Here is a 72,089-nt window from a genome sequence, read left to right as displayed (position 1 = left end):
ATTAATACCTATCTTTCTCAAATTATTCCAAAAACTTGAAAAGGAGGGAAATCTCCCAAATTCATTCTATGAGGTTGGCATTACCCTGATACCAAAACCAGACAAATATATTACAAGAAAAAAAAAAAAAAAGAAAGAAAAGAAAGAAAGAAAAAAAGAAAATTACAGGCCAATATCCCTGATGAATATAGATGCAAAAATCCTCAACAAAATATTAGGAAAACAAATTCAGAAATACATTAAAAAGACCATACACCATGATCAAGTGGGATTTATTTCCAGGATGCAACATTGGTTCAATATCCACAAATCAATTATGTGATACACCACATAAACAAAATGAAGAATAAAAATCATATGATCATGTCAGCAAATGCAGAAAAAGTATTTTACAAAATCAACATCCATTTATGATAAAATTTTCAAAAAAGTGAGTATAGAAGGAACATAAGATAATAAAGGCTATATATGACTAACTGACAGTTAATATCATATTCAACGGTGAAAAGCTGAAAACTTTTCCTCTAAGGTCAGTAACAAGGTAAAGATACCCACTATCACCACTTCTATTCAACATAGTACTGGAAGTTTTATCCACAGTAGTCAGACAAGATAAAGGAATAAAAGGCATCCAAGTTGGAGAAGAACTAAAACTGTCACTATTTGCAGATGACATACTATATATAAAAAAGCCTAACAACTCCATCAAGGACTATTAGACCCAATAAATGAATTCAGTAAAGTAGAAGGATACAAGATTAATATTCAGAAACATGTTGCATTTCTATACACAAATAATAAACTAGCAGAAAGAGAAATTAAAACAATTCCATTTACAACTGCAACAAAAAAGAATATAATACCTAGAAATACATTTAACCAAGGAAGTAAAAGACCTTTACTCTGAAAACTATGACATTGAAAGAAATTGAAGAAGACACAAATAAATGGAAGGATACACTTTGCTTATGGAATGGAAGAATTAATATCATTAAAATGTCTATACTACCCAAAGGAATCTGCAGATTCAGTGCAATCCCTATCAAAACACCAATGGCATTTTTCACAGAACTAGAACAAATAATCCTAAAATTTATACGGAATCACAAAAGACTTCCTATCTCCATCCTTCTCTTCACTATGTTCTGGGTAATTTCTTCAGATGTATCTTCCATTTTATTACAGTAGTCCCCCCCACCCCCCTTAATCCACAGTTTTGCTTTCTGCAGTTTCAGTTAACTGTGATCAACTGAAAATATTATGTGGAAAATTCCATAAATAAACAGTTTGTAAGTTTTAATTTGTGCACCATTCTGAGTAGAGTGATAAAATTTCACATCCCACGATCCTACCCACGCTGTGAATCATCTCATTCTCCAGTGTATCCATGCCGTATACACCACCTTCTCATTAATCACGTAGTAGCTACTTCAGTTATCAGTCTGACTTTTGAGGTATTGCAGTGCTTCTGTTCAAGTCATCCTCATTTTATTTAATAATGACCCCAAAATGCAGGATTAGTGATGCTGGCAATTAGATATGCCAAATAGAAGCCATAAAGTGCTTCCTTTAAGTGAAAATACGCAAGTTCTGAATAAGGCTTTTTATTATAACATCACAAGAAGGGTGAGTATAGTACAATAAGATATTTTGAGAGAGACCACATTCACATAACTTATTACAGTATATTGTTATAATTGTTCTATTTTATAATTAGTTGTTAATCTCTTACAGTTCTTAAATTATAAGTTAAACTTTATCATAGGTATGTATATATTGAAAAAACAGGATGTCATAAAAATGGCAGCGGGAGGTGAGCTTCTTGAAATCTCCCCTAAATTTACAACAAATTGAACAACTATAACTTCACAAAGGACTCCCTGTGCAGAAGATAGGCAAGACTAAGAGGTACACTACTGAAATCACCTAAAACAAAAGGTGGGCAAAGGCATGAGTGGGGGAGGAGGGAAGGGAGAAGTGTGGTGATGGGGCCATGCAGGCACAGGACGCAGACCTAGCTCAGTGCTCCGAGCTCGCTGCATCCTGGAACTACTGCAGCTGTAGTAGAGCAAAGAACTTGGACTGCTAGTGCTCCATTTGAGGCACACAGGGCTGAGGGGACAGCATATAACATGGCTGAACCCAATGCTCACGGCAGAAACCTCGGAGAAAAGACTAAGGGAAGAAGGCTGAAAACGGTGGTTTAAGCACTCACTGCTGAGAGGAGAACAGAAGCCTTAGGCACTGAGACTAGCCAGCCCCTCCCTACCCTTCCAGAGCTTGCCCTGCTCCCACCCACCCAGTGCTAGAAGCAGAACAATAGCAGAGTCTGATCAAAACAACAGAATATTTGCAGCTCTGAGAACTGTGGTCCAGAGACACAGACTTGAAGCCCAACTAGTTCCGGCAAAGGAGAGGGAGCTGTGGAAGCAGAACTGGCTGTGGCGGTGGTAGCCACCATTGCTCTGGGCCACTTCTCACAACCCAGGTGGGACTCTCCTGGTCCCACCTATCTGGGCAGATCCCTGCCGGAGTAAACAGAGCTGCTAAAACACATGGGCTCTGAATCTGGTGCAGGAAGAGCTTTGGAACTTCAGAAGCTCTCCTCATCCCCACATGAAGGCGATGCCCTATGACCCAGGCGAACTGTTCACAGAGGAGAAGCCCGCCTTCTAAGGAATCACCCCATTGTGTGAGAAGCTGGAATAGTGCAGAGAAAACATAACACTACAGCATGAGAGAGAAAAAAAGGTTGAAGTCGGAGAGAAAATAAAACATTCTACAAACACGTACTGGAAAACAAAAGGAAGACCTCTTCCTATCAACCTGTTGCAGAACCCACTCCTGTAGATGTCCAGGAAGAGAAATGATAAATCATTAATTTCCATGAATAACCAAGGCAAGAAGAGAGCTCAGAAAGAAAACGAAAGTCTCCAGAAAATGAACTTAAAGACATGGAAATATGTGACTTAAATGACAGAGAATTCAAGATTGCAGTTCTGAAAAAACTCAACGAGATGCAAGAAAACACAGAAAGGTCAGTTTAATGAACTCAGAAACACAACCAAAGAACAACATGAACATTTTACCAAAGAGATTGAAATTTTAAAAAAGAATCAAATAGAATTTCTGGAGATTAAGAACTCAATAGAAGAAATGAAGAATGAAATAGCCAGCTTAGGTAGCAGAGTTGACCAGATGGAGGAAAGAATCGGTGACATCAACAATAGAAATCTGGAAATGACACAGATGGAAGAAGAAAAAGACTTGAGACTTAAAAGAGTGGAAGAACTCTACAAGAACTTTCTGACTCCATCAGAAAGAGCAATATAAGAATAATGGGCATACCAGAAAGAGAAGAAAGGGAGTAGGGAACAGAGAGTATACTAAAACAAATAGTCGATGAGAACTTCCCAAACTTGTAGAAAGAACTGGATCTTTGAATCCAAGAAGCAAATAGAACACCTAATTACCTCAATCCCAACAGGCCTTCTCCAAAGCACATTTTATTGAAGCTGTCAAAAATCAATGACAAAGAAAGAATCCTCAAGGCAGCCAGGGAAAAGAAGACCGTAACCTACAAAGGAAAGCCCATTAGATTATCATCAGATTTCTCAGCAGAAACTCTACAAGCCAGGAGGGAGTGGAACCAAATATTCAAACTATTGAAAGAGAGAAATCATGAGCCAAGAATAATATACCCAGCAAAGATATCCTTTAGATGTGAAGGAGGAATAAACCTTTCCAGAGATACAGAAGCTGAGGGAATTTCTAACACACGACCTGCACTACCAGAAGCTGAAAGAGGCCATTTGACCAGCATCAATAGGAATAATTTGTGACAAACAAAACAGAAAATGGGTGAGAAAAAAGGCCTGAACTGGAATAGGGGAATGGAGAAAGTAAGCATGCTGAATAAAATGGAATACTCTAAATATCAAACTTTCTTTTACATAAACTTAATGGTAACCACTCAAACAAAATCCAGAACTGAAATATATAACACAATTAAAAAAGACACAGAGAGAAAAATCATGGAATACCACCACACAGAAATAATAGACAACAGCAAAAAGGCAAAGAAACAATGGAGACACAGCCTTACCAGAAAACTAAAGCTAGAATGATAGGAAATCCTCATATATCAATAATCACCCTAAATGTAAATGGACTGAACTCACCATTAAAAAAGCACAGAGTAGCATATTTGATTAAAAAACTAAACCCAATCACATGCTGCCTCCAAGAGACTCATCTCAGCTACAAGGACAAACATAGACTCAAAGTGAAAGGTGGAAATTGACACTCCAAGCAAATGGTATCCAGAGAAAATCAGGTGTAGCCATACTGATATCAGATGAAACAGACTTCAGGATAAAAAAGGTAACAAGAGACAAAGATGGACATTTCATAATGGTAAAGGGGACTATACAACAAGAAGACATAACAGTCATCAATATTTATGCCCCCAATCAGGGAGCACCGAAATATACCAAGCAACTACTAATAGAACTAAAGGGAGAAATTGAACAAAACACAATTATAGCAGGGGACCTAAATACATCCTTGATAGCTATGGATAGATCATCCAAACAGAAAATAAATAACAAGCAGCAGCCCTAAATGACACAATAAATGAACTGGACATAATTGACATTTATAGAGCACTGCATCCTAAACATCAGACTATACATTTTTTTCTAGTGTATATGGATCATTCTCAAGGATAGACCATATATTGGGACATGAAATCAGCCTCAGCAATTTAAGAAGATTGAAGCATATTCTCTGATCACAAGGATTTGAAATTGGAGATCAAGTGCAAAAAGAAAGCAGGGAAAACCACAAATATGTGGCGATTAAACAACATACTTTTAAAGAACGACTGGGTCAAAGAAGAAATCAGAGGAGAGATCAAAAGATACGTAGAAACAAATGAGAATGAAAATACATTATACCAAAATTTTGGGATGCAGGGAGAGAAGTCTTAATACGGAAATTTATTTCATTATAAGCCTATATCAAGAATAAAGAAATATCGCAAAGAAATAACCTCACGTTACACCTTAAAGAATTAGAAAAAGAAGAACAAATGAAACCCAAGGTCAGCAGAAGAAAGGAAATAATAAAAATCAGAGCAGAACTAAATGAAACAGAGACAAAAAATAATAGAAAAAATTAATGTGACAAAGAGCTGGTTCTTGGAAAAGATTAACAAAATTGACAAACCCTTGGCTAGACTCACTAAGATAAAAAAGAGAGAAGACACTAATAAACAAAATCAGAAATGAAAGAGGGGAAGTTATCACGGATACCACAGATATACAAAGGATCATCCAAGAATACTATGAAGGATTATATGCCACCAAATTCAATAATCTAGAAGAAATGGACAAGTTCTTAGAAATATATAGCCTTCCTAGGCTGAACCATGAAGAAGTAGAAAATTTAATCAGAATGATCACCAATAACGAAATTGAATCAGTCATCCAAAACCTTCTCAAAAGCAAAAGTCCGGGACCAGACAGTTTCACTAGTGAATTTTACCAAACTTTCACAGAGGATCTAATACCTGTCCTACTCAAACTGTTCCAAAAAACTGAAGAAGACACAATACTCCCTAACTCATTTTATGAGGCCAACATTACCCTGATACCAAAACCTGGTGGGGATAACACAAAAAGAGAAAACTACAGACCAATTTCTCTGATGAATACAGATGCAAAAATCCTAAACAAAATTCTAGCAAATCGAACGCAACAATACATTAAAAAGATTATTCATCACGACCAAGTGGGGTTCATCCCTGGGGCACAAGGATGGTTCAAAATTGACAAACCTTTGGCTAGACTCACTAAGATAAAAAGAGAAAAGGCATTAATAAACAAAATCAGAAATGAAAAAGGGGAAGCTATCACGGATGCCACAGAAATACAAAGGATCATCCAAGAATACTATGAAGGACTATATACCACCAAATTCAATAATCTAGAAGAAATGGGCAAGTTCTTAGAAACATACAGCCTTTCAAGGCTGAACCATGAAGAATTGGAAACAGACCGATCACCAATAACGAAATTGAATCAGTCATCCAAAACCTTCCCAAAAGCAAAAGTCCGGGACCAGATGGCTTCACTAGTGAATTCTACCAAACCTTCAAAGAGGATCTAATAAATCATGCTCAAACTCTTCCAAAAAATTGACAAGAGACAATACTACTTCACTCATTTTACGAGGCCAACATTACTCTGATACCAAAACATGGTAAGGACAACACAAAAAAAGAAAACTACAGACCGATATCTCTGATGAATACAGATGCAAAAATCCTAAACAAAATTCTAGCAAATCGAATGCAACAACGAATTAAAAAGATTATTCATCACGACCAAGTGAGGTTCATCCCCGGGGCACAAGGATGGTTCAACATCCACAAATCCATCAATGTGATACATCACATAAACAAGATAAAGGACAAAAATCATATGATTATATCAACTGATGCAGAGAAAGCATTTGACAAGGTACAACATCCATTTATGATTAAAACACTTGATAAAATAGGTATAGAAGGAAAACACCTTAATATAATAAAGGCCATATATAACAAATCCTCAGCTAATCTCATAATTAAGGGTGAAAAACTGAAGCCCTTTGCTCTCCGTTCAGGAACATGACAGAGCTGTCCCCTATCACCTCTGCTTTTCAACATAGTGTTGGAAGTCCTTGCTAGAGCAATCAGGCAAGAGAAAAAAATAAAAGACATCCAACTGGGAATGAAGAAGTTCAATTGTCACTCTTTGCAGATAACATGACGCTATATATAGAAAACCCTAAAGACTCCACCAGAAAGCTGTTAGAAACAATCAACGAATACAGTAAAGTTGCTGACTACAAAATCAACGTTCAAAAGTCCATTGCATTCCTATATACTAACAGTGAAATCTCAGAAAAAGAAATGAAAAAAAAGCAATTCCTTTTGCAATTGCAACAAAAAGAGTAAGGTACCTAGGAATAAACTTAACTAAGGATGTGAAAGATCTATATGCTGAAAACTATAAGACATATTTAAAAGAAATTGAAGAAGACACAAAGAAATGGAAAGACATTCCATGCTCATGGGTTGGAAGAATCAACATAGTTAATGTGGCCATATTACCAAAAGAAATATACAGATTTAATGCAATCCCCATCAAAATCACAATGGCAGTTTTTAAAGAAATAGAAAAAAACGTCATCAGATTTGTATGGAACCATAAAGACCTCGAATAGCCAAAGCAATCCTAAGAAAAAAGAACAATACTGGAGGTATCACTCTCCCTGACTTTAGCTTGTACTACAGGGCAACAATATTCAAAACAGCATGGTATTGGCAGAAAAACAGACACATAGACCAATGGAATAGAATTGAGAACCCAGAAATAAAACCACATAAATATGGACAGATAATTTTTGACAAAGAAGCTAAAAACATACAATGGAGGAAAGACAGCCTCTTCAATAAATGGTGCTGGGAGAATTGGATAGCCACGTGCAAAAGAATGAAACTGGACTGCTCTCTGTCATCATGTACCAAAATTAATTCAAAGTGGATCAAAGACCTAAGCATAAGACCTGAAACAGTAAACTGCCTAGAAGAAAACATAGTACTAAACTTATGGACCTTGGGTTCAAAGAGCATTTTATGAATTTGACTCCAAAGGCAAGGAAAGTAAAAGCTAAAATAAATGAATGGAACTATATCAAACTTAAAAGCTTCTGCATAGCAAAAGAAACCTTTGACAAAATAAAGAGACAACTAACTGAATGGGAGAAGATTTTTGCAAACAGTGCCTCCGATAAGGGGCTAATGTCCAAAATATACGAAGAACTCCTGCAACTCAACAACAAAAAAAACAAACAACCCAATTGAAAAATGGGCAGAGGACCTGAAGAGACATTTCTCCAAAGAGGTTATACAAATGGCAAATAGACATATGAGAAATGCTCAACATAAGTCATCATCACAGAAATGCAAATAAAAATCACAATGAGATATCACCTCACCTCAGTTAGAATGGCTATCATCAAGAAGACAAATAGTAACAAGGGTTGGAGAGTCTGTGGAGAAAAAGGAACCCTCATATACTGTTGGTGGGAATGCAGACTGGTGCAGCTGCTATGGAAGGCAGTGTGGAGGTTCCTCATAAAATTATGAATAGAATTACCACATGACCCAGAAATCCCTCTCCTGGGTATCTACCCAAAAAATGTGAAAACATTTATCCACAAAGACACGTGTGCTCCAATGTTCATTGCAGCTTTATTTACGGTGGCCAAGACATGGAAACAACCAAAATGTCCTTCGATAGATGAATGGATAAAGAAGTTGTGGTATATATACACAATGGAATACTATTTGGCGGTAAGGAAAGATGAAATAGGACCATTTGTGACAACGTGGATGGATCTTGAGATTATAATGCTAAGTGAAATAAGTCAGACAGAAAAAGCAGAGAACCATATGATTTCACTGATATGTGGTATGTAAACCAAAAACAACAGAACAAGACAAACAAATGAGAAACAAAATCTCATAGACACAGACAATAGTTTAGTGGTTACCAGAGGGTAAGTGTGGAGGGGGATGGGAGATGAAGGTAAAAGGGACCAAATACATGGTGATGGAAGGAGAACTGACTGTGGGTGGTGAACACACAATGGGATTTATAGATGATGTAATACAGAATTGTACACCTGAAATCTATGTAACTTGACTAACAATTGTCACCCCAATAAACTTTAATTAGAAAGAAAACAGAAAAAAAACAGTACGTACAGAATGTAGTACTATGGGGTTTCAGGCATCCGCTAGGGGTCTTGGAATAGATCCTCTGTGGATAAGGGGAGACTATGTCTTTCTGTCTTCATCTTTGTGTAATCTTCTGTTTAACTCATCCACAGTTTTCATTTTTAATGACTGTATTTTTCATATCTGGCCCTATTTAGTTTTTTCACAAATCTATGTGATATTTTTGTTACATGATAACTTTTCATGTATTTGATTCTATTCTATATGCCTTTAATAATTTTAAATGATTATATTCTTCAACGATAACCCTTATCTGAAGTTCTTGGAGGTGTAATTCCATGATGTTTTTCATTCTTGCTTATGCATTTCTTTTGTTGTTGTACAATTCTGAGTTGTGATTTTATAATTGGTGGGATTTATCTATGGGAATCCTATGTGGTTTGGTTTGAGTGTGTGAATTCAGAAAGAGTTTACATTTGTTTCTGTTAAATTCCTCTATGCCCCACCTTACTGTCTTATTTACTTAATTATAGGATTGGGGTTTCCCAAACTGAAGTGGTAGTATAGTTTAGAATTTCAGATCTTTACCAAGGCAGATTTGTGCTTACTAACTCTCAGGGTGGCATTTTCCCTTCTTTATTAGAGTCTAGGACAAAACAGAGAGATGTTTTATTATCTTTCATTGTCAATGGGTGTATTCTTTTTCAATCCACTCTTTCTCTGAGAGAAGCCCTTTGAAGGTTTAGGCTGATTCATGCAGGGATTTCAAGCCCACAACCTGGTTTCCTGTTTGAGTTAAAGCAAGAAAGCTGGTGAGGGTGGAAACTTATGAATGTGGAGCAATAGTGATAGGATATGAAGCCAGAGGAAATGAGAAGTAAAAACATGTAGGTCCTTGTGAGTCATGAGAAGATATTTCATTAATGCTCTAAATGAAATGAAAAATCACTGGAGAATTTTGATCAAAGATATGACATGCAAGAATTTGACCTGATTTATATTTTAAATGGATTTGTCTGATTGCAGTTGAAAATCAGACTGTATTTTCCATTCCAAGGAGAGAAATAGGGTGACAAAGTTGAATTCTATTGCAATGCTATGGGTAAGAAGTGATAATGGTATACACTTGGGGGGTTACAATGATGGTGGTGAGAAATGGCAAAATTCTGGATGTAGTTTGAAAGTGAAGGAAATAGGATTTGTTGATGGACTGAATATTGAGTCACTTTATTTGAGATGGACTTGGATGTTCTTAGGCCTGGAAAACTGGCCAAAAAATACATTGCTATTTACTGACATGAGAAAAACTACATAGAACAGGTTTGTGGAGGAAAATCAATAAATTGGTTTTGGACACTTAGACGTAGGCTTAAGATGTCTGTTAAACTATATAAATGGAGATGTTGACTAGCCACTGAATATATGAGTCTGGGAAAGTTCAGAGGAAATGTATGCATCATACCTATAATTTTGGGAATTGTCAGGTAACATATATGGTATAAAATTCCATTGGACTTTATAAGATCATCTATACATTTAAAAAAGGTTTGTTATAAGTCATCTAGAATTTCTAAGTATTTTGTAGCAGATGTGTTTTTAGATTATCTACCATATTAGGAGAAATAGAAGTACATTCTTTTTTAAAAAAAAATGTGGTAAAATACATATAACACAAAGTTTCCATCTCAACTATTTTTAAGTGTATAATTCAAGTGTTTAGTATACTCACATTGTTTTTCAACCACAACTTTTTATCTTGCAAAACTGAAACTCTGTGTGCATTAAATAAACTCCCTATTCCTCTCTCCTCCCAGCCCCTGGAAACCACCATTCCCCTTTCTGTTTATATGAGTTTGACTACTCTAAATATCTCACACAAATGAAATGATGCAGTATTTCTCTTTTTGTGACTGGCTTATTTTACTTAGCATAATGTCCTCAAGGTTCATCCATGTTGTAGCATGTGTTAGAATTTTCTTTTTTTTTAAAGACTGAATAATATTGCATTGTATGTATATGCCACATTTTGTTTATTCATTTATATGCCAATTTACATTTGGGTTGCTTCCTTATCTTGGCTATTGTGAATAATGCTGTTATGACCATAGGTGCTTAAATATCTTTTGAGACCCTGCTTTTGATTCTTTTAGATATATACCTAGAAGTGGTATTGCTAGGAAATTCTATTTTTAATTTTTAAAATTGAGATTGTCCTGTTGACTAGCCCCATCCAATGCACACAGAGCATCCAAGTGGCTTTTAGGAGCATAATGAAAAGATAGTAGACATCTAAGGATTTTAGGCATTTGATGAACACCACCTATGTGAAAAAAGAACCAAAAAAACCACACAGATAAAAGGAACACAGAAGAAACAGAGGCAATGCAAAGAATAAAAGAAAAGTTCAAAAAATTAAATAATCATAATCATAATCATTATCTGAATACCCTCATATTGAAAGAGAAAATATTGTATCCAGGAAACAAATGGATGCTGTGAAAAAGAATATTTAAAGAATAAGTAGGAACACTGAAAGGAAAGAAAATATTATGACAGAAAATGTCAACTTCAGGAGTGCCAAAAGATTAGAGCAAAAAATCTTGCAGAAAATATAGCAAAAAGGCACAGTGGTACAAAATACAAAAATTAAGAAAATTAGAAGATCAATCCAGGAGATCTAATGTTGGACTATTAGGAATTCCAGAAGGAGAAAATAGAGAAAATGACACGGAGGCAATTATCAAAGAAATAGTAATAACAATATTTCTGAAATTAAGAACACTAGCCTTTAGTTTGAAAAGATCCATGGTGTGTCCAGCACAATAAATGAAAAAGTCTCTATTCCTGTCTACCTCAAATCATATAATCGTAGCACCAGAGTAAAGAGATGATTTGAAGAGAAGAGGTGTGAGAAAAACAGATAACATAGTAAGTATGTGAGTCATAATGGCACTGAATTTCTCTGTTTTCTCCAGAAAACTGGAACATGGTGGACTTTAAAATTCTGAAGGAAAATAATTAACCCAGAATTCAAAACCAGCCAAACTATCCAACAAGTGCCAAGGTAGAATACAGATATTTTTAGAGATGCAAGAAGTAAAACTTAAATTTTCTTTTCCCTTTCTTAGAAAGTTTTGGGAAGATGTGCTTGAGCAGAATGAGCAGTAAACTCAGGAGACAGGTAATGCTACACAGGAAAATGAGGGAGAGTCCAGATTGTTTTCTTTCCTGTGCAGCACTAGATGGATAAAGGGCTCTGGGAAAGGGCCCTCCTCTTCTTGCCTGGAACACAGTTGAATTGCTGGAGGTGCAGCATCTATTTGCGACACGAATGTGACAGGCATGAGAAAGAATGCCATGTGCTAAGAAGGCTGAGCCGAAAGGTCTCTGATGGGTCCTTGATTGTGCATGGTGGGTGTTGTGTCAGCCCTGCCTTGCCTTTTTGGGCTTCTCTACCTGAGATAAATAAACTCATTATTTGTTTAGAAAATTGAGATTCATGTAGCTGACAAAGCTACATAAGCACAACGTTTGAAAAGTATTGTGGTAAATAGTGTTTAAAATAGTTCAAAGTGCTTACATTTTGGGGGAGGGAAGAGTGTGGTAGAAACTGTTGTGCTTTGGCATAGTTGATGCTATATAGTTAGCTCAATTTGACGTTTTGGATAATAACTGTGTTCGTTTTAAAAATCCAATAAAAAAGAAAAGTATTTCCTTTCATGAAACACATTCATAGCTTCCGATTTTACTTGAAATATAATCTAGACTCCTGTAACAGATTCTTCATGATACGTCTGGCTCTGGCCACCTTCCTGCCTTTCATCACTTTCCTCCTTGGAAATGTTATTCTTCCCGGTTGTGACACGGGTCAGGGTCTCACAAGGACCATGTGGAGCCTCACACAGTAGAAGGCCCCTTGGTCTCGATCATCCAGGTACTTGCACAATTCAGTGCTCGAGTTTAGGGTCAGGCCACATTCAGAGAAAACCTGGCAGGTGCCACTGGCAAAGTGGCCCCTGAATATCACCCTGTCATAGCCTTGGTTCCTTGCCCTCCAGAGAGCTGACACCCTTCACTGGGGTGGATGAGCAGGAGAGACAGAGACACCTGGCCCGCCCAGAACAGAGTGAAGCTGACAAGGTAGGTGCCATTGTTGAAGTCTGTCACCTTTCCTGAAGCGCCTGCCTTCAGGGCTGCGGAGGACATCCTGGCCCTCAGGAAGTCCCCGCCATATTCCTTCCTGTATCCCAAGTGGTCCCTCATCTCCACCAGGATGTCTAGCTGATCCCCTTTGCAGTATGTGTCTTGAGCGGTGAGGATGGTGACTGTGCTGTGTGCGGCACTGGTGGTGGTGTTCATGTCGGTGAAGGGTCTGGGTGGGATCAGCTGGTTTAGTTTTTCCATGATTCCCTTTATTCTCAGCTCGGTCTCTGCTGGTGAAAATGTTGGATCCAGTGGTGCTTCAGGATGTAAGAACATGAGGGTATGCTTATGATGCAGAAAGGTAGATAGATATCTCTTGTCCACACCCAAACTGAAATGGCAATGAATGTGACATGCTGTATGTATATGGCTGAGACTGTCTCTATTAAACTTTTTTTTTTAATTAAAGTTTATTGGGGTGACAATTGTTAGTAAAGTCACATAGATTTCAGGTGTACAATTCTGTATTATATCATCTATAAATCACACTGTGTTTTTAGGATTTTCTTTATATAGCATCATGTCATCTGCAAAGAGTGACAATTGAACTTCTTCATTCCCAATTTGGATGCCTTTTACTTCTTTCTCTTGCCTGATTGCTCTGGCAAGGACTTCCAACACTATGTTGAAAAGCAGAGGTGATAGGGGACATCCCTATCGTCTTCCTGAACGGAGAGCAAAGGGCTTCAGTTTTTCACTGTTAATTATGAGATTAGCTGAGGGTTTGTCATATATGGCCTTTATTATGTTAAGGTATTTTCCTTCTATACCTATTTTATCAAGTGTTTTAATCATAAATGGATGTTGTACCTTGTCAAATGCTTTCTCTGCATCAGTTGATATAATCATATGATTTTTGTCCTTTATCTTGTTTATGTGATGTATCACATTGATGGATTTGTGGATGTTGAACCATCCTTGTGCCCTGGGGATGAACCCCACTTGGTCGTGATGAATAATCTTTTTAATTCGTTGTTGCATTCGATTTGCTAGAATTTTGTTTAGGATTTTTGCATCTGTATTCATCAGAGATATCGGTCTGTAGTTTTCTTTTTTTGTGTTGTCCTTACCATGTTTTGGTATCAGAGTAATGTTGGCCTCGTAAAATGAGTGAGGTAGTATTGTCTCTTGTCAATTTTTTGGAAGAGTTTGAGCATGATTTATTAGATCCTCTTTGAAGGTTTGGTAGAATTCACTAGTGAAGCCATCTGGTCCCGGACTTTTGCTTTTGGGAAGGTTTTGGATGACTGATTCAATTTCGTTATTGGTGATCGGTCTGTTTCCAATTCTTCATGGTTCAGCCTTGAAAGGCTGTATGTTTCTAAGAACTTGCCCATTTCTTCTAGATTATTGAATTTGGTGGTATATAGTCCTTCTTAGTATTCTTGGATGATCCTTTGTATTTCTGCGGCATCCGTGATAGCTTCCCCTTTTTCATTTCTGATTTTGTTTATTAATGCCTTTTCTCTTTTTATCTTAGTGAGTCTAGCCAAAGGTTTGTCAATTTTGATAATCTTTTCCAAGAGCCAGCTCTATGTCACATTAATTTTTTCTGTTGTCTTTTTGTTCTTTATTTCATTTAGTTCTGCTCTAATTTTTGTTATTTTCTTTCTTCTGCTGACCTTGGGTTTCACTTGTTCTTCTTTTTCTAATTCTTTAAGGTGTAATGTGAATTTGTTTATTTGGGATTTTTCTTGTTTCTTGAGACAGGCATGTAATGATATAAATTTCCCTCTTAAAACTGCTTTCGCTGCATTCCAAATATTTTGGTAAGATGTATTTTAATTCTCATTTGTTTCTATGAATCTTTTGATCTCTCCTCTAATTTCTTCTTTGACCCAGTCGTTCTTTAAAAGTATGTTGTTTAATGTCCATGTATTAAGGTTTTTCCTGCTTTCTTTTTCCTGTTGATATCCAGTTGCAAAGCCTTGTGATCAGAGAATATGCTTGGTGTGATTTCAATCTTCTTAAATTTGCTGAGGCTAGTTTTATGTCCCAATATATGGTCTATCCTTGAGAATGTTCCATGTACACTAGAAAAGAATGTATAGTCTGATGTTTTAGGATGAAGTGCTCTATAAATGTCAGTTATGTCCATTTCATCTAATGTGTCATTTAGGGCTGCTATTTCATTATTTATTTTCTGTTTGCATGATCTATCCATAGCTGTCAATGATGTATTTAAGTCCCCTAGTATAATTGTGTTTTAGTCAATTTCTCCCTTTAGTTCTGTTACTAGTTGCTTGGTATATTTTGGTGCTCCCTGACTGGGGGCATAAATATTGATGACTGTTATGTCTTCTTGTTCTATAGTCCCCTTTACCATTATGAAATGTCCATCTTTGTCTCTTGTTATCTTTTTCACCTGAAATCTGTTTCATTATGGCTACACCTGATTTTCTCTGGATACCATTTGCTTGGAGTGTGAATTTCCACCCTTTCACTTTGAGTCTATGCTTGTCCTTGTAGCTGAGATGTGTCTCTTGGAGACAGCATATGGTTGGGTTTAGTTTTTTGATCCAATCTGCTACTCTGTGCCTTTTTATTGGTGAGTTCAGTCCATTTACATTTAGGGTGATTATTAATGTGAGGATTTCCTATCATTCTATCTTTAGTTTTCTGGTAAGACTGTGTCTCCATTGTTTCTTTGCCTTTTTGTTGTTGTCTATTATTTCTGTGTGGTGGTATTCCATGATTTTTCTCTCTGTGTCTTTTTTTATTGCGTTATATATTTCAGTCTGTTTTTTTTGTTTGTTTTGTTTTGTTTTTTGAGTGGTTACCATTAAGTTTATGTAAAAGAAAGTTTGTTATTTAGGGTATTCCATTTTATTCAGCATGCTTACTTTCTCCATTCCCATGTTTCAGTTCAGGCCTTTCCTCTCCCCCTTTTTATGTTTTGGTTGCCACAAATTGTCCCTTTTGATGGTGGTCGAATAGCCTCCTTTAGTATTTCTTGTAGTGCAGGTCGTGTATTAGAAAATTCCCTCAGCTTCTGTATGTCTGAAAAGGTCTTTATTCCTCCTTCATATCTAAAGGATATCTTTGCTGTATATATTATTCTTGGCTCATAATTTCTCTCTTTCAATAGTTTAAATATTTGATTCCACTCCCTATTGGCTTGTAGTTTCTGCTGAAAAATCTGACGATAATCTAATGGGCTTACTTTGTAGGTTACCGTCTTCTTTTCCCTGGTTGCCTTGAGGATTCTTTCTTTGTCGTTGATTTTAGACAGCTTCAATACAATGTGCCTTGGAAAAGCCCTGTTGGGATTGAGGTAATTAGGTGTTCTATTTGCTTCTTGTATTTAAGGATCCAGTTCTTTCCACAAGTTTGGGAAGTTCTCATCTACTATTTGTTTGAATATACTCTCTGTTCCGGACTCTCTTTCTTCTCCTCTGGTATGACCATTATTCTTATATTGCTCTTTCTGATTGAGTCAGAAAGTTGTTGTAGAGTTCTTTCACTCTTTTAAGTCTCAAGTCTCTTTCTTCTTCCATCCGTGTCATTTCCAGGTTTCTATCTTCGATGTCACTGTTTCTTTCCTCCACCTGGTCAACTCAACTACCTATGCTGGCTATTTCATTTTTCATTTCTTCTATTGAGTTCTTAATCTCCAGAAATTCTATTTGATTCTTTTTAAAAATTTCAATCTCTTTGGTAAAATGTTCATGTTGTTCTTTGGTTGTGTTTCTGAGTTCATTAAACTGACCGCTCTGTTTTCTTGCATCTCGTTGAGTTTTTTCAGAACTGCAATCTTGAATTCTGTGTCATTTAAGTCACATATTTCCATATCTTAAAGTTCATTTTCTGGAGACTTTTCATTTTCTTTCTGAGCTGTCTTGTTGCCTGGTTATTTATGGCAATTAATGATTTGTTATTTCTCTTCCTGGACATCTACAGGAGTGGGTTCTGCCACAGGTTGATAGGAAGCGGTCTTTCGTTTGTTTTCCAGTACGTGTTTGTAGAATGTTTTATTTTCTCTCCGACTGCAGCCCTTTTTTTTCTCTCACACTGTAGTGTTATGTTTTCTCTGCACTATTCCAGCTTCTCACACAATGGGGCGATTCCCTGGAAGGCTGGCTTCTCCCCTGTTAACAGTTCACCTTGGTCATAGGGCCCCGCCTCTGTGTGGGAATGTGGAGAGATTTTCAATTTCCAGAGGTCTTCCTGCACCAGATTCATAGCCCACGTCTTTCAGCAGTCTGTTTATTCCTGCAGGGATCTGCCCAGATCGATGGGGACAGGAGAGGGGTGGGTTGTGAGAGGTGGCCCAGAGCAATGGAGGCGACCACCACCACAGCCAGTTCTGCTTCCACAGCTCGCTCCCCTTTGCCAGAACTAGTTGGGCTGTGAATCTGTGTCTGCAGTCCAGTTCTCAGAACTGCAAATATTCTATTCTTTTGATCTGACACTGCTAATCTTCCACTTCTAGCACTGGGCAGGTGGGGGCGGGAGGGGGAGCTCTGGGAGGGTGGGGAGGGGGTGGCTAGTCTCAGTGCCTAAGGCTTCCGTTCTCTGTTCAGCAGTGAGGGCTTAAACCACTGTTTTCAGCCTCCTTCCCTCAGTCTTTGCTCCAAGGTCTCTGCCGTGAGCGTTGGGTTCAGCCGTGTTATATGCTGTCCCCTCAGCCCTGTGGGCCACAAATGGAGCCCTAGCAGTCCGAGTTCTTCCCTCTCCCACAGCTGCGGTAGTTCTGGGATGCAGCGAGCTTGGAGCACTGAGCTAGGTCTGCATCCTGGGCCCGCGCGGCTCCGTCTCCGCACTTCTCCCTTCCCTCCTCCCCTGTTCGCACATTTGTCCACCTTGAGGTGAATTCAGTAGTGAGCTTGTTCATCTTGCCTGTCTGCTGTGCAGGGATTCCTTTGTGGAGTTGTAGTTGTTCAATTTGTTGTAAATTCCAGGGGAGATTTCTAGAGGCTCACCTCACGCCACCATTTTGATGACATAACTCCCTAGTGACTTCTATCTCTATCTCTATCAGCTCTATCGTTATCATCTCTATGTATATCTCCTTCCCTTTTTATCACCTAAGAGGTTGTATATTATATAATGCAGCTTGCTTTTCTTCTTTAAGGATATATCCTGGAGACTACAGCGTCACCTTTTTATAGCTGCATTATATTTCCTTGAGAAAAGGTATCATAGTTTATTTCATTGATCCTCTATTGATGTACACTTTGTTTGTTTTCCAATCTTTTGCTATTACAAATAATGCTCCAATAAATAATTTTGTGCATAGTCATTGCATATTTTTGAGAATGTTGGGTCAAAAGGTAAATCTATGTGTCATTTTTGTAAATATTGTCAAATTTCCTCTCTACCATTTTCTTGTCCCAGCAGACAGTGTTAGAAAATGTGTTTTTCCACTCTTCATTAATATTGTATGTTTTATAAACTTTTGCCATCTTGACAGATGTGAAATAACCTCTCAGTGTTCACATATGTATTTCTTTTTCTGTCTGGCTTATTTCAATTAGCATTATAATCTCAAGTTCTATCCATGTTGTTGCAAAAGGTACTATTTCATCTTTTCTTATGGCAGAATAGTATTCCACTGTGTATATATACCACATCTTCTGGTAAGTATTATTACATTAAAATCAGAAACTCCTTGTCAAAAGATACCATTAAGAGAGTGAAAAAGTAAACCAAACACTGTAAAAAGACATTTGTAATAGTTAGAATAAAGGACTCTATATTTTCCTTTGTTCAGACTGATAACTTGAAACCAAGATAAAGTCAGACTAAATAAAAATTAAAACATTTTACATGTTCCCCACAAACCATAAGCCAAGTAAAATGATAAATAACTCATAGAGAAAAAAACAAAGAAACAAACAAACAAACACTTTCAACTTATATTCTAGACAATAAACTAATAGACCTATTATAGAAAGAGCTCTTAAAAATTAAAAGAAAACACCCAGATAGAAAAATTATATCTAGACATTAGTTTATTGTCTAGAATATAAGTTGCAAGTGGTTTTTTCCCCTGTATATGTCATTTATCATTTTACTTGGCTTATGGTTTTGGGGGGACATGTAAAATATTTTTTATTTAGTATGACTTCATCTTGATTTCAAGTTATCAATCTGGACAAAAAGAAAAGACAGAGTCCTTTATTCTACATATTACAAATGTGTTTTCAGTGTTTGGTTCATTTTTTCACTCTTTTAGTGCTATCGTTTGACAAGCAGTTTCTGATTTTAATGTATTCATGCTTATCAGTATTTTCCCTTATGCTTAGTGCCTTTGGAATTTAGTCTAAGAAAACATATTCCACCTTGAAGTCATGAAGATGTTTTCTTATATTATCTTCAATATTCCAAGAACTATTTATTATTGTGCTAATCAAACTATGGACTGAGAAGCTATGCTAGCTCTAAACTGTTTTTTCCTGGTCCATGATGAGATAAGTATAGAAACTGAGAGTACATTCAGAAATTTTTATGAGAATGTGGCATTGTCATGGCATGCAAGTGTATGACTAACAGGCTCATCTTGTTGATAGTTCTGGTGTTGTTGAACTCATGTGGTTGAGTGAGGTGTCACAAGCTGTGTACTACTCATGTGCAGTAGGACCAAGCACGGGTCCTTGAAAGTTTAGATATATATTTTTAAATGTCTCTTTACTACAGATAGTTTTAGGTGGAGTCTTTGAGAAGCTTTATTGCTTTACATTTCTCATTTAGGTCTATGCTCTCCCAGGACTCTGTGTGTGTGTGTGTGTGTGTGTGTGTGTGTGTGTGTGTGTAGTGCAATGTAGGGGTCCAATTTTATTTGTTTTCCATATGGGTATCCTGCTTTCCCAGAACTCTTTATTGAAAAGGCTGTACCTTCCCTCATTGCTCTGCAGTGGTAAAATTCTATTCTTTATATTCTGTTTCATTGGTCTTTAATTTAATTTTGAGCCTTGTGCCATATATATAACTTTAAAATAAGTCTTGATATCTGGAAAAATAAGTTCTGCAAACTTGTTTTTAAAAAGTGTCTTGAAAGAGGGAAATTAAAGAAGATACAAATAAATGGAAACATAAACCATGCTCATGGATAGGAAGAATTAATATAGTTTAAATGTCTATACTACCCAAAGCAATATATAGATTTAATGCAATCCCTATCAAAATACCACTGACATTTTTCACAGAACTAGAACAAATAATCCTAAAATATATATGGAACCATAAAAGACCACGAATAGCCACGGCAATCCTGAGAAATAAGAACAAAGCAAGAGGTATCATGCTACCTGATATCAAATTATACTACAAGGCTGTAGTGATCAAAACAGCATCGTATTGGCATAAAAGCAGACTCATAGATCAATGGAGAAGAATAGAGATCCCAGAAATAAATCCATGCCTATATTGTCATTTAATCTATGACAAAGGATGCAAGAATTTACATTGGGGTTCAGTTAAAATGGCTATCGTCAACAAGACAAATAGTAACAAGTGTTGGAGAGGCTGTGGAGAAAAAGGAACCCTCATATACTGTTGGTGGGAATGCAGATTGGTGCAGCCGCTATGGAAGGCAGTGTGGAGACTCCTCAAAAAATTAAGAATAGAATTACCATATGACCCAGCAATCTCTCTCATGGGTATCTACCCCAAAAATTTGAAAACATTTATCCATAAAGACATGTGTGCTCCAATGTTCATTGCAGCTTTATTTACGGTGGCCAAGACATGGAAACAACCAAAGTGGCCTTCGGTAGATGAATGGATAAAGAAGTTGTGGTATATATACACAATGGAATTGGTGGTAAGAAAAGATGAAATAGTACCATTTGTGACAACATGGATGGATCTTGAGATTATAATGCTAAGCGAAATAAGTCAGACAGAAAAAGTAGAGACCCATATGATTTCACTGATATGTGGTATATAAAACTGAAAACAACAAAAGAACAAGACAAACAAATGAAGAAACAAAAACTCATAGACACAGACAATAGTGTAGGGGTTACCAGAGGGTAAGGGGGATGGGTGCTCTAGAAGAGGGTAATGGGGTCTAATATATGGTGATGGAAAGAGAACTGACTCTGGGTGGTGAACACACAATGTGAGATATAGATAATGTATTACAGAATTGTACACCTGAAATCTATGTAACTTTACAAGCAATTGTCACCACAATAAACTTTAATTTAAAAAAAGAAGAATTTACGTTGGGGTAAACACAGTCCATTTAATAAATGGTACTGGGGAAATTGGACAGATACACGTAAAAAAATGAAACTGGACCACCTTCCTTCGCCATATACAAGAATAAACTCAAAATGGATTAAAAACTTAAATGTAGGACCCAAAGCCATAAAACTCCTAGAAGAAAACATAGGAAGTAAACTCTCAGACATTACTCTTAGTAATATTTTTACTGATATATCCCCTCGGGCAAGGCAAGCAAAAGAAAAAATAAACATATGGGATTACATCAAACTAAAAAGTTTTTTCACAGCAAAGGAAACCATAAACAAAGACATTCTACTGAATGGGAGAAGATAGTTGCCAATGATACACCTGTCAATGGTATAGTAATAGCTATATACAATGTCAGAGTGGTAGTAGATTGGGGGGCGGGGGTTATCACTTTGTGAGAGGTATAAATGTCTAATCATTATGTTGTTTTGTACACCTAAAACTAATAACAAAATAAAAAACAAAATAATAAGTATCTTGATTATTTTTGACCTTTTGAATTTCCTTAGAAATTTTTGAATCATATTGTCAAATTACACACACACAGACACACAGACACACACACGCACACACATATTCCACAATTTAAAGACTAAACAGACATATAGATTCGACACAATTCCAACCAAAATCTGAACAGTGTGTGTGTGAGTGTGTGTGAATGTATGTGATCTTGCACATTATTTGTTTTACTTATCCCTAACTATTGGGTTACCCAATGTTTTTGATAGTTCATTGAGTGGTTCTTTTAAGTTTTGTGCACATTTCTAAACATATTGCATGTTTTATATAGTAACAATTCTAAGAGATACTTTTACAATACGTCAAAAATACTAAATTTCTAGGATTAAATATAATGAAACATATGCACACTCTTTATGTAGAGCTACCATACAGTGTTAACTATGTTGTCTAACTATCTATTGCTATTATTAGTAAAACTATTGACTTTTGTATGTTGAGCTTGTGTTAGGTCACCTTCTAAATTTTCAGATTTAGTTTTTTCCTAAGAGAATGATCAAACAACCAGGTACTGTTACTTCTGTTCCTTTCTGACATGTATTGTCAGTACATTGTTGAATAGAAGTAGTGACAGACATTCATGTTTTCTTTCTGATGTTAGTAACAAATGTTTGTTATGTTTCATTCATTAAGTGATGTTTGCTGTAGTTTTCTGCTAGAATAACTTTCTCAAGTTATAAGAGTTTCTTTTATTCTAGTTACTAGTTTTTTTCCTCAACTTTCAAGGAATTTGTTTTCAATTCTACCAAGTTTTTGTTTTAAACTAGGTTTTGGTAAGCTATGGCTTGGAGGTCATTTGTGGTTCACCACATTTTTGGGGAGGTCCATGATCTAAGAATGATTTTTGCTTTTTTAATAAAAATGGGAGAAAATTAAAATAGAATAATATTTCTTGACATGTGAAACCATATGAAATTCAAATTTCAGTGTCCACAAATAAAGTTTTATTGGCACATAATCATACTCATTCATTTACATGTTGTCTATGGCTGATTTCACATACAATGGCAGAGTTGAGCAGTTGTGACAAAGACAAATGGCCTGCAAAACCTGAAACATTTACTATCTATCCCTTTACAGAAAAAGTTAGATGGCCAGTATTTTAGACCATCATGACAATCATGTTTATTTTCTTTTACCTTTACCTTGCCACAAATAACAGAAATCATGACCAGACTTGCTTAAGGAATACAAACATTTATTATCACTCATAGACAAGCATCAGACATATTATAATCATTCTTCATGTCTGATTCTCTTGGCTTTGTATCCTATATTGGTTGCGTTTTTCCTTTTTTCCCCCCTTCTTCCACCTCCCCGGCCCCCCGCCCCCCGCTCCAGTTCTAGCCGTTGCTCTCAGTCTAATTGTGTAGGACACAGCTCCCTGGCGCATGCTGGTCTTATGAGCCTTGAACTACCCACCGCTGAGGCAGTTGGTCGCCGGTTGTCTGTCGGCTGCCCACAGCAGCTCACGGCAGCTCTTGCCGGCTGCTGGCCACTCCTGCTGGCCACCGGCCGCTCCTGGTAGCCCATGGCAGCACACAGCATCCTGCAGCAGCTCATGCCAACCTCAGGCTGTTAACGTGGGCAGCCCAGCTCCAGGGAGAGCTGTTGTTCACAATCTTAGTTGTAGAAGGAGCAGCTCACTGGCCCATGTGGGAATCGAACTGGCCACCTTGGCATTAGGAGCACGGCGCTCCAACAACCTGAGCCACCGGGCCGACCTGGTTGTTTTTCTTCTTAAGTGTCCTCCCTGCCTAGACAGATTCTTTTAAATTTGATTTTCTTATTCCCTAAAGTAAACAAAACTTCTCTAACAATACAAGTTGAATTATTGGCAAAGATGGGTCCCTAGGGATTTTCTATATTTAGGCTTTAGCAAATGTAGTTGAAGAACAGGTCAATCTGATTTCCAATCACATGATCAGGTGGGTGGACAGTATTGGTGCCATATGCAATGGTCATGTCCCAGGCATCAATGACACCTACATTGAGAACACTGAAAATATCCTTCATGATAAGATATTGAATATAACCATGAAAGTCTCCAAACCTCTCTGTATCTATGTGCATCTCCCTGATGTTTTCCATCTTAAGGATCACTTTAGTGGTCGGGCTTCTCAGGAACAGTCGTTCAATAGCTTTTCAAATATTGATGACCCTGCGAATGAATATGTCAATGGGGAGGGGTCGGAAGTGCTGGCCAAGGGTGATGACAATAGCTGTGTTTTTGTCACCTGATATCCGGTCAATCTTCCGAGGTATATAATTCTCATCTATCACAGAGTAGAGCTGGAGAGTGATAAAAGGATGGCTATGTTTTTCCCACTGAATTTGTATATGTCTTTCTGTATCCAGAAGCAAATGTTTCTTGAAAACTCCAGTTCTGTGAAGATCAAAAAATTTTAGTGCTGATAAAAAAAATAAATAAATCTTTTAACTAGAAGGCAACAAAAAATATTTTTAAATGAACATCCTATCATTTAAAATATGAGGTGTGATAAAAAATAGTGAATGTTTAAATTAAAAAAATATATATATATATTATAGTAAAAGGCACATTGCCATTAATCTCCCTCAAAATACCCCCTGTCCCCACTTTGAACACACTTATCCCATTTCTTGCCACTTTCTGAAGCAGTTCTGGAAGTCCTCTTTCTTGAGTGTCTTTAGTTGTGCTGTTGTGTCTGCCTTGATGTCCTGAATCGATTCAAAATGTTTACCTTGCATGGTCATTTAACTTTGGGAAGAGCCAGAAGTCACATGGAGCCAGATCTGGTGAATAAAGTGGATGAGGACACACCATAATGCTTTTTTTTTTTTTTTAAAGATTTCATTGGGGAAGGGGAACAGGACTTTATTGGGGGAACCATGTGTACTTCCAGGACTTTTTTTCCAAGTCAAGTTGTTGTCCTTTTAGTCTTAGTTGTGGAAGGTGCAGCTGAGCTCCAGGTCCAGTTGCCATTGCTAGTTGCAGGGGGCGCAGTCCACCATCCCTTGCAGGACTCGAGGAATCGAACTGGCAACCTTGTGGTTGAGAGGACACGCTCCAACCAACTGAGCCATCTGGGAGCTCAGCGGCAGCTCAGCTCAAGGTGCCGTGTTCAATCTTAGTTGCAGGGGCGGAGCCCACCATCCCTTGCGGGACTCGAGGAATTGAACTGGCAACCTTGTGATTGAGAGCCCACTGGCCCATGTGGGAATCGAACTGGCAGCCTTCGGAGTTAGGAGCATGGAGCTCTAACTGCCTGAGCCACCGGGCTGGCCCTGTAATGTTTTTATTTGACAGAAACTGCCATATACCAGAAGCGATGTGTGACATGGAGCGTTGTCATGATGGAGGATGAAGTAAAGACACTCACGAAAGAGGACTTCCAGGACTGCTTCAGAAAGTGGCAAGAACAATGGGATAAGTGTGTTTGAAGTGCGGGGTGTATTTTGAGGGGGATTAATGGCAATGTGTCTTTTACTGTAATACATTTTTAAAATTTAAACATTCACCATATTTTTTGATCACACCTGTACCCACCTAGATTATTTCTGACTGAAGAATTTCTACACTCTAGCATAGATTACGTACCTATGCATATGTGTGAAATGTCAATCAAAATATAAAATTTTCATTGGAATTTATGAGGGACAACATTTCTTATGAAAGAGGGAATAAAATATATTTTAAATTAAAAGGCTCAAATCTAGAAAGCTAAATGAAGTTGAAAACAAAATAGCCAAAATGAGAGAACAGAGTACCTGAACAGACACTGTTCCCAAGAAGACATACAAACACTCAAAAGATATATGAAAAGATGCTCAACTTCATTAGCTATCAGGAAAATGCAAATCAAAACTACAATGAGATACGACCTCACACCTCTTAGAATGGCTATTATCAATAAGCCAAATAATAACAAGTGTTGGAGCGGTTGTGGAGAAAAAGGAATCCTCATACACTGCTGTTGGGAATGTAAATTGGTACAGCCACTATGGAAAAATGTGGAGTATGGAGGTTCCTCAAAAAATTAAGAATAGAATTATCATATGACCCAGGAATCCCTGCTCTGGGTATCTATCCCAAAAATCTGAAAACAATTATCCGTAAAGATATATGTACCCCTATGTTCATTGCAGCATTATTTATGGTGGCCAGGAAATGGAAGCAACAGAAGTGTGCTTCGATAGGTGATTGGATGTAGAAGATGTGGTACATATATACAATGGAATATTAGCCGTAAGAAAGATGAAGTACTGCCATTTGCAACCACATGGATGGATCCTGAGATTATCATGCTAAGCAAAATAAATCAGACAGAAAAAGTTGAGAACCATGATTTCTATCATATGTGGGATACAAAACTGAAAGCAACAAACAAACAAGACAAACAAACAAGCAAAAACACACACAACAGGTTAGTGGTTACCAGAGGGTAAGGGGAGGCAGGTAAAGGGAGTAGGAGAGGGTAAAAGGAGTCAAATATATGGTGATGGAAGAACTGATTCAGGGTGGAGAAAACAATACAATAGAGAGATGATGCGTTATAGAATTGTACACTTGAAACGTATATAATTTTGTTAACCAATGTCACCCCGATACATTTAGTAAAACAACAACCTGAATTTTTAAAAAATATATAAAATAATTACATACTTTTTAAAACCTTGGGTAAGTAGTAGATCCACTGACGCAGTGTAGAGTCTCCTAACAGGTAAATGAGCTTTCCTTTCAAACAGCCATTTATCTTTATTGTATTTAGCTGAATCTGGTTGCAAAATGTTGTAATCCACCTTCCATCTAAAGTATAACCACCAGGAACAGGAATCTTCATTCCAACTTGGCATTTCTCTTTTATCTTTTCACTCTCTGGTAATGGATAGTTGTGGTAAGTGATCATTGGCGTAAGTTAAACGTTCACCTTTCTTTCTTTGTTCTTCCCTTTATGGATCTCTTTCCCTCTTCCTCTCTTTCCTGATTCATTTTCTCCCTAGTACTATTCTTTGACCACCAGTTTTGTTTTACTTGTTCTTTTGAGAGAGTTTGAGTCATCTTGGCTCCTCCCTGTTTATTTTCTCCCAAATCTGGTCATCGGCTGAGTCTTGAAGTTCTCTCACTTCTTCGTCATCCCTAGTGATTCTGTGGTGAGTTAGGCTTTTGATTCAAATGTGAATATTAGTGGTGTGCCAGTTGGTGTACTTGCATCAAATCGCTTAATTTTGTTCCATTAATGAAGCAATAATCTTACTTTTCTATGAGTTTTTTTCATAGAAATATCTTAAGTTAAAAATAGCTTAAAATATGTCCACATTTTAAAAAACTTCAAACAATATAAAGTACCTAGCTTGGATGAAAATTTAAGTAGGAGTTTGCCAAAAGTGACATAAAACAGCTGACACAAACCAATATTCTGAGACTTCCCAATAAGTCCTATTAGAATTACAGGCTCTGTTGGCACATGGTCTGCCTTCCAAGTTATTTCAGGTAGCAAAGCTCCAAAAGTTTTGCTATGGCATAACAAAGATCATCAGGTTTCTTACCTGTCATATTTCCTTTTCACTCACTATGCCACTCCCCCACCACTGAGCCAATGCCTCATATTTTAGGTTTTGTTACATCAGCAATTCTGTACTAACATCACATTCTATATTAGATAGGAAGCAGATAATAATGACTTAAAATATAAATTTATTCCTCATACAACAGTCCTAGAGTGAGCAGGCCAGACTAATATGATATTGCATGTTGACAGGGACTCTTATTGTTCTGCCTTTTTTTCTTTCCTTTGTTTTTTCTTGGGGGGGGGTATAACCTTAACTTTATTTTTTTATATCTTTATTGAGGTATAATTGGTATGCAAAAATTGCACATATTAAATGTACATAGTTTGATGAGTTTGAACATATGCATACACCCATGATACCATTACCACAATCAAGGTGCTGTTCTTAACACATGACTTCAAGCTCATGTTCTAACATGGCTCTTTCATCTTTCACCATTATAGCTACAGTTCAGCCACTAGGAAGGGGAGAAATGGAAGTGTGACCTAGAAGTTTCCTGTATCACTTCCACTCACAATTCTGGCAAAAATCTAATGGCCACAACTAGCTGCAAGGGAGGCGGTGGTCTTTAGCTTGATGATCATGGGCCCAGCTAAAATTATGGTGTCCTATTACTAAAGAGGGAATGGGTAACGGATAGTGGGAGACTACCCATAGTCAGTCTGTGCTTCACTTGTAGTCTCTGATGAAACAAGTAAAGAGTTAACAGGAGCGAGCTTGTGAGTTAGCAGGAATGAGCTTAAAAATTAACTGCTTGGCTCTGAATGCCCTGGCTAGCACTGCACCTGCAAGTTGACAAGCACCTTACACCCATCATAGCTGGCAACAGAACAGTTCCCAGGAGAAGACAAATGTAATGGCAGCCCCACTGCAGGTTGACAAGCACCCTACATCCTGCATGGAAAAATATAAAAACCCAGCACTCCTCATCAGCACAGATGTCCCCCTGAGACTCTGCCCTGGCAAAACTCCTTTTGCCAGTATTTCTCTTACCCCTCTGTCTCAGCAGCTGTCTCCATCAGAATCTGCTCTGGCAAAACTCTTTTTGCCAGTTCCAAACAGAAGTCTCTCTCTGCCTGACTTAAATAGTTTTCTTGCTCTGCCACTTTGTAGAGTTTCATGAATGCTTTCACCTTCTGTGAATAACCAGGAGTTAATTCTATGCCAATACAGTCTCTGGTTGCCTATGTCCACAGAACAGTCATCAACATGATTGTATTATGTTTGTAACTTGCGGACAAAGTGACAAAGAGGTGCTGGTGGCAGAATTGGAAAATTCTGGAATAGCTATTACCTGGAATGGTTAAGTCCTGTTGATTTGGCTTGCCAAAAAAGAGAGTTTTAATAAACCTATGATTATGTTGGAACTTCACTGTGACATGGTTGGATTTCTATGAGTCTTGATAACTTTGCACCGTGGATGGTTGAATACCATAACGCTGGGAACTTAAAATCCGTGCTTATTAAATATTCCCATCCGATAACGTACTGGCATACTTTGGTGAGAAAATAGCCTTTGAGCTTATTATTGAAAGCCATATCTTTTATAATATTTATGTGTCAGGGTATTCATTTTGCCAAGTATCAAACTCAGTACTCTGTAGGACCATTCCAAATATATAGCACATTCTCTGATGATTAATCTTACATGTTTAGTTTATATAATTTTAGAATAGGCTTGAGGGTTTTTAACAGTATGCTGATAATAGTATTAAGATTCCATTATATTTATTGACTACTTTAGAGATTGCGATAGGCAGAATAATGGCCTCCCAAAAATATACATGTCTTAATCTCTGGGACCTGTGAACTTGTTATATTCTAAGGCAAAATGGATTTTCCAAATGTGATTAAGGATATGGACTTTGAAATGGGAGACTATCCTGGATTATGTAGGTGGGACCAATTTAAATCTCATTAGTCCTCAAAAATGGAAGAGGGAGGCAGAAGAACGGGTCAGAAAGATGTAATTGGAGGATTCACCCACTTTGCAGGTTTGGAGGTAGAGGAAGGGGACTGTGAGGAGTGTGGGCAGCCTCTAGAAGCAGGAAAAGGCAAGGAAACAGATTCTCCCTGAGAGCCTCCAGAAAGGAATGCAGCCCTGCTACACCTTGATTTCAGCCCAGTGAGACAGATGTTAGATTACTGAAGTACAGAACTGCATGATGATATATTTTTGTTTTAAACCACTTGATTTACATCTTTTCAATATCAAGTCATCCCATCCAGAAACAACAGCGTTTTTCTTCTGTTTATATAAATTTTATTTTACATCTCTTAGTAACAGTTTAAATTGTCTTTCTATAGATCATACACATTTTGTTAAATTGTGAATTAGCTTTTTAAAGCACAAAGTAGATTATTTCACTCTCTTTCTTAATTAGTTTTTGTAGCTTCCAAAAGCTTACTGAGTAAACACTAAAATCCTGAGCATGGTACTTGAGAATTTCTATGCTTTAGTTTCTTACTCTCTTTCTAGCCCCATCGTTTGCTACATTTCTCCAAATGCTCTCACTCCACTGGCTAATTTTGCTCATGACTAGAGTTATCAGACAAAAAATACAGGATACTAAATTAAATTTGAATTATTTCTAACAAGGAATAATTTTTTAGTGTAAGCACTGCCCATGTATTATTTTCCCTTTACCTCATGTAATATACATAAGCATTTAGAAATTTTTCAAATTTAACTGATATCCTGTATTATCATTTGCTAAACCTGGCAACCCTACTCACAATCTTTACAAGTTTTCACTTTCACCTCATTCTCAATCTACAGATATTCTTCAGGGTTAAGTCAAATATCAAGTTTAACATAGGCACTTTTGCCTTTTTACTTTCTATATAGAATTGATAAGTTAAATGTCTTTCAGATGGCAACCTTGCTGAATATTTATTTTTCTTCATTTACCCATAATGCCTCATATCTATTATAACCTCAATAAATATTTGCTGAATAAATGAATAAATATTAGGCAATAAATCATTAATTGAAGTAAATCTCAAAATGAATATAATTGGTAAACTCAGATAAGCTATATAGAAAGTTATTTTAAAGCTAAGTATAAACATTATTCTTTAACATAGCTTTATGTTTACCACTAAAACACATTTAATAAAATGGAAACTCCATATAAAATTGCTCTGTGCATCAACTAAAGATCAGAAAGTTATGTCAACAGAGAATTAGGATAACCCAACCAAAACATTTCTATTCTGAAGCTGTGGATACCCTCGACAGAATCACTGACTCTAGGAGATGCACTCCCAGGTTTAAATATGAATGTAAGATACTAATAATTTCCCCTTTTGTGTAAATTGAGATGAACTCTGTTATAAAAAAGAGTTTGAACTAATTTCCTTGAATTGATTTAAAATTCAAGGTGATTGACGCCATAGACACCTGCTAGGAACTGTGCTCCAGGAAAACCATGATCACTAGGGTTGATACTGATAAACTGCCCCCTGCATAAGACTGTCTCTTACAAGACCCATGCCAAGCACCACCTACCACAGCACAGAGCAAACTTACTGTTACATCGGGAGACATTAATGTGTTTAAGATGTTTTATCATTTCAACTCCCACACTGGACCTTCAAAAAATAAGACAACAAATTAGCCTGCTGTCCACACAACGCAGGTAATGGAAGTCACTGCTTGTGAATGAAGGATAATTTAAAATGTTCTACAACTGAAAACTATTATTGTTGTAGTAAATTTTGTGTATAGTGTTGGGCATTGTATATGAATTAGGATTTTGGAAAACTGTCAAGCTTTCAAAGAGCACGTGAAGTTCAGGGCAGTTGTGCTCATCTGCCACATGCAATCAGTGTGTCCTGGAAATTTAGATTCTAAGTACTTATCTAACCTGCAAGTTCTCTTCTCTCTGTGTGTCCACATCATTTATTCAAGTAAATCTGCTTTTAGATAACCGAGAAGTGCCCACAGGCTGAGTGACATGTCTCTTCAGGTTCAAATAGAGAAGAGATCAGCATATTTTCATCTTTACTGGGATTTAGGCATAAAGATGGTTAGTGGGTAGGAGTAGATCTGCACCATCAGAGATCAAAGAGAAAGAACAGAAACCAACTGTGCTTTTACTGATTATAGAAGGGAGCCAAGGACTATAGATCATGGATAATTACATTATTTTTCTATGTTTGTTATCCAAACTTTACTTTTTCTTAGCATAGTTTTTGAATTCTTAAGGGAAAAAGACTGGGGCTCACAGTACTTGACTTTGAATACTGCTAAGAAAGGAATTGCTGAGGACCTAGCATTCCACTCTGTCACCAAGCTTAGGGAAAGAGAATCTGCAGGGGAAAAAGTGGATAATAGCAGAATGGAAAGGGAAAAGGAAATGAGCTGAGCCCCTGAGACTTATAGAAAGTGAGCTAAAGAGCAAAAGAATCTGGAACTGATAGATTGTCTTAGTGGTTGGCCTAGTTTCTGGAATTTGTGATGGCACATAGTTACCCTTTGCCAATTCTCAAAGTGGCTCATGAAAAGACCCTATCATTCTAAGCAGTGAAGTGTTTTTCAACTTAGTGGAGAACTGGGAGACCAGGAATGAACACCTTTTTGTGAGCAAGGGGAGAAAAGCATGGCATTGGTATAGCCGTGATTGACAGGAGAAACATGCGTATATCCCAGTTATTGAAGACCTGTTCAACCAGGGTCTTCTAAGAATCACTAGATCACAACATGGGGATTATGAAGGACTCCTCCAGTCTTTGAAGTACACACTGAAGAATTATCTAATATAGAGATCAACTGGAGATGACCAGTAAAGGTTGGCTTTTGAAAAGATTTCTCAGGCTACCGTGTGTACAATGGATTAGAGAGGGTAGGATTGGCAGGAGGGAAGCTATGACAAATATTCTAGATGAGATGATGATCTGAACTCAGATAGCAGTACTAGGCATAGAGAAATGGATGAATGTACAAGGTATTTAAGAGGCAGAATTTACAGAATGTGATGTGGGGAATGAAGGAGCATGGATGTTATCATACACTTATCAAGGAATCCTTTTTTTATATACAATCTATTAACATATAGCAGAATACTTTTCCACTGAATGTGTTTTGTAAAACCTAGGTCTATAGTAATAGACACAACTGATTCTGAGAGTACTACTGTGTTTCCCCGAAAACAAGACTGGGTCTTATGTTAATTTTTGCTCCAGAAGACACATTAGGGCTTATGTTCAGGGGATGTCAGCCTGAAAAAAATCAAGCTAGGGCTTATTTTCCGGTTAGGTCTTATTTTCGGGGAAACATGGTAGTCATCATGGAGAAGTACAACATATATAACTAGAGTTACACCATAGGTCCTCTTTCATTGAACATTTTGGTGACAATGCCAACCTTGGCAGGGGGAGTCATGAACAGGGGCTCATGAAGACACCACATGTCTGAATCAGAGTTTGAGTAGAAGAGGGTCAGAGAGGGTCATTCTGAATACTAACGGAGAAGGGCAATGCAGCTCTGCCTGTGGGCACGTCTCAGGGTATCTAAAAGTATACTTACCTGTGAAAAAGGCTTTTTTCCTTGACAGTAAGATAAGAAATGCCTCGATTCCTGGTAGTCATGTAACTAAGGGCCTCACAGGGCATGTGTTGAGGTCTCACACAGTAGAAGGCTTCTTGGTCTCGAGTATCCAGGTATTCACACAGTTCAGCACTTGACTTTAAGGTGTGGCCACATTCCGTGAAGACATGGGTGGTGCCATTAACAAATTTACCTTTGAAAATAATCCTGTCATAGCCTTGGTTCCTTGCCCTCCAGAGAGCTGCCACCCCTTCACTGGGGTGGATGAGCTGGAGAGACAGAGACACCTGGCCCACCCAGAACAGAGTGAAGCTGACAAGGTAGGTGCCATTGTTGAAGTCTGTCACCTTTCCTGAAGCGCCTGCCTTCAGGGCTGTGGAGGACATCCTGGCCCTCAGGAAGTCCCCGCCATATTCCTTCCTGTATCCCAAGTGGTCCCTCATCTCCACCAGGATGTCTAGCTGATCCCCTTTGCAGTATGTGTCTTGAGGGGTGAGGATGGTGACTGTGCTGTGTGTGGCACTGGTGGTGGTGTTCATGTCGGTGAAGGGTCTGGGTGGGATCAGCTGGTTTAGTTTTTCCATGATTCCCTTTATTCTCAGCTCAGTTTCTGTTGGTGGCTTTAATGGACTCAGTGGTATTTTAACGTATGAGGACTTCGTGGAAGTGTTCCAGAGATGGAGGGAGGTGGGTATCTTTAGATCAGAACAAAACTGAAATGGCAAGGAATGTGACATTAGTACAAAATGTCCAAGTCATTTTTATTTATTTTGAATTTGAGTATTTATTTACATATTATCATCAATATATTTTAAATTCTCTGACAATTTTGAATAAAATGTAAACATTTATCTTTTAACCTCAATATTTTAGAGAATGCCTAAACAGTTGTAGATAAATATATTAAATACAAAATACAAGGTGGGACGATTAAGTTCATAAACTTGTTGTAACAATGTTTCTAATCTTTTTTGACATCAGAGAGATTACTCATTATGAATTTGTACCAACTAGACAAACACTTAACCAAGTTTACTATTTGGAAGTGCTGAAAAGGCTGCCTGAAAAAGCTTGACAAAAATGACCTGAGCTTTTCACCAACAATTCATGGCTCTTGCATCACGACTGAATGCATAGTTCACCCGGCACTGTCTGTGAGGGAGTTTTTAACTAGTAAACTAATAACTGTATTGGAACACCCTCCCTACTCACCTGGTCTGGCCCCCAATGAGTTTTTTCTTTATCTGAAGACAAAGGAAATATTGCAAGGAAGACATTTTTATGACATTCAGGACATCAAGTGTAATACAACGACAGCTCTGATGGCCATTCCAGGAAAAGAGTTCCAAAATTGTTTTGAAGGGTGGACTAGGCACTGGCATCAGTGCATATCTTCCCAACAGGAGTACCTCAAAGGTGACCATAGTGATATTCAGCAATGAGATATATAGCACTTTTTCTAGGATGAGTTCGCAAACTTAATTGTCCGACCTTCATATATAGCTCAGAGAATACTTATAAGTAATGAATTGATTTAATATATTTATTCTTCCTTTTCTTAAACATCTTATATCCCGTCATCACTAACTTCTGTTGGTATTACTTTTATATCTTATACCTGTGTCTAATAGTCTTTTCCTCCCAACTGTATTGTAGCTCAAGCCATCATCATTTATCTTCTGGATTATAGTAGTCATCTGAAGGGTGAACACAGCCTTCAGTCTTGCTTTCTCTCCAATTAATTTTCTCCACTGCAGCTAAATCAGTCCTTCTCAAACAAAACTATTCTTGGCTTCTCCCTGCTTAAACCCCTTCAATGGCTTCTCATTACTCTTGGGATAAAGTCCAACCTTAATATGGCTATATGCAGTGGCCTCTTTTTAACTGTCGTATCCCAGGCACTCCTTCTCTTGCACTCTATGTTTTAATAAGAACAACTGGTTTATTTTCATGAGCTGACCTTCCTTTCTCTAAGCTCTTCCTCTTTACTTTTTCATCTTCCTAGATTGCTGCCACCTTCACATTCCCCCCCAAACCACCTAAACTTCTGTTAATTTCTAACTTAAGAAAACATTAGAACCTTAGAGGTCCCTTCTTATCCTTTTAGCACTAAAATGTGTTTTATAAGTCCTCAAATTCAATGATTTCCAAATCTTGTTGATAGTCAGAAGTACCTAAAAACTCTTCTAAAAATATGGATTCTCAAGCTGCAGCCCAAATACACTGAGTCACAAATCACTAAAAGCCTTACCAGGAGTGTATGTTTTTCAAAGCCTCACAGGTAATCCTGTGATCAGATAAGTATGAGGACAATGGTTATAGATTGGTGGTTGTCAACCCCTCATACTTTAGAACACACATAAAGGTTAAACAAAAAATGGCTCCACTGTACCCCAGTATCAATCTGTAAAACCCTCATGGTTGGTACAAAGCAGTAGAGTAAACCAAAAGGGACAAAGCAATGAGATATTTAAAGATTAGGAGAACCCAAGTTGAATCTGAAAAATCGTATAAGATTAACAAACTTTTTACAAAGTCAACCCAGAAATATAGGGAGACATAAATAAATAAAATTCCAAATAAGAGTCTTTTAATATGTTTCTGGAAAATTAAAAAAAAAAAAACTGAATTTGCATGAAAGGGAATAGAAAACTGGGATAGAAAATAACTATTTAGTACACACTCATAGAAATAATAATATTAATCAGTAATAATGATGCAATCACGATGATGGTAACCTGTGACCATTTTTCCCACTTCCAGAAGTCCCAGGCTGAGATGTTTTCATTGGTGGGTATCGATATCCCTAGCTTATATAATGAGGAAAAGCTGTACAGTTAATTTTATGAGATAGAAACATGTTTTATACTAAAACCTGATAAGCGCAATACATGAAAAATATAAGCCTACCTCATTCATGAACATGGCTTTAAAATTTTCTTTATTTATCTATGTTGATATAGATACATAGATATGGTTATGTGTATGTGTATGTATGTTAGTCACAGTTAATTATGTATTAATGTGGAACTGAAAAGATGGCCCCAGAAGGAAAAATCATTAAATATATCTTAGTGGTTTCACTACAAAAATCTCATGTTTTTTATTGTTATTAAATTTATCTGATTTGAAATGCAGTTGCCAAAAAAGCATTTGACGTATTTTAATGTTTATTTAGCATTAAAATTCAATAAATAGAAAACCTTAAACATTCTCCATTCAAGGTCAGGAAGAAGACAAAAAATGTTAGCCACACTAGAAGTCCTGAACAATAAATTAGAATAAACAAACAAACATATAAACAAAAACCAGAGTTATGAGAATTATAAAGGAAACAACAGGCTTTTCTTCATCTTTCTTCTCTTTTTTGTTTTATTTTTTACAGATGTGATTGTCTACAAAGAAAATCAGAATTAGCAAATTATTAGCCTTAAGAGAGTCAGCAAGGAGCTGGATACAAAATAAACTTGCAAAAATCAATGGCATTTATCTATAGCAGTAATAATTACCAGAAAACACAATAGAAGATAAGCTCTGACCTTTACGAAGTCACTTTGAAAACTCTTTTAAAGACATTTTAAAAGAGCTGAGTGAAAAGCTATAACACTTTGCAAAGTTGGAAAGCTTAATATTATAAAATTGTTCATTTTCTCTCAAATAATTTTAAAATTCGACGTATTTCTAATTAAATTCTCAAGAGGATTTTAATGGGTTTAGGAGAGAGAACCTGATTACTGATTCTAAAATTTTGTGGAATATAATAGTCTTGAATAGCTGGGAACTGTTTAAAACATAATACCATGCCTAGCATAAATTATAGTAATAAAACAGTACTGTACAATTACATTATCAAATAAACCAATCACATAGAATAGGTACTCTAGAAACATACCACTTTACATATGACAGTTTATTATATTATATGTTAGTGAAATCATCACAAATCAATACAATTAGGTAAATTGTATTGGTAAAATTGTGAAAGATTGAAAAAAAAAGATTCTATCTCATGCTCCATACAAAAAGTCCAAATGAATTAAAGCCCTAAATATGAATATTATAACTGAAAATGTGATATAAAGAAATTTATGGTTTCTTTATTACCTCAGATCAGGAATTATTTCTTAAATATGACCTCAAAAGTGGAAAGTATAAGAAGTGTTTATATAATCAATGACTCAAAATTAGAAGTTTTATTCAATAAAGGACACTATAAACAAAGTTAACAGATGATAGATTGAGCTAATACATATGCAACATCTAAAACTAATAAAGAATTCTTATGTGAAATATAAAAGTTACTAATGAAAATAAAAAAGAAAATATCAGTAAACCCCAAAATAGACAAAGAATACACATTAAAAACATTATAAAAATGTTTATCACATTATTAAGCACATTAGGGAAGAGATAGATGCAAGTTACTTAGGAGAGTGGATGAGTTAAACTTTGTATATTCATATAATGGTATACATGTAGCTCTCAGTGATCATGAACTAGATTCACAAATAGCAACATGATAAGATATCAAAAAATAATTTTGAAAAAACTAAGAAATCATTTGTGTAAATTAACTACACTAACAACAATACTATATACCTTTAGAGGTCACACATATGTCTAAATATATGTATTGAATAAAAACTGGAATACTATGAGGAAAAATAGTACGGTGACTATGGGAAAAAGGGAATGAGAGTATGGGTGGGTTAGAATGAAACATACTTATAAAGTAAAACAAAAAAGCTCTGTTTCATATATGGCCAAGTAACTTGTGACAGATTGATTCTTCTTCAGAAAACAATGATCAACTCTGAACATAATACCAAAACCAAGTGGTATCTGAAGGCAGTGGAGAGTGAACAAAAGCAGACACATGTTGGAAGCAAGATGCAACTTGAAAGAAGGAGCCAGCAAGAGGCAACTTTCCTGTTTTTGAAGTTCTAGTGTGAGGGCAGTCCACAGAGAAGCATGAAGTAGCTAAAATGCAACAGAAACCCACCACTTTAAAAAATGGTTTCAACAATCTGGGGGCTGAGTCGGCAGTGACACTGGAAAGAGGGTGAAATCCCGAAACAGATAGCCAGAGAAGGGCATGCACAAATTCTGAGTATGAACCCTGATGACATCTCTACTGACCCCTCAAGCACACCTGCGAGGTAGCCACAAAGTGTTTTCCAGCTAAAGCTGAAAGAACTCAACTGAGATTTGAGTGACTTCCAATTATAGGTGAGACCAAATTTATTGTTTGAGTTGAATCAAGTCAATTGCCTGCCACAACAAAAATATCAGCACATTTCTGAGGAGTAAAACAAAACCCAGTCTCCATAATTAACAGTCACAGTGTCCAGGATACAATTTAAAATTGTTCAGCATTGGGGGAACAGGAAATGTAATCCTACTCAAAAAAAGACAAGTAATGGAAGACAATCTGGAGATCACCTAGGTGGTAGAATAATCAAAGACTTTGAAACAGCGATTATAACTATGCTATATATGAGTTCGGACAATAAGTTCGTGAACTCATCCTAGAAAAAGTGCTACATATCTCATTGCTGAGTATCACTGTGGTCACTTTCGAAGTACTCCCCTTGGGAAGCTATGCACTGATGCCACCAGCTCTAGTCCATCCTTCAAAGCAATTTTGGAACTCTTTTTCTGGAATGGCAATCAGAGCTGTTGTCGTATTATCCTTGATGTCCTGAATGTCATCCAAATGTCTTCCTTTCAATATTTCCTTTATCTTCAGGCAAAGAAAGAAGTCATTGGGGGTCAGATCAGGTGAGTAGGGAGGGTGTCCCAGTACAATTACTTGTTTACTGGCTAAAAACTCCCTCACAAACAGTGCCATGTGAGCTGGTGCATTGTTGTGATGCAAGAGCCATGAATTGTTGGTGAAAAGTTCAGGTCATTTTTGTCAAGCTTTTTCAGGCAGACTTTTCAGTGCTTCCAAATAGTAAACTTGGTTAAGTGTTTGTCCAGTTGGTACAAATTCATAATGAGTAATCTCTCTGATACCAAAAAAGTTTAGCAACATCGTTGCAATATTTGCAGACTTAATTTTCAGACCTCATATACCATAATTATATACATATAACTACGTGAGTGATGTTGATAATCGGGGAGGCTACCCATGAGTGGGGGCAGGGGGTATATGGGAAATTCCTCTACCTTTCTCTTAAATTTTCTGTGAACCTAAAACTGCTATTAAAAATAAAGTCTTTAAGAACAAAACATCACAAATCAAATGAACAAATAAACAAACTCCATGTCCTTCATGTATACGGACAAAAACCAGAGAGACGATAAAAGTGGAAGAAATGACCTGATACATGATAGCAAAATGACAGTAAAATACTTAGGTTGTAAACTTAACATGAATGTTCAGGACTTATTTGAGGAAAATTCGAAAGAGATTTATTTGAAGGAAGCAAAATTGAAATTGAGCAAATGGAAAGGAGACCATTTTCTCAGATAGAAAAACTTAACAACATAAAGATGCTGTTTCTTCAAAGGTTAATTTACACACTTAATTAAATCACAATAAAAACCATCCTTTTTTTCTGGAGCTACACAAGTCAATTAGAGAATTCACTTGACAGAACAAAGAAGAAAACATAGTAAAAAATATATGAAGGATAAAAAAAGTAGAGGAGTAGGGTGTCGACAGGGTTAGTCCTACTAGATACTAAAACTTACTTGTAAAATCTGTATAATTAAAATAAGGTGGAGTGGTGAATGAATAAAAAGACAATGGAACAGAATGGAAAATCAGAAATAGACCTCATTATTATACAAATTTCATATGCTATAGAGACAGCAATCAAAACCATGGGGCATAAAATGGAATTGTTAGTCAGGGATTAGAATAACTGGACAGTGATATGGAAGATATGAAATGAGATCAATGCCTCATACCATGCAACAGGATAAATTCCAAGTGGATCAGATATTCAAATATAAAAACTGCAAGTAAAAAAATAAAACATGGGTGAATTCCTATATAACTTTTGATTGGGAAAACTTTTCTATGACGTAATATCCAGAAATAAGGGAAATTGGATTATTTTAAAAATCACTTTTGCATGAAAAAAAAAACCCATAGATATCTCCCCACCCCGACCCCCTACCCCCAAAATGAAATATTAGATTTACATGGTCAAGTAATACATGCTCCTGGATTTAGTGAGAAGAAAGTCATTAGTGGCCATTGGGTTCATTCTGGGGGCATACTGGAGGTAGAATCCTCTTTAGGATGGATTGAGGATGAATGGGAAGGAAGAAATGGAGATAGTCAGTGTCCACAATCCCTCTGACAAATTTGGTAGAGAAGGGAAGAGGAAAGAGCAGAGACTGAGTGGGAAAGGACTGACTGGGACTGACATGACACAGCTCATGCAGGGAGCTTCACGTCAAATTAGAGAAAACTCTTCCTACCTTTGTGGAGTTTTGACATATTATATAATTAATCCACACAACTACTAAAAAAGACATCAACATCAGCAGCATTTTTTGAACCATCATATTTGAGAACGTGCCCATATTGAGATGTGTGCCCTAGGAGAGATGACACAAGAGAAGGAATCACGTAAGAAGTGAATCTGTATTCTCTCAGTTTTATTTTTACCTGTAATTTGCCTCTAAGACTTTATTCCTCTTCTGTGAACCACTTCCTTCTTTTTTTCTCATAGCCAACAACCCATACCGCCAACACTTTCACATACCTGTTGGTTACTCATCTAAGTTTTAGCGAGGGTTAGTGCTTCTTCCCTCCATGAGATGGAAGTCGGATGTCCCTTACATGTTCTCTCACTGCCCTCTATCTTCTGTTACAGCACTTATCACAATTACAGTGAGAAGCAGAAAAATTAAAGCATCAACCTGTCTTTTGGGGCAAGACTTAGGATAGCTGATGGGTGTATAAGACTATGCTCATGTTACTTAACATAACCTGTAAAATGGTCTGGAAGAAAAATGGTCGTGTTAACTGGGTAGGGAGATGGAACTGGTGGCTTTTGTTTGGCTGAACACCATGTATGAAATTCAGAAGTAGACACTCCTTCAGGACTGAATTACTCTGGTTAATAAAGAAGATATCAGCCCACAAGCCGAGGTACTGCATGAAGAAAGGGAAAGAGGAGACGGAAGGACGTGGTAAAGGGGAGAGGGGTGAGGGAGAGAGAGAAGTTCCTTTCCATATCAGATTACATACATTTTAATAGCTTATTTTGGGTAGGTGACAGGCAAGACGTCGGCTGACGGTCGCCTTGAGAGGTGGGAGAGGAGTATCTTCGTGACAGGAGCTCCGCGGAGGCGGTTGGAGGGAGCCGAGTTGGGACAGCGCGTTTCAGGCAGCGGATCAGGCAGGGCCGGGCGTGGGCGACAAGGGAGCCCCCGGCGGCGGGACGTGACTCTGAGAGTGCGGGTGTGCGGGGAGCGCGAGGTGCCGGAGCCCGGTAAGGCCCGCAGCCTCCGGGAAGCCAGGAGGAACAGGAAGAAAGGAGATAAGGGCTTTGAAAGCCCAAGGCCATATAAATTATAAGTATTTCTTCATCTCCCTTTCCTCTTCTGGGTTTTGTTTTCATTAATTATATTTTGTGATTGCTTGAGACTGACTTGGTGGGCCTGGGAAACCTAGTGGGAAACTAGAACCCACTCACTATCACGGAAATAGTTTTTGTAGGTAGAAAATGCTTTGAATGACAGTATGATTCAACAGACTTAATGCCCCTTGCAGGTTAATAAACCGTTTTGTTAAAAGTAACAAAAATAAATAAATTTTTTAAAAAGCTTATTTTGGGGAGCAAGATGTAAACCCCTCCTCTCTGTCCCTTACCAATGCTCAGTGAGATCTGGATTGTGTGATATACTTGTGTGTGGTTGGAGTCATTTGATGGAATCCAGAGAGGTTCTATGTTTGAATCTGGTGGTACAGACCAAAAACAGGGACTGCACACGAAAAACAGAAGCTAGACAACAAAGGGTCAGCTTATAACTGGTTAACGTTTGGGGAGTCCGCGATGAAATTGTTTCAAACAAGATCCAGTACAAACCACAACACATGAAATCACTACCTTCGGACGGAACCCTGACTTCTCCCTGTTACTGAAACATGGTGTGGAGGAACCTATAGAGTTATTGAATTCTGTGTCCAGATTGTTTTGGGGCAAAATGAATGCAGGAGAAAGGACATGGTGGCAGCTCTAATCTGTGTCACACAGTTTGCTGCATAGTTTCTTTACTTTGTGATCGCTAAAAGACTGTCAATTACTAAAGAAGTGGAGCAATGTCTACCTCAGCGTTGTATGTCCCGTGCCTAGCACAGTGTCTGATGCATAGTTGAATGAATAATTTTAAAACCAAATCCTGATTTTCAGACCAACTTCAACTTCTATCCACTGAAATTTTGTATTTTCTCACAATATACGCATAGCATGTTTAACAGGGCAAATAATCAGATTCAGGCGGTTACTCTGACTCCCCCTACCACCACTGCAGAGATTGACCCAGGTCTTCTCACTTTTAAGTGAATTCTGTAGCATGTTAGTAACGATGCATGGTCTGATTCTTTTTTCTTACCTAGAAAGTATAGGGTATAGATAAGTTTCAGCAATCTTTAACAAGTATGGTTACAGTTGCATTTGCAAATCCCAGACTCTCAACCTCTTTCTTGTAGATCTTTAAGTTTATTCTGTTCATTTATTTATTTAAAAAATATTGAGTACTTACTGAAAAAGTCTAAGATACCATGAAATGTACTGGAGATAGAAAATCAATGAAATAAATAAACATTTATGAAGATTACATAGAAATACCAAGTTCTTGTTGGTCTCTGAATACACACTCTTCCATGCTCCTGAGCCTTTGCCTAAAACTCAAATCACTGCTTCCCTCACTGCACACTGATACCAGGCCCACCCATTTCCACAATGCTCTCTGATAAACTTGGAAAATTTCTATTCATTGTTTGAATTTGAGCTTGAGTACCAATTGATACCTCCTCAAAAGTTTTAGTTAGTAATTTATTCCTCTGTGCTCCTATTGCCCATTACATATACCTTTATTATTGAAAGGTAGCAGAACATGATACCTCAAAATATTCCTCTTTGGCAAAAACATTATCTTGACTAAGTATTTTGAGAAACTGCAGATACAGGAGAGCCTCTGAAAACAGTGTAGAGACTTATCTGCATGGCAGGGCAAACTTTGTTTACCATATATTTCCTTGTGTCATCTTCCTGTGAATTGACTCCTGCCCTCATGTGAAACTCCAGGTCCCTATCCTTTCCCTAGTTCAGCATGGTATGTAAGTCTCAATTCCCTGGCTGCATTTTGAGTCTCATATCTTTGCGGTGTTCCTGTATATATGTAGTTAAAATTATTTTTTTATTCCTCCTATTCATTTAAAAACATTTTTATTTTTTATTTTAATGTCTTTTTTATCACAGAAGGGTCTCAGTCAAGAACCTAGAAGAGTAGAGGAAAAATGCTCTTTTCTTCCATGCAGTTTGGCCACCGTGAACGGACTTGCTGAGACACCCTACTTGCTCTGGGTTTCCAAAAACCCATTTGCAGGGGTTTCTGGAAGACTGGCAGAAGATGGTGAAGGGTAAGAGTTCTTATCAAAGTCTGCTCTCCTAGATCTCTGTCTGTAGTGTCTAGTTGAGAGAGGAAGGTAAAAATCTAGTTGTCCCTTTCTTTCCAAATTCAGATTAAGAGGAGAAAAGCATTTGTAAGAATTTGTTCTTTGGATAATGACTGTTTAAAATTTGGTTTGGGGTACTCACTGGTCACTGATTCTTTCCCTCCCAGTGACAGCTATTATTTTTCTGTTTGTCTTAGTGTATGTTCTGAAAACTTGCCTTGGCTTTCTGCCTGCCCAGGAATTACAGGTTGTCAGTTCTGTGTGTGCATGCAGCTCAACTGTCCAGTTGGGGGCCCTGACAATAAGGCCAGATAGAAATGTGGCTTGCTTGCTATTTGCAGTTAATGTCCTAGCAACTGTTGTCAGGTCTTAGGGGAATAAGTCTTTCTTTCTTTTGGTTGTCTTTAGGAATGGCTCAGGATCTCGGGGTGACTGTATTTTTGCACCCTCTTTGGGGATGCCTCTTGCCATCAGCAGTTAAGTCACAAAGACTTCTTGGTTTTGGTTGAGTCACTTGAGGTACACCAAAGGTTTAAAGGAGAAAGTGTGTGTGGGGGGGGAAGGAGTTCAATACTGCCAGGATTATTTACTATTTGTCTTGTTTGAACTTAAGATAATGGAAAGGATTTTTTTAAAGGAGCTCTATGGTCAGGGTCAGAATTTGGCCAAATTGAAGGCTGATATTCATGATAGGAACATTTTTCAAAGGTCTCCTTTCCTAAGCTAAGACAAAAATATGTACTCATAGGAGAGGAAAACACACTGAAGACTTTGTGGAAGGTTTGGTTAAAATGTTCCAAAGACACATGGATTTAAATTTGGAACACAGGAATCTTTTAATTTCCATCCTAGTTGGAAATCTTCTTCCTGATATAAAGAAGCAGATTGAAGAAAATGTTTTTGGATGGGCAGGTCTCACCCTTGATATCATTCAGGCTAAAACCCAGTTCTTTGAGGAATTAAAGTAACTGTCCTTTTCTTACAAATCGAGACTTTACAAAACCAGAAACGTGGCTCTAAAAGCAATTCAAAGTCCACCTAACTTTACCAACCCCCAAACCTCCCCTATTTATCTCATAATGTTGTAAATATTATAAAGAATCAGGAAACAGAATTATCCTATACTTAAGTAAAAGAAAAATTTAAATAGTAATTACCCTAGACTTCTGATAATAGACAAATCTATCCCAGAGTCCCTAGGGGAAAACATTCTTTTCCTGTCCCTTGAAGATACCAAGTTTTTGAAATATAAGCACCCCAGGAGACAGCCAAAACACTGCCTCAACCTCCTAAGAATGAAGAAAAAAAGAAAAGAGAAAAGAGGCTTTTAAAAAAAAGAACTGCTATAAAAGCTCCCTCACCCAAAATTTTGTCCATAGCCTCCATAAGATTACTTGGGTTGTGAGCACACAATGTGATACATAGGTGAAGTATTATAGAATTGTACACTTGAAACCTATGTAATATTACCAATCATTGTCACTCCAACAAATCTAATTTAAAAAAATCTATAGTGAATGAATAAAAAAAAAGATTATTTGGGAAGGATGAATAACAATCTTAAAAGTCTTCTCCATATACATTAGTAAAAAAGCTTCAGCCGTCTAAGCAGGTAAATTTTACTTTGTCTGAAACACAATTTGGATGCATCTGTTATTTTTAAACTAGTGAATTTTGTATCATTGTGTTTGACTCATGACTAAAATTTGGGAATGAAAGCTATGAGGTCTTTGCATCTGTCTCTCTGTTTATATATCTATGGATGTAGGGTATGCACATGTGATTTTTTTTTTTTTAAAGATACACGCAGTTTTCTTATGTTCATTAAAGCATTATTTATTTATTTATGTTTATTAATTTATTTCTCCCCCCCTACTTCCGCCTCCCCCTCTACTCCGGTTTAAGCCATTGTTTCTCAGTCTAGTTGTGTACAACACAACTCCCTGGCCTATGCTGGTATTATGAGACTTGAGCTCCGCCCAGCTGAGGCAGTAGGTTGCCAGTCGGCAGTAGGCCGCTCATGCTGGCTGCAGGCCACTCACACAGGCTGCTGGCTGTTCATGGAGGCACACGGTAGCCCACCGTAGCCCTCAGCCGCCCACAGCAGCTCACTCCAACCTCTGGCTGCTCACGGCTGCCCAGCTCAGGGAGAGCTGTTGTTCATAATCTTAGCTGTAGAGGGCGCAGCTCACTGGCCCATGTGGGAATCGAACCGGTGACCTCAGCATTAGGAGCACGGTGCTCCAACCACCTGCACCACTGGGCGGGCCCACATGTGATATTTTTAAGACTCTGGATAATATTGCCAAAATTAACCTGTAAAAGAGTTCCATCTAAGTGGCTTAAAGAAAAATAAGCACTCATATAAAGTAAATGTTCCTAAAACTCAGAAATATAGAAATTAACCCGGATGGTTTTCAAGTTCATGTGACCTGACATAATCTGTGGTAAATAAGAGGTAGTTTAAATTTGTTGGTTTAATTAAAATGGGCAGTTCTTCACAGTTATCAGCATAAAATGTCATGCAGACATACAAGTTTATAAACAAACTTTTCAACAATAAAATGTCCACTTAAATACTTCCTCAAATCATTTTGGTCACTCACACCCTTAGAGTTTTGCTAAGTTAAATTAAATTATGGAAATTCATTGAATATCTAGATCATTTCTAAATAACAAAATACAGAAACAATAATTACTGAACATAAGTTTACCCATTTGGGCTTCCAATTACAGAGGAACTAAAGACATTTGGTTCTGTTAGTAATCATGGCTTGTGCATTGAAGCATTGAAAAGTTATACTATGGGGAATCATATACTTCTAGAAATTATGAAATATATTCAGAAATTTGCCATCCAATCCCAATAGAGAAGTACAATGAGATTAAAGCTGTTTTCATCCCTGCTAACAAAACATCCATTCTGCAGTTCATTGATCAACAAGTAATTTTGACTTTCAAGTCTTATTATTTAGGAAATACTTTTCATGAGGTTATAGCTCCCATAGATAGTAATTCCCCTGGTGCAGCTGGGCAAAGTGAATTGAAAACCTTCAAGAAAGGATTCATCATTCTAGATGCCATTGAGGACATTTGTGATTCATGGCAAGAGGTCAAAAGATCAACATTAACAAGAATTTGGAAGAAGTTGATTCCAACCTTCATGGATGACTTTGAGGGGTTCAGTGGAGGAAGGAACTGTAGATGTGATGGAAATAGCAAGAGAACTAGAATTAGAAGTGGCGCCTGAAGATGTGATTGAATGGCTACACTCTCATGATAAAACATGGATGAGGTTGCTTCTTATGGATGATTAAAGAGTGTGATTTCTTGAGATGGAACCTACTCCTGGGGAAGATGGTATAAACATTGTTGAAATGACAACAAAGGGTTTAGATTATAACATAAACTTAGTTGAAAAAGAAACAGCAGGTTTTGAGAGGACTGACTCCAATTTTGAAAGAAGTTCTGCTCTGGGTAAAATGCTATTAAATAGTATCGCATGCTACAGAGAAATCATTCATGAAAAGAAGAGTCAACCGATGCGGGAAACTTTATTCTGCATTTCCCGCAAATAAGCCCTAGCCAGACAATCAGTTCCAATGCGTCTTTTGGAGGAAAAATTAATATAAGACCTGGTCTTATTTTATTATAAGACCGGGAATAATATAATATAATATAATATAATATAATATAATATAATATAATATAATATAATATAATATAATATAATATAATATAATATAATATATTACTTAGTCTTATTTTACTATACGACCAGGTATAATATAATATAATACCCGGTCTTATATTAATTTTTACTCCAAAAGACGCATTAGAGCTCTTTGTCCGGCTAGGTCTTATTTTCGGGGAAACACGGTAGTTCTCTTACTTTAAGAAATTGCCATAGCCACCCCAACCTACAGTAACCATCACCCTGAGCGATCAGCAACCATCAACATTGAGGCAAGACCCTCCGTCAGCAAAAAGGTTATGACTAGCTGACGGCTCAGATGATGGTTATAATTTTTTGTGAGTTAAGTGTTTTTTAATTAAAATCTGCACGTTTTCTTTTTTATAGACATAATGCTATTGCACACTTAACAGATTAGTGTAAACGTAATGTATATGCACTGGTGTTGGTGCTGGACAGGACAAATAAGGGGCAAAGTGGGCCTCTGTTTGGTATCCCCTAGAGGTCAGTTCCTTGTGGCTGCTCCCCCCCTCCCCCATCCCCCTACCCCCATTCCCTCTCAACCTGGCAGATGCTCCGCCATGGCCCTCTCACCCCTCCAGAACAAGCAAGAGGGTCAAGTCCAGATGAAGTGGAGCTTGTTCATTCGCCCAGCCAGATCACGACTCTGGGAAGGTACTCAGGCCTGGAAGAGCTGAATCCTGGACTACAAAAGCACACTCCTTTGCATGAGGAAGAAAGGTCACCACCTAGCCCCACCCCCCACCCCCCCACCCCTCCACCCCTGTCCGGGTTTCCCAGAAGCCGGATCTTGGAGCGTGGTGAAGGCGACTTTCTCTGGTCCTGGTAATATTGAGAAGGGGCATGAGGACCATTTTTACAGCAAAAGAAACTAAGAGGTTGGATTCCAAGCCGGCTGCCTACGTGCTCCAAGGCACACACCAAGGCAGACGTTGTCAGTGGCACAGAGCAGTCTGTCCGGAAGCCTAGAGATTCCATTAGGACCATCCCTGTAGTTAAGCCCATGGCAAGTTAAACGCAGGTTGTGCTTTACAAGAGTTAAAAACCAACCTGCCCCTATTCTTCTGGCGTCTCACTGAAGTCAAAGATAAACTTACCGTTGCGCTTCTATCCTCCTTCCCCCCATACCGCTGAATTTTCCAGGGAAGCAGAAAACTCATAATCCTTAGCCCCGGGGCTGGCGGGGCTCGCTCTTCCACTAGCGATTAGAGACCACCACTCTGTCTATGGGGCGGCCTTTGTTATCTTACTCTCTGATAAATAAACCTTTCCTTTAAATTCCTCAGGGGCTCACATTTGAATTCTCTCCTCTGTGAAGCCAAGGGCACTCTTTCCTTTTGCTGCGACACTGGGACTTACCTGTCCCTTCCAGGGAAGACCGCCCCTCTCACTCCCCCGGGCGCTCCCTGCAGACTCCCGGACTCATCCGACCTGGTGCTTCGGCAGCGCCTCTCAACGCCCCGGGCCAGTTTCTGCCGCGCTGTGTGCGGAAGAGGAACGGAGAGGGCAGAGAGGCTGAGCCCCAGCACCTGGCCCTTACCTCGGATGGCGAGATCTCACACACGCCCGCGATCTTGGCGTAGAGCTCCGGGATGCTGGAGAAACTCTCGGCCGGTCGATGCCCAGCGCCGGCTGCGATGCAGACCTCCGCCTCCTTGGGTTGGCACCGCGGACTTTGCTCTGGGGCCGCACCCCGCAGGCGAAAGCCTGAGCTGGACCAAGGGCAGTGGCGCTTCTGCCTGGTGGCGCCGGGCGGGGAGGGCCCGGTTCTCCACCCGGACGAGCTGCATCTGGACCCGGAGCTGCCATCTTCCCTTCTCTGCATGAATTTGGAGAGAAGAAAAGTTGTACCCGTTCCCGCATCTCATCTCCGGGCTTCGAAATAATGTTTTGAAATACACAATATAAATATATAGAATTATAACAAGGATATCATGTTGACGCATAGTTGTCAACATTTTAAATGACCCATTTGTTACATGGTTGTATAGCAATTCTTTATTGACACACCAAATAAGATTTAGCAGGCAGGTCTAATATTTTACAATAATTTTAAAGTGATGTTAAGCTTGAGTGATAATTCCAGATTCTGTAAAAGTATTGTGATATGAAAATATCTGTGATTTCCGTTGGTGAGGTACTGAATGATTCACAGGTACTGAATGATTTGTTGTCTCTATTCATACGTGAAGAGCTTTAGAAGCTATTCATACGTGAAGAGCTTTAGACTTTATTTAGAAGCTAGTGAACATGAAGATGTAATTTTTCCCCATTCAAGTTTCCCCATTCAAGACTTCCCGAATTCTTTCACAGACCCATTTGGCCGGGGTGGGGGTGGGGTTGGGGGTTTAGGTGCGGGGTCCATGGACCCCAGGCCATGGATGACAGAGCTTCTGTGATGGGATGCCTGGCTTCTTGGGTGACCTCAAGAGGCAGAACCTTCCCGGACACTTACATGAGAGAGAAATAAACCCCTATGTTTTCTGAGTCACTGCATTTTCGGAGTTTTGTGTTTATTTGGTTTTGTCTTTTCCAGCAGTTCAGCCTGCCCACATCTACCATTAAGTACCTCTTCACTCTGTAGTCTTTTTTTTGTAATCATGATTGCTGCCTGATACAGGAATTTGTTTAACTTTATTGAGGTATAATTTATATACAATAAAAGAGCATGCATTTCAAGTGCATTTTTATGAGTATGTACTATCAAATGTACACACCTGCATAGTATCAATATATAGAATATTGCCATTACTCCAGAAAGTTTCCTTTTGCCATTTCCCAGTCAATTCTTCCCCCTACTGTGCTTTCTTATTTTCATGTATAGTGTTCTGGTATCTGCACACATCCAGAACCAAGATAATTAGAAGAGCCCATATGGGCAACTTTGACTTGTTTCCATTATTAATTTAAATATCTCACCAGATTTGATTAAATGTATGATGTTTGATGTATGATATTTGCTGTTTTTTATGTCTTCTGTTAGATTAAGGAAATTCTTTTCTAAAAACCAGTTTGCTGTTTATTTTTTTATTTTTATTTTATTAAATGTATTGGGGTGAAAACTGTTAGTAAAATTACATAGATTTCAGGTGTACAATTCTGTATTACATCATCTATAAATCCCATTGTGTGTTCATCACCCAGAGTCAGTTCTCCTTCCATCACCATATATTTGATCCCCCTTACCCTCATCTCCCACACCCCACCCCCCACCCCCCTTACCCTCTGGTACCACTAAACTATTGTGTGTGTCTATGAGTTTCTGTTTCTCATTTGTTTGTCGTGTTCTTTTGTTGTTTTTGGTTTATATACCACATATCAGTGAAATCACATGGTTCTCTGCTTTTTCAGTCTGACTTATTTCGCTCAACATTACACTCTCAAGATCCATCCATGTTGTCACAAATGTTCCTATATCATCTTTTCTTACCGCCAAATAGTATTCCATTGTGTATATATACCACAACTTCTTTATCCATTCATCTATAGAAGGACATTTTGGTTGTTTCCATGTCTTGGCCACCGTAAACAAAGCTGCAATGAACATTGGAGCACACGTGTCTTTATCTCTAAATGTTTTCAGATTTTTTGGGTAGATACCCAGGAGAGGGATTGCTGGGTCATATGGCAATTCTATTCGTAATTTTTTGAGGAACCTCCACACTGCCTTCCATAACGGCTGCACCAGTCTGCATTCCCACCAACAGTGTATGAGGGTTCCTTTTTCTCCACAGCCTCTCCAACACTTGTTACTATTTGTCTTGTTGATGATAGCCATTCTGACTGGGGTGAGGTGATATCTCATTGTGGTTTTGATTTGCATTTCTCTGATGATTAGTGATGTTGAGCATTTTTTCATATGTCTATTTGCCATTTGTATGTCCTCTTTGGAGAAATGTCTCTTCAAGTCCTCTGCCCATTTTTCAATTGGGTTGTTTGTTTTTTTGTTGTTGAGTTGCATGAGTTCCTTGTATATTCTGGATATTAGGCCCTTATCGGAGGCACTGTTTGCAAAAATCTTCTCCCATTCAGTTGGTGGCCTCTTTATTTTGTCAATGGTTTCTTTTGCTGTGCAGAAGCTTTTAAGTTTCATATAGTCCCATTCGTTTATTTTAGCTTTTACTTCCATTGCCTTTGGAGTCAAATTCATAAAATGCTCTTTGAACCCAAGGTCCATAAGTTTAGTACCTATGTTTTCTTCTATGCAGTTTATTGTGTCAGGTCTTATGCTTAAGTCTTTGATCCATTTTGAATTAATTTTGGTACATGGTGACAAATAGCAGTCCAGTTTCATTCTTTTGCACGTGGCTATCCAATTCTCCCAGCACCATTTATTGAAGAGGCTGTCTTTGCTCCATTGTATGTTTTTAGCTTCTTTGTCAAAAATTATCTGTCCATATTTATGTGGTTTTATTTCTGGGTTCTCAATTCTATTCCATTGGTCTATGTGTCTGTTTTTCTGCCAATACCATGCTGTTTTGATTATTGTAGCCCTGTAGTACAAGCCAAAGTCAGGAAGTGTGATACCTCCATTATTGTTCTTTTTTCTTAAGATTGCTTTGGCTATTCGGGGTCTTTTGTGGTCCAAACAAATATGAAGATTTGTTGTTCTATTTCTTTAAAATATGGCATTGGGATTTTGATGGGGATTGCATTGAATCTGTATATTGCTTTGGGTAATATGGCCATTTTAACTATGTTGATTCTTCCAATCCATGAGCACGGAATGTCTTTCCATTTCTTTGTGTCTTCTTCAATTTCTTTCAAAAATGTCTTACAGTTTTCAGCATATAGGTCTTTCACATCCTTGGTTAAGTTTATTCCTAGGTATTTTATTCTTTTTGCTGCAATTGCAAAAAGAATTTTGTTTTCTTTTTCTGAGACTTCATTGTTAGTATATAGGAATGCAACGAACTTTTGTATGTTCATTGTGTAGCCGGCAATTTTACTGTACTCGTTGATTGTTTCTAATAGCTTTTTGGTGGAGTCTTTAGGGTTTTCAATATATAACATCATGTCATCTGCAAAGAGTAACAATTTAACTTTTTGTTCCCAATTTGGATGCCTTTTATTTCTTTCTCTTGCCTGATTGATCTGGCGAGAACTTCCAAAACTATGTTGAAAAGCAGAGGTGATAGGGGACAGCCCTGTCGTGTTCCTGAACATAGAGCAAAGGGCTTCAGTTTTTCACCGTTAATTATGAGATTAGCTGAGGATTTGTCATTGATAGCCTTTATTATGTTAAGGTATTTTCCTTCTCTACCTATTTTATTAAGTGTTTTAATCATAAATGGATGCTGTATCTTGTCAAATGCTTTTTCTGCATCAATTGATATAATCATATGATTTTTGTCCTTTATTTTGTTTATGTGATGTATCACATTGATGGATTTGCAGATGTTGAACCCTCCTTCTACCCCTGGGATGAACCCCACTTGGTCATGATGAATAATCTTTTTAATGCATTGTTGTATTCGATTTGCTAGAATTTTGTTTAGGATTTTTGCTTCTGTATTCATCAGAGATATTGGTCTGTAGTTCTCTTTTTTTGTGTTGTCCTTACCAGGTTTTGGTATCAGGGTAATGTTGGCCTCATAAAATGAGTTGGGGCGTACTGTCTCTTTTTCAATGTTTTGGAAGAGTTTGAGCAGGATTGGCATTAGATCCTCTTTGAAGGTTTGGTAGAATTCACTAGTGAAGCCATCTGGTCCTGGACTTTTGTTTTTGGGAATGTTTTGGATGACTGATTCAATTTCGTTACTGATGATCGGTCTGTTTCGATTTTCCAGTTCTTCATGGTTCAGCCTAGGAAGGCTATATGTTTCTAAGAACTTGTCCATTTCTTCTAGCTTACTGAATTTGGTGACATATAGTCCTTCATAGTATTCTTGGATGATCCTTTGTATTTCTGTGGTGTCCGTGATAACTTCCCCTTTTTTATTTCTGATTTTGTTTATTAGTGTCTTCTCTCTTTTTATCTTAGTGAGTCTAGCCAAGGGTTTGTCAATTTTGTTAATCTTTTCAAAGAACCAGCTCTTTGTCACATTAATTTTTTCTATTGTTTTTTTGTTCTCTCTTTCATTTAGTTCTGCTCTGATTTTTGTTATTTCCTTTCTTCTGCTGACTTGGGTTTTACTTGTTCTTCTTTTTCTAGTTCTTTAAGGTGTAACATGAGGTTATTCATTTGGGAGTTTTCTTGTTTCTTGAGATAGGCCTGTAATGAGATAAATTTCCCTCTTAAAACTGCTTTCGCTGCATCCCAAAAATTTTGGTAGGATGTATTTTCATTGTCATTTGTTTCTATATATGTTTTGATGTCTCCACTAATTTCTTCTTTGACCCGGTCGTACTTTGAAAGTATGTTGTTTAATCTCCATGTATTTGTGATATTTCCTGCTTTCTTTTTGCGGTTGATATCCAATTTCAAATCCTTGTGATCAGAGAATATGCTTGGCATGATTTCAGTCTTCTTAAATATGCTGAGGTTAGTTTTATGTCCCCTTATATGGTCTATCCTTGAGAATGTTCTATGTACACTAGAAAAAAATGTATAGCTTGATGCTTTAGGATTAAATGCTCTATAAATGTCAATTATGTCCATTTCATCTAATGTGTCATTTAGGGCTGCTATTTCGTTATTTATTTTCTGTTTGGATGATCTATCCATAGCTGTCAATGATGTATTTAGGTCCCCTAGTATAATTGTGTTTTGGTCAATTTCTCCCTTTAGTTCTGTTAGTAGTTGCTTGGTGTATTTCGGTGCTCCCTGGTTGGGGGCATAAATATTGATGACTGTTATGTCTTCTTGTTGAACAGTCCCTTTTACCATTACGAAATGTCCATCTTTGTCTCTTGTTACCTTTTTCACCCTGAAGTCTGTTTCATCTGATATCAGTATAGCTGCACCTGATTTTCCCTGGATACCATTTGCTTGGAGTGTCAATTTCCAGCCTTTCACTTTGAGTCATGCTTGTCCTTGTAGCTGAGATGCGTGTCTTGGAGACAGCATAAGGTTGGGTTTAGTTTTTTTATCCAAACTGCTATTCTGTGTTTTTTATCCAAACTGCCTTTTCATTGGTGAGTTCAATCCATTTACATTTAGGGTGATTATTGACATGTGAGGATTTCCTATCATTCTATCTTTAGTTTTCTGGTAAGACTGTGTCTCCATGGTTTCTTTGCCTTATTGTTGTTGTCTATTATTTCTGTGTGGTGGTATTCTATGATGTTTCACTTTGTTTTCTTTTATTACAGTATATATTTCAGTTCTGGATTTTTTTTTGAGTGCTTATCTTTATGTAAAAGAATGTTTGATATTTAGAGTATTCCATTTTCTTCAGCATGCCTACTTTCTGCATTCCCATATTCCAGTTCAGGCCTTTACTCTCCCCCTTTTTATGTTTTGGTTGCCACAAATTGTCCCTGTTGATAGTGGTTGAATAGCCTCCTTTAGTATTTCTTGTAGTGCAGGTCGTGTATTAGAAAATTCCCTCAGCTTTTGTATGTCTGGAAACCTCTTTATTCCTCCTTCATATGTAAAGGATATATTTGCTGGGTATATTATTCTTGGCTCATAGTTTCTCTCGTTCAATTGTTTGAATATTTGGTTCCACTCCCTCCTGGCTTGTAGAGTTTCTGCTGAGAAATCTGATGATAGTCTAATTGGCTTTCCTTTCTAGGTACTGTCTTCTTTTCCCTGGATGCCTTGAGGAGTCTTTCTTTGTCGTTGATTTTTGACATCTTCAATACAATGTGTCTTGGAGATTGAGGTAATTAGGTGTTCTATTTGCTTTTTGGATTTGAGGATCCAGTTCTTTCCACAAGTTTTGGAAGTTCTCATTGACTGTTTGTTTGAATAAACTCTCTGTTCCCTTCTCTCTTTCTTCTCCTTCTGGTATGCCCATTATTCTTATGTTGTACTTTCTGATGGAATCAGAAATTTGTTGTAGAGTTCTTTCATTTCTTTTAAGTATCAAGTCTCTTTCTTCTTTCCTCCGTGCCATTTGCAGGTTTCTATCTTCGATGTCACTGATTCTTTCCTCTATCTGGACAACTCTACACCCTAAGCTGGCTATATCATTCTTAATTTCTTCTGTTGAGCTCTTAATCTCCAGAAATTCTATTTGGTTCTTTTTCAACATTTCAGTCTCTTTGGTAAGATGTTCATGTTGTTCTTTGATTGCGTTTCTAAGTTCATTAAACTGCCTTCCTGTGCTTTCTTGCATCTCGAGTTTTTTCAGAACTGCAATCTTGAATTCTTTGTCATTTAAGTCACATATTTCCATATCTTTAAGTTCATTTTCTAGAGACTTTTCACTTTCTTTCTGAGTTGTCTTCTTCCCTTGTTATTCATGTCAATTAATGGTTTATTATTTCTCTTCCTAGACATCCTCAGGATTGGGTTGTGCAACAGGTTGATAGGAGAGGTCTTTCTTTTGTTCTCCAGTACGTGTTTGTAGAGTGTTTTATTTTCTTTCTGACTGCAGCCTTTTTTTCTCTTCTTCTCCTTCTGGTATGAGGTTTTCTGTACATCATAACTGTAGTGTTATGTACATAACTGTAACATAACTGTACTGTTATGTTTTCTCTGCACTATTCCAGCTTCTCACACAATGGGGGGTTCCCTGGAAGGTGCGTTTCTTTTCTGTTAACAGTTTGCCTGGGTCATAGGGCACCACGTCCCTGGGGGCATGAGGAGACTTTTTGAAGTTCCAAAGTTCTTCCTGCACCAGATTCAGTACCCGTGTGTTTCAGCAGTTCTGTGTATTCCTGCAGGGATCTGCCTAGGTAGGTGGGGACAGGGGTGGGGTGCGTTGTGAGAGGTGGCCCAGAACAATGGCAGCAACAACCACCACAGCTGGTCCTGCTTCCACAGCTCCCTGCCCTTTGCTGGAACTAGTTGGACTTCAAGTCCATGTTTGCCGACCACAGTTCTTAGAACTGCAAATATTCTGTTCTTTTGATCTGACACTGCTGCTCTTCCTCTTCTAGCACTGGGCCGGTGGGCGCAGGGCGAGTTTTGGGAGGGTAAAAAGGGGGCGGCTATTCTCAGTGCCCACAGCTCCATTCTCTGCTCGGCAGTGAGGGCTTAAACCACCATTTTCAGCCTTCTTCCTTCAGTGTTTGCTCTGAGGTCTCTGCCGTGAGCGTTGAGTTCAGCCGTGTTATATGCTATCCCCTCAGCCCTGTGGGCCATAAACAGAGCCCTAGCAGTCCGAGTTCTTCCCTCTCCTACAGCTGCGGTAGTTCTGGAATGCAGCAATTTCGGAGCACTGAGCTAAGTCTGTGTCCTGAGCTTGCGCAGTTCCGTCTCCGCACTTCTCCCTTCCCTCTTCTCCTGCTTACGCTATTTGCCCACCTATAGATGAATTCAGTAGTGAGCATCTTTATCTTGCCTGTCTGCTATGCAGGGAGTCCTTTGTGGAGTTTTAGTTTTTCAATTTTTCGTAAATTCCAGGTGAGATTTCCAGAGGCTACCTTGTGCCGCCATTTTGATGACGTCTTTTCTCAAATGTTTATTCTTCTATTACTATTCTTTTTTATCTTAAAATTAGAATTCAGTCTTTTAAAAAAATCCTTATGAAAATATTTAAGATGCATGGGGCGTTTACGGAAAATATGATTATCTAATATTTTCTGTTTCCCCTTGTATACTTCACTTCAACATTCTTTGATATTTTCAGATTCTTTTAGCTAACTTAGGAGAAAAGAAACATGTTTATCAAAATATGCTTATTTTCTAATCATAAAAAAGCATTGATTTATTAAAAATAAGAGAATGCCAAAACTAAGTATAAATAAAAATTAGTTACAGTCACACCACCCATTGATAAATATTGTTAACATTTTGGTGACTTTCTCTCATTCGTTGTGTACTACTTCATATGATTGCGACCAAATTGAATATTTACCAATCAATTTTGACTTTTTAATTTCGTGTATTTATTTATTTATTTATTTATTTATTTATTTATTTATTTTCATTAGTTCCCTTTTTCAGTCTGACTTATTTTACTTAGCATTGTATCTTCTCAGTCCATCCATATTGTTGCAAATGGTAAGATTTCATTCTTTTTTTATGTCAGGGTAATACTCCATCATATAAATGTATCACAAATTCTTTATCCAATTGTGTATTGATGGGCATTTCTGTTGTTTCCATATCTTGAGTATTGTGAATAGCACTGCAATAAACATAGGGGTGCATACAGCTTTTTTGAATGAGTGTTTTGGATTTTTTTGGATAAATACCCAGGAGTGCAATTGCTGGGTCAGAAGGGAGTTGTATTTTTAATTTTAAGGAGCCTCCATATTTTTGTCCATAACAGTTGTACCAATTTGCAGTCCCACCAAGAGTGCACAAGTGTTCCCTTTTCTACACACGCTCTCCGACATTTGTTGTTTGTTGATTTATTGATAGCCATTTTGACTGGAGTGAAGTGGTATCTCATTGTGGTTTTTATTTGCATTTCTCTGATGATTGGTTATGTCGAGCATCTTTTCATATGTCTATTGGCCATCTGTATATCCACTTTGGAGAAATGTCTGTTCAAGTCCTCTGCACATTTTTAAAATGGATTTTGCTTGTTTGTTTGTTTTGGTGTTGAGTTGTATGAGTTGTTTTTTGTTTTTGTTTTTTTTTAAATAAATTTTGGATATTAACTCCTTATCAGATATATCAGTGGCAAATATCTTTTCCCATTCAGTAGGATTTTTTTGTTTTGTTGATGGTTTCCTTTGCTGTGAAAAAACTTTTTAGTTTGAGGTAGTCTCATTTGTTTACTTTTTCTCTTATTTTCCTTGCCTGAGGAGATATATCAGTAAAAATATTACTAAAGGTAATGTCTGTGAGTTTACTTCCTACATTTTCTTTTAGGAGTTTTATGGTTTTGGGTCTTATATTAAAGTCTTTAATCCATTTTGAGTCTATTCTTGTATATAGCATTAGACTGTGGTCCAGTTTCATTTTTTTGCATGTATCTCTCCAGATTTCCCAGCACAATTTATTGAATAGACTATCTTTATCTCAGTGTAAATTCTTGCTTCCTTTGTGATAGATTAAATGATTATATAGGCACAGATTCCTGGGTTCTCTCTTCTGTTCCATTGATCTAAGTGTCTGTTTTTATACCAATACCATGCTGTTTTGATTACTATGGCTTTGTACTATAATTTGATATCAGGTAGTGATACCTCCAGCTTTGTTCTTTCTCATGATTTTCATGGCTATTCAGGGTTTTTTTGTGTTGCCAAATACGTTTTAGGATTATTTGTTCTAGTTCTGTGAAAAATGCCATTGGTGTTTTGATAGGGATTGCCTTGAATTTATAGATTGCTTTGTGTAGTATGGGCATTTTAACTATATTAATTCTTCCTTTCCATGAGCATGATAGGTGCTTCGATCTATTTGTATCTTTTTAAATTTCTCTTTGATGTGTTATAATTTTCTGAGTACAGGTCTTTTACTTTCTTGGTTAAATTTATTTCTAAGTATTTTATTTATTTTTTGATAGAATTATATTTGAGACTGTTTTCTTAATTTCTCCTTCTGAGATTTTATTATTGGTGTATACAAATGCAACTGATTTCTGAATATTAATTTTGTATCCTGCTACTTTATTGAATTCATTTATCAGGTCTAATAGTTTTTGGTGAAATCTTTTGGATTCTCTATGTATAGTATTATGTCATCTGCAAATAATGACACTTTTACTTCTTCCTTTCCCATTTGGATGCCTTTTCTTTCTTTTTCTTGTCTGATTTTTGTGGCTAGGACTTCCAGAACTATGTTGAATAAAAGTGGTGAAAATGGGCAACTTTGTTCTTCATTGTAAGGGGAACGGTTTTAGCTTTTCCCCATAGAGTATGATATTAGCTGTGGGTTTGTCATTATTATGCTGAGATATATTCTCTCTATTCCCACTTTGCTCAGAGTTTTTATCATAAAGAGATGCTAGATATGTCAAATGTTTTTTCTGCATCTATTGATATGACCATATGATTTTTATTTTTCATTTTGTTAATGTGGTGTATCACATTAATTGATTTGCAAATATTGAACCAACCTTGCATACCTGGAATGGTTTTCATGCAGCAGCCTAACCGTCTGTCCCCTTGTGCCTGCCCCTAAAGAAAGAAGAGTCTGTGAGACTGATCCTTTCAGGGACTTTTCTTCACTTTTGTGCTTACACCTTATGTCTCCCTGTTTGACCCCAAAGGATGGCTGGTCAGTCAATGACGGGTAAGATTCCCCATGGGGTGAACAACCTAAGCCAGATGCATCTGCGTGGGGACAAGAGGAGAACCCACGGGGTTGATAGAGGTGGTCATAGACCCCACCTTCCTCCGTCTAAGGAGAGCTTCTGCCTCTGTGGCTGTATTCCGTCCCACAACTTGCTTGGGAAATGATTCAATGATGTGATAACATCAGTTCTCCTTCTATTCTTATCAATAAGTTTCAGCTTAAAGATTTTGTCCCTGGGGAGGCACATACCACAATCATTAAGATATCATGGGACTTTTGATTTCGGCTGCTTGCAGGCAAGGGTGATTTATTTGAATCAGTTTTCTGGTATGATGTATGAGACTCACAGGCCGTGGAGAAAACAATGCTACTTCCTTGTGTGTACATCAATAAAAGCCACAAGGTGGCCCGATTCGGGGTTCTCAGTCCTTCGAGGTTGGGAGGCCCTTGGCCCCTATTGCACAAATTTCTTGATTTCTGTTTCTTTCTTAACCCTTTGCTGCCCCTTCTCATTCTCTCACTGCCCATGGTATGCTGGATGCGATATGGAATGAATCCCACTTGATCGTGGTGTATGATCTTTTTAATATATTTCTGAATATTTTTACTCATATTTTGTTGAGGATTTTTGAATCTATGTTCATTAGGGATATTGGTGTATAGTTTACTTTTTTTGTAATGTCTTTGTCTGGTTTTGGAATCAGGGCAATGATGGCCTTGTAAAATGAGCTTGGGATTCTTCTTTCCTCTTGAATTTTTTGGAATACTTTGGGGAAAAAAGTGTTAATTCTTTTTTCAATGTTTGGTAAAATTCACCTGTGAAGACATCTGGTGCAGGGATTTTGTTTGTTGGGAGCTTGTTGATAACTGATTCAATTTCATTAGTTGTAATTGGTCTGTTTAGATTTCCTGTTTCTTCTTGATTCAGCCTTGTAAGATTGCACGATTCTAGGAATTTATCCATTTCTTCCAGATTGTCCAAATTGTTGGCATACAGTTACTCATAGTATTTTCTTAAAATTGTTTATATTTCTGTAGTGTCTGTTGTCACTTCTTTCATTTCTGATTTTATTTATTTATCATTTTTCTCAATGAGTCTGGTTAAAAGTTTGTCAATTTTGTTTATCTTTTTAAAAAACCAGCTCTTATTTCATTAATCTTTTGCTTTTTTTTTTTGTCCCTATTTCATTCATTTTCAGTCTGATCTTTATTATTTCCTTCCTTGTATTCAGTTTGGGCTTTGTTTGCTGGGTTTTTTTCCAGGTCCCTTAGATGTAAAGTCAGATTGTTTATTTGAGATTTTTCTTGTTTCTTTAGATAGGCCTGTATTGCTATAAATTTCTTCCTTAGGACTGCTCTCACTGTGTCCCATAGGGTTAGGGTCATTGTGTTTTTATTTTCATTTGTCTGAAGTTATCTTTTGATTTATTCCTTGATCTCATTGTTGACCTATTTATTATTTAGTAGCACATTTTTTAGCATCCATGTGTTTATTTGTTTTTTAGTTTTTTCTTCTAATTGATTTCTAGTTTCATACCATTGTGATCGGAGAAGACACTTGATATGATTTCAAGCTTCTTACATTTATTGAGACTTGATTTGTGTCCTCACACATGGCCTATTTTGGGAATGTTCCTTGTGCACTCGAAAAGAATGTATATTCTGCTGCTTTGGGGTGAAATGCTCTAAAAATATTAATGAAATCTGTGTGGTCTACTGTGTCATTTAAGGCCGTGGTTTTCGTGTTGATTTTCTGTCTGGAAGATCTGTCCAGTGGTGTCAGTGGGGTATTAAATCCCCTACTATGATTGTGTTCCTGTTGATCTCTGCCTTTATATCTGTTAATATTTGTTTCATATATTTAGGTGATCCTATGTTGGATGCATAGATGTTTACTAGGGTTATGTCCTTTTGTTGGATTAATTCCTTTATTATTAGGTAATGTCCTTCTTTGTCTCTCAATATCGTCTTCATTTTAAAGTCTATTTTGTCTGACATAAGTATTGTTACTCCAGATTTTTTCTCATTTCCATTTGCGTGAAATATCTTTTTCCATCTCTTTAATTTCAGTCTGTTGTAGTCACACAACAGCCTAGCCAACTGTCCCCCGTGTCTTTCTTTAAGGGAAGAAGAGTCTGTGAGACTGTGCCTTTCTGGGACTTTGTTCCATCCTTATGTTTACACCTTATGTCTCTCTGTCTGGTCCCCTAAAGATGGTTTGCAGCCAAAGACGGGTAAGATATCTCACGGGAGATACAACCTAAGCCAGGCGGAACCAAGTGGGGACCCCTAATGAGCTGCCTTAGAAAAATATGGGAAGGGGCCTTGCCTCCCCTTCCCCCCTGCCTGGGAAAAGCTGTTGCCAGCTCTGGCTTTTCCCTGGCACCTGTTTGTGAGAGAAGTTACAAAAACAATAAAGATCAGTTCTCTCCACTTAGCTCAACGGAACTGTTACAAAATAAGAGACTTGACCCTGAGAAGGTACATACCTTAATTAAGACATTGTGGGACCTTGTGCTTCAGCTGTTGACTGACAAAGGGTGATTGAGATAAATATTTTTCTGTTATGATGTGTGAGTTTCAGAGACCGTGTAAGAAACAATGTTGCTTTCTCTTGTTTTTGTATACCTATTCAATAAAAACCCCCAGTCGGCCTTATTCTGGGCTCCAGTCCTCTGAGACTGAGAGACCCCTGGCCTTCAGAGAGATTTAACTGCATTAAGTCTCTGTTTGTTTCTTTCTTAAAAACTTAACCCAAACCGCCAATTCTCGCACCCTCACTGCCCGTGTTGCGCTGGACGCGACAGTCTGTTTTTCTCTCAATCTAAGATGGGTCTCTTGTACATAGCATATGCATGGGTCTTATTTCCTTATCCATTCATCTATCCTGCATCTTTTATTTATTTATTTAATTTTATTAAATTTATTGGGGTGACAATTGTTAGTAAAATTACATAGATTTCAGGTGTACAATTCTGTATTACATCATCTATAAATCCCATTGTGTGTTCATCACCCAGAGTCAGTTCTCCTTCCATCACCATATATTCGATCCCCCTTACCATCATCTCCCACCCCCCACCCCCCACCGCCCTTACCCTCTGGCAACCACTAAACCATTGTCTGTGTCTATGAGTTTCTGTTTCTCATTTGTTTCTCTTCTTCTTTTGTTGTTTTTGGTTTATATACCACATATCAGTGAAATCACATGGTTCTCTGCTTTTTCTGTCTGACTTATTTCGCTCAGCATTATAATCTCAAGATCCATCCATGTTGTCACAAATGGTCCTATTTCATCTTTTCTTACTGCCGAATAGTATTCCATTGTGTATATATACCACAACTTCTTCATCCATTCATCTATCGAAGGACATTTTGGTTGTTTCCATGTCTTGGCCACCATAAACAAAGCTGCAATGAACATTGGAGCACATGTGTCTTTATCTCTAAATGTTTTCAGATTTTTGGGTAGATACCCAGGAGAGGGATTGCTGGGTCATATGGCAATTCTATTCGTAATTTTTTGAGGAACCTCCACACTGCCTTCCATAATGGCTGCACCAGTCTGCATTCCCACCAACAGTGGATGAGGGTTCCTTTTTCTCCACAGCCTCTCCAACATTTGTTACTATTTGTCTTGTTGATGATCACCATTCTGACTAGGGTGAGGTGATATCTCATTGTGGTTCTGATTTGCATTTCTCTGATGATTAGTGATGTTGAGCATTTTTTCATATGTCTATTTGCCATTTGTATGTCCTCTTTGGAGAAATGTCTCTTCAAGTCCTCTGCCCATTTTTCAATTGGGTTGTTTGTTTTTTTGCTGTTGAGTTGCGTGAGTTCCTTGTATATTCTGGATACTAGCCCCTTATCGGAGGCACTGTTTGCAAAAATCTTCTCCCATTCAGTTGGTGGCCTCTTTATTTTGTCAATGGTTTCTTTTGCTGTGCAGAAGCTTTTGAGTTTCATATAGTCCCATTCATTTATTTTAGCTTTTACTTCCATTGCCTTTGGAGTCAAATTCATAAAATGCTCTTTCAACCCAAGGTCCATAAGTTTAGTACCTATGTTTTCTTCTATGCAGTTTATTGTGTCAGGTCTTATGCTTAAGTCTTTGATCCAGTTTGAATTAACTTTGGTACATGGTGACAAATAGCAGTCCCGTTTCATTCTTTGGCACGTGGCTATCCAATTCTCCCAGCACCATTTATTGAAGAGGCTGTCTTTCCTCCATTGTATGTTTTTAGCTTCTTTGTCAAAAATTATCTGTCCATAATTATGTGGTTTTATTTCTGGGTTCTCAATTCTATTCCATTGGTCTCTGTGTCTGTTTTTCTGCCAATACCATGCTGTTTTGATTATTGTGGCCCTGTAGTAGAAGCCAAAGTCAGGAAGTGTGATACCTCCATTATAGTTCGTTTTTCTTAAGATTGCTTTGGCTATTCGGGGTCTTTTGTGGTTCCAAACAAATCTGATGATTTTTTGTTCTATTTCTTTAAAATATGCCATTGGGATTTTGATGGGGATTGCATTGAATCTGTATATTGCTTTGGGTAATATGGCCATTTTAACTATGTTGATTCTTCCAATCCATGAGCACGAATGTCTTTCCATTTCTTTGTGTCTTCTTCAATTTCTTTCAAAAATGTCTTATAGTTTTCAGCATATAGGTCTTTCACATCCTTGGTTAAGTTTATTCCTAGGTATTTTATTCTTTTTGCTGCAATTGCAAAAGGAATTGTTTTTTGTATTTCTTTTTCTGAGATTTCATTGTTAATATATTGGAAGGCAATGGACCTATGTGCGTTGATTTTGTAGCCAGCAACTTTACTGTATTCGTTGATTGTTTCTAACAGCTTTTTGGTGGAGTCTTTAGGGTTTTCTATATATAGCATCATGTCATCTGCAAAGAGTGATAATTTAACTTCTTCATTCCCAATTTGGATGCCTTTTATTTCTTTCTCTTGCCTGATTGCTCTGGCAAGGAATTCCAACACGATGTTGAAAGGCAGAGGTGATAGGGGACATCCCTGTCATGTTCCTGAACGTAGAGCAAAGGGCTTCAGTTTTTCTCCATTAATTATGAGATTAGCAGAGGGCTTGTCATATATGGCCTTTATTATGTTAAGGTATTTTCCTTCTTCTTTTTTTTTTTTTTTTTTTTTTTTAAATTAAATTTATTGGGGTGACAATTGTTAGTAAAATTACATAGATTTCAGGTGTACAATTCTGTATTACATCATCTATAAATCCCATTGTGTGTTCATCACCCAGAGTCAGTTCTCCTTCCATCACCATATATTCGATCTCCCTTACCATCATCTCCCACCCCCCACCCCCCACCGCCCTTACCCTCTGGCAACCACTAAACTATTGTCCGTGTCTATGAGTTTCTGTTTCTCATTTGTTTGTCTTCTTCTTTTGTTGTTTTTGGTTTATATACCACATATCAGTGAAATCACATGGTTCTCTGCTTTTTCTGTCTGACTTGTTTCGCTCAGCATTACTCTCTCAAGATCCATCCATGTTGTCAAAAATGTTCCTATATCATCTTTTCTCACTGCCGAATAGTATTCCATTGTGTATATGTACCACAACTTCTTTATCCATTCATCTATCGAAGGACATTTTGGTTGTTTCCATGTCTTGGCCACCGTAAACAAGGCTGCAATGAACATTGGAGCACACGTGTCTTTATCTCTAAATGTTTTCAGATTTTTTGGGTAGATACCCAGGAGAGGGATTGCTGGGTCATAAGGCAATTCTATTCGTAATTCTTTGAGGAACCTCCACACTGCCTTCCATAACGGCTGCACCAGTCTGCATTCCCACCAACAGTGTATGAGGGTTCCTTTTTCTCCACAACCTCTCCAACATTTGTTACTATTTGTCTTGTTGATGATAGCCATTCTGACTGGGGTGAGGTGATATCTCATTGTGGTTTTGATTTGCATTTCTCTGATGATTAGTGATGTTGAGCATTTTTTCATAGGTTTATTTGCCATTTGTATGTCCTCTTTGGAGAAATGTCTCTTCAAGTCCTCTGCCCATTTTTCAATTGGGTTGTTTGTTTTTTTGTTGTTGAGTTGCATGAGTTCCTTGTATATTCTGGATACTAGCCCCTTATCGGAGGCACTGTTTGCAAAAATCTTCTCCCATTCAGTTGGTGGCCTCTTTATTTTGTCAATGGTTTCTTTTGCGGTGCAGAAGCTTTTAAGTTTCATATAGTCCCATTCGTTTATTTTAGCTTTACTTCCATTGCCTTTGGAGTCAAATTCATAAAATGCTCTTTGAACCCAAGTCCATAAGTTTAGTACCTATGTTTTCTTCTATGCAGTCTATTGTGTCAGGTCTTATGCTTAAGTCTTTGATCCATTTTGAATTAACTTTGGTACATGGTGACAAATAGCAGTCCAGTTTCATTCTTTGCACGTGGGTATCCAATTCTCCCAGCACCATTTATTGAAGAGGCTGTCTTTGCTCCATTGTATGTTTTTAGCTTCTTTGTCAAAAATTATCTGTCCATATTTATGTGGTTTTATTTCTGGGTTCTCAATTCTATTCCATTGGTCTATGTGTCTGTTTTTCTGCCAATACCATGCTGTTTTGATTATTGTGGCCCTGTAGTAGAAGCCAAAGTCAGGAAGTGTGATACCTCCATTATAGTTCTTTTTTCTTAAGATTGCTTTGGCTATTCGGGGTCTTTTGTGGTTCCAAACAAATCTGATGATTTTTTGTTCTATTTCTTTAAAATATGCCATTGGGATTTTGATGGGGATTGCATTGAATCTGTATATTGCTTTGGGTAATATGGCCATTTTAACTATGTTGATTCTTCCAATCCATGAGCACGGAATGTCTTTCCATTTCTTTGTGTCTTCTTCAATTTCTTTCAAAAATGTCTTATAGTTTTCAGCATATAGGTCTTTCACATCCTTGGTTAAGTTTATTCCTAGGTATTTTATTCTTTTTGCTGCAATTGCAAAAGGAATTGTTTTTGTATTTCTTTTCTGAGATTTCATTGTTAGTATATAGGAAGGCAATGGACTTTTGTGCGTTGATTTTGTAGCCGCAACTTTACTGTATTCGTTGATTGTTTCTAATAGCTTTTTGGTGGAGTCTTTAGGGTTTTCTATATATAGCATCATGTCATCTGCAAAGAGTGATAATTTAACTTCTTCATTCCCAATTTGGATGCCTTTTATTTCTTTCTCTTGCCTGATTGCTCTGGCAAGGACTTCCAACACTATGTTGAAAAGCAGAGGTGATAGGGGACAGCCCTGTCGTGTTCCTGAACGTAGAGCAAAGGGCTTCAGTTTTTCAACATTAATTATGAGATTAGCAGAGGGCTTGTCATATATGGCCTTTATTATGTTAAGGTATTTTCCTTCTATACCCATTTTATTAAGTGTTTTAATCATAAACGGATGTTGTATCTTGTCAAATGCTTTTTCTGCATCAATTGATATAATCATATGATTTTTGTCCTTTATTTTGTTTATGTGATGTATCACATTGATGGATTTGCGGATGTTGAACCATCCTTGTGCCCCGGTGATGAAACCCATTTGGTCGTGATGAATAATCTTTTTTAATGCATTGTTGTATTCGATTTGCTAGAATTTTGTTTAGGATTTTTGCATCGGTATTCATTAGAGATATTGATCTGTAGAGATATTGGTCTGTCCTTACCAGGTTTTGGTATCAGGGTAATGTTGGCCTCATAAATTGAGTTAGGGAGTACTGTCTCTTCTTCAATTTTTTGGAAGAGTTTGTGCAGAATTGGTATTAGATCCTCTTTGAAGGTTTGGTAGAATTCACTAGTGAAGCCATCTGGTCCCGGACTTTAGCTTTTGGGAAGGTTTTGGATGACAGATTCAATTTCGTTACTGGTGATCGGTCTGTTTAGATTTTCCAGTTCTTCATGGTTCAGCCTTGGAAGGCTATATGTTTCTAAGAACTTGTCCATTTCTTCTAGGTTGTTGAATTTGGTGGCATATAGTCCTTCATAGTATTCTTGGATGATCCTTTGTATTTCTGTGGTGTCCGTGATAACTTCCCTTTTACGTTTCTGATTTTGTTAATCAGTGTCTTCTCTTTTTATCTTAGTAAGTCTAGCCAAGGGTTTGTCAATTTTGTTAATCTTTTCAAAGAACCAGCTCTTTGTCACATTAATTTTTTCTATTGTCTTTTTGTTCTCTATTTCATTTAGTTCTGCTCTAATTTTTTATTATTTTCTTTCTTCTGCTGACCTTGGGTTTTACTTGTTCTTCTTTTTCTAGTTCTTTAAGGTGTAACATGAGGTTATTCATTTGGGAGTTTTCTTGTTTCTTGATATAGGCCTGTAATGAGATAAATTTCCCTCTTAAAACTGCTTTCTCTGCATCCCAAAAATTTTGGTAGGATGTATTTTCATTGTCATTTGTTTCTATGTATCTTTTGATCTCTTCTCTAATTTCTTCTTTGACCCAGTCCTTTTTTAAAAGTATGTTGTTTAATCTCCATGTATTTGTGTTTTTTCCTGCTTTCTTTTTACAGTTGATATCCAATTTCAAAGCCTTGTGATCAGAGAATATGCATGGTATGATTTCAATCTTCTTAAATTTGTTGAGACTGATTTTATGTCCCAATATATGGTCTATCCTTGAGAATGTTCCATGTACACTAGAAAAGAATGTATAGTCTGATGTTTTAGGATGAAGTGCTCTATAAATGTCAATTATGTCCATTTCATCTAATGTGTCATTTAGGGCTACTATTTCGTTATTTATTTTCTGTTTGGATGATCTATCCATAGCTGTCAATGATGTATTTAAGTCCCCTAGTATAATTGTGTTTTGGTCAATTTCTCCCTTTAGTTCTGTTAGTAGTTGCTTGGTGTATTTCGGTGCTCCTGATTGGGGGCATAAATATTGATGACTGTTATGTCTTCTTGTTGTACAGTCCCTTCACCATTATGAAATGTCCATCTTTGTCTCTTGTTATCTTTTTCACCTTGAAGTCTGTTTCATCTGATATCATTATGGCTACACCTGATTTTCTCTGGGTACCATTTGCTTGGAGTGTCAATTTCCACCCTTTCACTTTGAGTCTATGCTTGTCCTTGTAGCTGAGATGTGTCTCTTGGAGACAGCATATGGTTGGGTTTAGTTTTTGATCCAATCTGCTACTCTGTGCCTTTTTATTGGTGAGTTCAGTCCATTTACATTTAGGGTGATTATTGATATGTGAGGATTTCCTGTCATTCTATCTTTAGTTTTCTGGTAAGGCTGTGTCTCCATTGTTTCTTTGCCTTTTGTTGTTGTCTATTATTTCTGTGTGGTGGTATTCTATGATGTTTCCTCTGTTTCTTCTTTTATTTCAGTATATATTTCAATTCTGGATTTATTTTGAGTGGTTACCCTTAAGTTTATGTAAAAGAAAGTTTGATATTTAGAGTATTCCATTTTCTTCAGCACGCTTACTTTCTCCATTCCCATATTCGGTTCAGGCCTTTACTCTCCCCTTTTTGAGTTTTGGTTGCCACAAATTGTCCCTGTTGATGGTGGTCAAATAGCCTCCTTTAGTATTTCTTGTAGTGCAGGTCGTGTATTAGAAAATTCCCTCAGCTTCTGTATGTCTGGAAAGGTCTTTATTCCTCCTTCATATCTAAAGGATATCTTTGCTGGATATATTATTCTTGGCTCATGATTTCTCTCTTTCAATAGTTTGAATATTTGGTTCCACTCCCTCCTGGCTTGTAGAGTTTCTGCTGAAAAATCTGATGATAATCTAATGGGCTTTCCTTTGTGTGTTACCGTCTTCTTTTCCCTGGCTGCTTTGAGGATTCTTTCTTTGTCGTTGATTTTAGACAGCTTCAATACAATGTGCCTTGGAGAAGGCCTGTTGGGATTGAGGTAACTAGGTGTTCTATTTGCTTCTTGGATTCGAGGGTCCAGTTCTGTCCACAAATTTGGGAAGTTCTCATCGACAATTTGTTTGAATATATTCTCTGTTCCCTTCTCTGTTTCTTCTCCTTCTGGTATGCCCATTATTCTTATATTGCTCTTTCTGATGGAGTCAGAAAGTTCTTGTAGAGTTCTTTCATTTCTTTTAAGTCTCAAGTCTCTTTCTTCTTCTATCTGTGTCATTTCCAGGTTTCTATCTTCGATGTCACTGATTCTTTCCTCCATCTGGTCAACTCTACTACCTAAGCTGGTTATTTCATTCTTAATTTCTTCTATTGAGTTCTTAATCTCCAGAAATTCTATTTGGTTCTTTTTTAAGATTTCAATCTCTTTCGTAAAATGCTCATACTGTTCTTTGATTGAGTTTCTGAGTTCATTTAACTGCCCATCTGTGTTTTCTTGTATCTCGTTGAGTTTTTTCAGAACTGCAATCTTGAATTCTCTGTCATTTAAGTCACATATTTCTGTATCTTTAAGTCCCTTCTCTGGAGATTTTTCACTTTCTTTCTGAGCTATCTTGTTACCTTGGTTATTCATGGCGATTACTGGTTTACTATTTCTCTTCCTAGACATCTACAGGAGTGACTTCTGCAACAGGTTGATAGAAAGCGGTCTTTCTTTTGTTTGCCAGTACTTGTTGGTAGAATGTTTTATTATTTCTCCAACTGCAACTTAGTTTTCTTCTCCCACATGGTAGTGCTGTTTTCTCTGCACTATTCCAACTTCTCACACAATGGGGGGATTCCCTGGGAGACGGGCTTCTCCTCTATTTATAGTTCGTCTAGGTCACAGGGCGCAGTGTTCCGGGGGGTATGCGGACCGCTTTTGATGTTCCAAAGCTCTTCCAGCTCCTGATTCAGAGCCCGTATGTTTCAGCAGTTCTGTTTACTCCTGCAGGGATCCGCCCAGATAGGTGGGGTCAGGGGCGGGGTGAGTTGTGAGAGGTGGCCCAGAGCAATGGCGGCGACCACCACCACAGCCGATCCTGCTTCCACAGCTCTCTCCCCGGAACTAGTTGGGCTACGAATTTGTGTCTGCGGTACACAGTTCTCAAAATAGCAAATTTTCTGTTGTTTCGATCTGATACTGCTACTGTTCCGCTTCTAGCACCGGGCAGGTGGGGGCGGGGCGAGCTCTGGGAGGGAGGGGGCGGCTAGTCTCAGTGCCTAAGGCTCCGTTCTCTGCTCGGCAGTGCAGGCTTAAACCACCGTTTTCAGCCTTTTTCCCTCAGTCTTTTCTCCGAGGTCTCTGCCGTGAGCGTTGGGTTCAGCCGTGGTATATGCTGTCCCTCAGCCCTGTGGGCCACAAGCGGAGCCCTAGCAGTCCGAGTTCTTCCCTCTCCGCAGCTGCGGTAGTTCCGGGAAGCAGCAAGCTCGGTGCACTGAGCGAGGTTTGCGTCTTGCGCCCGCACAGCTCCGTCTCCGCGCACTTCTCCGTTTCTTCCTCCCTCCACTCACGCGAATCTCCCACCTGTAGGTGATTTCAGTCGGTAGTGGGCCTCTTTGTCTTGCCTGTCTGCTGTGCAGGGAGTCCTTTGTGGAGTTTTTGTTGTTCGATTCTTTGTAGATTCCAGGGGAGCTTTACAGAGGCTCACCTCACTCCGCCATTTTTCCGGAAGTCAACCTTTGTCATTCTAATTGCAATATGTCTTGGTGTGGGCCTGTTTGAGTTCATCTTGTTTGGGACTCTCTGTGCTTCCTGGGATTGTATGTCTATTTTCTTCACCAGGTTAGGAAAGTTTTCAGTCATTATTTCTTCAAATAGATCCTCAATACTTTGATTTCTCTCTTCTCCTTCAGGTACCCCTATAATGCAAATGTTGTTATGCTTGATGTTGTCTCAGAGATTTCTTAAACTATCCTAATTTTTTTTGGATTCTTTTTTCCTTTTGCTGTTGCAATTGGGTGTGTTCTGTTACCTTGTCTTACAAATTGCTGATTCAATCCCCTGCTTCATCTAATCTGCTGGTGATTCCTTCTAGTGCACTCTTTTTTTTTTTTCTTTATGAATTTTTTAAAATTTAAATTTGTTGGGGTGACAATTGTTAGTAAAATTACATAGATTTCAGGTGTACAATTCTATATTACATCATCTATAAATCCCATTGTGTGTTCACCACCCAGAGTCAGTTCTCCTTCCATCACCATATATTTGATCCCGCTTAACCTCATTTCCCACCCCCTTCCCCCCTTAACCTATGGTAACCACTAAACTATTGTCTGTGTCTATGAGTTTCTGTTTCACATTTGTTTGTCTTGTTCTTTTGTTGTTTTTGGTTTATATACCACATATCAGTGAAGTCACATGGTTCTCTGCTTTTTCTGTCTGACTTATTTCGCTTAGCATTATACTCTCAAGATCCATCCATGTTGTCACAAATGTAACTATATCATCTTTTCTTACCGCTGAATAGTGTTCCATTGGACATATATACCACAACTTCTTTATCCATTCATTTATCGAAGAACATTTTGGTTGTTTCCATGTCTTGGCCACTGTAAACAAAGCTGCAATGAACATTGGAGCACACGTGTCTTTATGGATAAATGTTTTCAGATTTTTTTGGTAGATACCCAGGAGTGGGATTGCTGGGTCATATGGCAATTCTATTTGTAATTTTTTGAGGAACCTCCACACTGCCTTCCATAGCAGCTGCACCAGTCTGCATTCCCACCGACAGTGTATGAGGCTTCCTTTTTCTCCACAGCCTCTCCAA

General features: G+C 37.7%; 2 protein-coding genes across 2 annotated transcripts; both read right to left on the bottom strand.

The window, feature by feature from the left end:
• Window positions 1-12,552: 12,552 nt before the first annotated feature.
• LOC109459101 (NXPE family member 2) lies at window positions 12,553-13,270 on the bottom strand. The gene is given in 3 exon segments (XM_019753302.2): window positions 12,553-12,686; window positions 12,689-12,859; window positions 12,862-13,270. Coding segments are annotated over 3 exon segments (714 nt in total).
• Window positions 13,271-23,073: 9,803 nt separating this feature from the next.
• NXPE1 (neurexophilin and PC-esterase domain family member 1) lies at window positions 23,074-49,018 on the bottom strand. The gene is given in 6 exon segments (XM_074335448.1): window positions 23,074-24,129; window positions 26,364-26,576; window positions 30,804-30,865; window positions 32,802-33,535; window positions 40,260-40,379; window positions 48,723-49,018. Coding segments are annotated over 6 exon segments (1,950 nt in total). The 5' UTR covers window positions 49,008-49,018; the 3' UTR covers window positions 23,074-23,593.
• Window positions 49,019-72,089: the final 23,071 nt, after the last annotated feature.

The sequence above is a fragment of the Rhinolophus sinicus genome, linkage group LG06 (genome assembly GCF_036562045.2).
Source record: "Rhinolophus sinicus isolate RSC01 linkage group LG06, ASM3656204v1, whole genome shotgun sequence".
In the NCBI taxonomy this organism is placed as follows: Eukaryota; Metazoa; Chordata; class Mammalia; order Chiroptera; family Rhinolophidae; genus Rhinolophus; species Rhinolophus sinicus.
This window is presented reverse-complemented; position numbering and strand designations above follow the sequence as displayed.